Source organism: Erpetoichthys calabaricus, chromosome 16 (genome assembly GCF_900747795.2).
Source record: "Erpetoichthys calabaricus chromosome 16, fErpCal1.3, whole genome shotgun sequence".
In the NCBI taxonomy this organism is placed as follows: Eukaryota; Metazoa; Chordata; class Cladistia; order Polypteriformes; family Polypteridae; genus Erpetoichthys; species Erpetoichthys calabaricus.
Window position 1 is genome coordinate 94,305,415 of NC_041409.2, and position 72,089 is coordinate 94,377,503.

The 72,089-nt window shown below is 45.5% G+C and overlaps 1 protein-coding gene and 1 long non-coding RNA gene across 3 annotated transcripts in view; one reads left to right on the forward strand and one right to left on the reverse strand.

Moving 5' to 3' along the window:
- Positions 1 to 7,541: 7,541 nt before the first annotated feature.
- On the reverse strand, positions 7,542 to 56,006 carry ttyh1 (tweety family member 1). Of its 2 annotated transcripts, none has more exons than XM_028821949.2 (14): positions 55,440 to 56,006; positions 46,832 to 47,067; positions 39,977 to 40,088; positions 39,618 to 39,889; positions 39,310 to 39,405; positions 35,365 to 35,437; positions 30,330 to 30,405; positions 28,603 to 28,658; positions 23,712 to 23,804; positions 23,434 to 23,526; positions 19,130 to 19,269; positions 18,693 to 18,753; positions 12,284 to 12,362; positions 7,542 to 8,124 (listed from the first exon to the last, which is right to left on the reverse strand). In XM_028821949.2, exons 1-13 carry the CDS (start codon positions 55,563 to 55,565, stop codon positions 12,324 to 12,326), a joined length of 1,473 nt encoding a protein of 490 aa, XP_028677782.1. In that variant the 5' UTR covers positions 55,566 to 56,006; the 3' UTR covers positions 7,542 to 8,124; positions 12,284 to 12,323. The 2 variants fall into 2 exon arrangements, with proteins under 2 accessions (XP_028677782.1, XP_028677781.1); XM_028821948.2 differs by having other exon boundaries at positions 18,571 to 18,753; positions 55,440 to 55,996.
- Positions 56,007 to 70,344: 14,338 nt separating this feature from the next.
- LOC127526017 (uncharacterized) overlaps positions 70,345 to 72,089 on the forward strand; it is a 16,798-nt gene continuing 15,053 nt past the window's right edge. The window contains exons 1-2 of the long non-coding RNA XR_007933642.1: positions 70,345 to 70,621; positions 71,595 to 71,725. This is a non-coding gene — a long non-coding RNA (uncharacterized LOC127526017). The remainder of the gene's footprint in view (positions 70,622 to 71,594; positions 71,726 to 72,089) is intronic.

Consider the following 72,089-nt stretch of genomic DNA (forward strand, 5'->3'; position numbering starts at 1 on the left):
GTGCCCTGTGTTGGCTGGGATTGGCTCCAGCAGACCCCCGTGACCCTGTGTTCGGATTCAGCGGGTTGGAACATGGATGGATGAATGGAGGAAAACCTATAGCAACAGTAGTCCTCCGGGATCTGAAATGGGCACCCCTGTGGGAAACTCTCACATTTAGAGGGCTGAGGGCAGCCCCTGGTGGTAATGGGGAACCACCCACAAAATACATGGCACATAACAAAGGCTTAGAGACAAAATCAAAAATAATGGATAACACAAATAATGAACAAAGTAACATTACCATAAATTAACTCAGAAATTAACAAAAAGGACACGAAACAAGGATTTAAACGCCAGCCAGAGGAGGGACCTTGGCTGAAATTCAACACCAACTACAAGTCTTGTAATGTGACAAATGCCTTCAGGTCGAAAAACGAGGAAAATATAGCAACTCCAAGTCACTGTACAGCCTTACCATGCTTCATGTCTGCGCAGTTCTGCTTCTGGGTTCAGCCTGTTTCTGTATTTACTTTTTAAGGAACGTTGGTGGTTACCAAAATTGCAGATTGATATTAATAAACACCAGAATTCAAGATTGCATATTTTTATTTTGTCTTTGTTCCTGCATGCTTACTCTTCTGCATTAGTCTGAAATTTTCTAAAATTGTTCTAAACATGATGATACACCCAAAAAAAATATATAAGATCCAATCTTAGAAAGTTCATGTTTGATGTTAAACTCATATAGTGCTTGCTTAATTTCAATAACAGAATATCAGTTTATTATAGCCATATATGGTAGAGTCCTTAACCCCCTATATATTAATATGAGATAGAACTTTCTTAACTGAATCTGCGCAACAGATTATTAATTAAGCCAGTTAGCAAATAGTCTTATTAATAGATATGTTTTCTAATTGGTGATGGCATATAGATTTCTGACCCTGCTTAACGTGCCTCGGGTACGACTGTATGGTCAAACTTACAGAAATGAAACAAGATATATAAGCCTTAAACAGAAATTTTCTTAAACAAGAACTTTTCTTTTCTTTAATATCATTTTTTCTCTATTTTTGTGTGAACTGTTTTGCTTTGAAATTTTACTAAAACTTTTGAAACGAAGATATTTTGTCTGTGGAATTATTTGAACGCGCCTCGCAGTACTGGCGCTTGAATCATCCTATGAAGCAAACTAAAAGCGGCATAACTTTGGAAATTTTGGCAAATGGCAGCTACAAAACTTTATCAGAAATAAAAAAAATATTGTAGCGCTGTCAGACCGTACCTGAGAGAGATGCTGTTAGGGAGTAAGAAATGCATCATCCATACAGCATAAGACGCTCGCGGTTCCCGGCCACTCTCGCATACCGCAGGGAATGAAAGGAAGCAGTCGCCTCGGGCGTCACGTGAGCAGTGGGAGACTTCGAATGGGCGCGGGCGGGAATCTGTTGTATTGGTGACTTGACGCGTTCAGTTCCGGAGAAACGCCCCCTTCGAATGAGCGCGGGCGGGAATCTGTTGTATTAGTGACTTGACGCGTTCAGTGGCGGAGAAACGCCGTCTAGCACGGCTTGGGCGTGCTGGCTATTCGCTGTGATCGGCGCACGGATGTTTTCCCGAATAGTAGGTGTGCGAAAGCGGCAGCGCGTATCCAAAACGATGAATCTCGATCAGGGTATATGGCAGAGGCTGGTGACGGAAGTGACCGGACCAAGCTTGAGTTTTCCTGTTATATATGTGCACTGTGTTATTAATTTCAGGGTTCGATTATGCAGCCATGTGCGGTAGGTCTGCTTTTTGTGAGATGAGCTTGATTGCTTTGGTCTGAGAGATGTAAAAGAAAAGGAGACAATAAAAAAGGTTTTTAGGGTGTTGCATTTACCAGCTGTCAGCGTCTCTTAGACATAAAAGTTTAATCAAATATTTTCTCATGTCCTGCTTGTCTTTTGAAGTGCATCTCTTTATTACACAGGTCATTCATCACTCGTCCTGCCTTTGTCACTTTTGGTTAATGGGTCAGACAGTCCACCTTTTTACTTTTTGTTCGTAGTTAAAGCCAGTAATAACCAGCGCAACTCCTGTTTTCATCAGCAGAGTCCAATAGAGCGTAGCCATCTTCCGCTGAACAGTTATGGGCGATTCACGAATGTTTTTTTCTTTTCTGAACGACACTTTCAGTCAATAATTTGAATCATTTAATAGAGCGCAACGGGCATGCTAAGGCGCATGCGTGATGTCAGTTCCTTCCGTTTAAATGTTTAAAGCGCATGTGCAATTACTTTTACGATTCTTTCTCGTTAGAACTTTGTCGGCGAACGTCAGCTCTGTCATGGATCGTTCTCTCCTTCACCGTACTAATACAATTCAGTAACAACACATTTATATTACAATTTTTTTTGTACAAGTCGTTATTGGATTAGTTTTAAAGATAGTATTAAAATAATAATATGTTTATGTCGTTTTGTATATTCAAAAAATTAGTTACACAAAGTAAAAATTCTTAAAAAATGATTTGCTTCCAACTTTCACACTTTTTAGGGCTCATTGAATGTACTGAGCATGTATCACTCACTAATTTTCGTTCATTAGATTCACAAAGTCGATTACTGAATCGTTTTCTGAGAAAGAGTCGTGCAATTCTTGTTCACATATGATTCTAGAATTTAGTGTCTTTTATTTTTCTACAGTTTTTCATTATATTGTCATGTTAAATGCTTTCCGATATGTTAATATTGTACAATATAAATTACTAGCATGACTAATATATAATTTAATTTAAATATTTTGTAATTAAATAAATAACTACATGGATGAATTCCTTCTCATCACACTCTATCAAAGTGTGCTGGTAAATGTTCATGAACTGCTATTGTGAAGGACGCGTTTGTTAGACCACTGAGAATTGTACAAACATCAGACAATATGAAAAGGCTGAGGTAAGCGGTAGGCATTCAGCAAAATGTCAGTTGGTAGAGTTAAATTTCCAACTGGACTCAAATCTTCAGCAAGATGTATTCCATTACCTGTATAAAATTCAAATAGTGCTTACTTTTTTAGGAATACTTAAGCTTTTTTATATGTTTTTACTTGAATTGTTAAATGAATCCTTGGGTATATTAAAATTATTTGTGAACTCACGGGTTAATGGTGGGGCTCATTTGAAAAGTATTCTTTAAAAATGTTATTTAAAAGAAGGTCACTTTTTCCTTCCTTATCCAGTTCCATGTGTCAAACGACTAAGGTAAGTGACCTTTGATTTCCTCGAGCTGCACCCCATGAATGTCTTTCAGCTTTGCTGACTCTTACAGTAAGCATTTCCACTGGCAGTGATACACCTCAGGAGTCTGTTCCTTTGTTCCCTGTCTTCAATGTAAGCCCCTGGTCCTCCCTGCGTACACGCCGGTCTCCTCAAGGTGCTCCGGTATCCTCTCACAGTTCAAAGACACGCAGCTCAGTTAGATTGTCAATGCTAAACTAGCTGTTGTGTGTGTTCACCCTGTGGTGGACTGGTGCCCTCTTCTGGGGTTCTTCTCACCTCTACTTGCTGGGTTAGGTACCAGCTGCCCCACGACTCTGCTCAGGATCAGCCATTTTGGATGGATGGAGTATTGTTTTAACAAGATGTTTGCTTCCCAATTTTCTCTTTTAGTAATATACATGTGATAAATACGCTTGAAAGGAAACAGATATGTTTACTTATTTTTTATTTATGACTCTGCTGCCATTAGGATAGTAATCATCATCTTGGGTGCCGGTACAGTACTGAATGTCTTATTTGGGTCCTTAGATTAAAAAGCTTAAGGACCCCTTCACTAGACTGTTAAAAACATAGGGACCGGGGTGGTTCAGGTTCAGAGTGATGCCATGGGGGAACCGTTTTTGGTTCCCAAAAGACCCATCGTTGCAGAGGTTCCAGAAAGAACCTTTATTCATTTAGATCTGTAACATTCTCCACACAGTAAATAACCATGAGTAGATTGTAACAGATTTGTGAAAATGCCAATTAAAGACTCTTACTGCAGACATCTGTAACATGGACTAAGTCCAGGTTTTCATAATCTGTTAGTGTCCCGCTAGGTAGCCGACCATACGTTAGCAGATTTTTTCCAAAACCCAAAGAACCAACTTCATATACAGAGAGCCCTTCCCAGAATGACATGGTGCTTGGGCAAGAGAATTCAAAGGGGAACCATAGCTTGTAGCAAGGCAGTGGGGTGCAGTGTGGGACAATTCCCCTAAACCAGGGGTCGCCAGCTCCGGTCCTGGAGGACCACCGTGGCTGCAGGTTTTCATTCTCACCCTTTTCTTAATTAGTGACCTGTTTTTGCTGCTAATTAACTTCTTTTGAATTCATTGTAAGACTCAGACCCCTTTCCTTAATTCACAGCCAAACAATAGGTTTAAAAAGGAGCCAGCCACCTCCCAACGGGAGCCAGAGTTGAAAGTCGAAGGAGAAGGCCGGTGAGGCTCACCTGTGAAGAAGAAGAGACTGCAGGGCTCTCTATTTGAGAGAATTGGTGTCGGTCCTCCGGGACCACTCTAAGATCTGAGTGCCTTTTTCATAAAATAAAGGCTTTTTGGTGGACTGTGTAAGAGTTAAATTTGAACCCTGCTCTATGTGTGCACCCGGCATGTGTCTGAGTCTCATATCCTTCTGGGTTTATGCTTAGAAGCTGACGCTGTTATGTTATTATTCACTACTAGCCGACCCGCGGCGTAGCATATGCCACATAATTATTTATTGATGGGTGAACACTTCCTGAACGACACAGTTGTCCAAATGGGGTGGGTTTGAGGATACGACTGTGAGTGAATGAAAAGATGGAACTCTGGAGAGAGCAACATACAATTGTTCGTGACTGAAAACTGGGTTTGGCAGATACAGGCATATTTTTTTGAAAGTTTGTCCGTGCGCCTTATTAATTGTCATTGCAAAGGCCAATCTAACAGGAAATTGTCTGCGTGTAAAAGTAAAAGGCAAATTTGAATCTGATGGGGTCAGGGATATCCAGGGAATAAGGACAGTTTGTGAGGTAGAAGCTGCGATTGTTTCACACTCTAGTACATTGCGGTGAATGCTGGTAACAGTCCGTCTAGTGCCTTTACAGAGACTTCTTGCTGGCTTGAGGTTTCTGAGAAGCATGACGACTGAACCAATTTTAATTTTGAGTTTATGCGGAGGCATGCCAGTGGGAGTAAGACTGTTAAGAAATTCTTCCGGGAATGAAACTTGATCTGCGGGATCGTCTGTGACGAATGGAGTCGACGCTGGTGAAAGTTACTTCATCGGTAGGGATACGTTTCAGTACTTGTTCATTACGGTGTAGCGAGTCTTTGTTGGTGACGCTTAATATAGCTCGCGTACTGAGTTGTTCCGGAGTCACAAATGAGAAGTCAATGTCGCCATATAGTTGTTGAACGGGATCAGAAATAAAAGGAAAACAATGGACACAGGAGGAGGGTTAGAGTTGGCGGGCGGGGCTCTGTCGTGCATGAGTGCGTACCCCATGGTCAGGTGACTTGGTCTTTTATATATAGATGATAAAATGTATTTCTAGTTATTTATATAACCCCATAAGAGAAATGTTATATTTATGGTATAACCATTCTTCTATAGTAAGTTTCCTGTTTTTTGTACCAAGCTGGATCATAAAATTAATGAGGCCATTGTTCTTTACTTTTTTTTGTAAAATAAGATGTATGTGGCGAAGTTCACATCTCTCCTAAACTAAAACTAAGAATGAAAAATATACATTCAAAAAGTCACATACCCCCTAAAGTTTCCAGGGGTGTCGAACTCCAGGCCTGGAGGGCCACAGTGGCTACAGGTTTTCATTCTCACCCTTTTCCTAATCGGCGACCAGTTTTCACTGCTAATTAATTCCTTTTCCCTTCATTTCAATAGCCCTGTTTTTAAGGATTCAGTCCTCTTAGTTGATTTATTTCTTTATTAAATGGCAGCCAAACAGAAATGAGACGTGAAACGAGCCAACAGATGACCAGCTAAACTGGGATTTCAAACTCCAACCAATTTCACTCCAAACAGTCTCTTAATGAGAAGCTGATTCTTGCTCTTAATTAAGCCCGTTATTTAATTCAATGGCTTGTTCCTGCTCTCATTCTACCACAGCAGATATTTCCAAATTTGTTGATTTCTCTGTTTTTTCTAAGAACACCGTCAAAATGTTTTGGTGACCTGAGAGACCAACCTTAATGAGACCTTCACCTCTCTTTATTTTCAGATATTGTGTGATGGGCACAGGTGAGCTGGTGGCTTGTTTGTCTCGTTATTGTTTGGCTACTAATTAAGGAAAAAGAGACAACTAAGGGGTCTGAGTCAAGTTAATTAAAACTAAAGCAAAAGAAGTTAATTAGCAGTAAAAATGGCTCACTAATGAAGAAGATGGTTAGAATGAAAACATGCAGCCACTGCGGCCCTCGAGGACCGGAGTTCAACACCTGTGCCCTGAACAAACAGGACTATGAATAAAATTGTGGTCATCTAAGGTATCAACATCTGCCATGTACTGTTAGCAACTCGGTGTAACCAATCATGTTAAATGTTTTCTGAATATGTAATGAATAGTGACCTAATCAATCCATCCATCCATTATCCAACCCGCTGAATCCGAACACAGGGTCACGGGGGTCTGCTGGAGCCAATCCCAGCCAACACAGGGCACAAGGCAGGAACCAATCCCGGGCAGGGTGCCAACCCACCACATGGCCTAATCAATGAATTGTGTAAATAGAGGGCAGAAGACACTTTTTTTTTTGTAGCATGTGACTAACATGTAATACACTTGTTACCTCTTTGGAGAGAGTGGCGCAGTGGGTAGCGCTGCTGCCTTGCAGTAAGGAGACATGTGGTTCGCTTCCCGGGTCCTCCCCATGTCTGCGTGGGTTTCCTCCCACAGTCCAAAGACATGCAGGTTACGTGCATTTGTCCCAGGTGTGTGCTTGGTGTGTGGGTGTGTGTGCCCTGTGGTGAGCTGGCGACCTGCCCGGGCTTTGTTTCCTGCCTTGTGCCCTGTATTGTCTGGGATTGGCTCAAGCAGACTCCTGTGGCCCTGTAGTTAGGATATAGCAGGTTGGATAATGACAGACTGACCTCTTTTATTGCTGTCTGTATTCATAATTTTCTTCCACAACTGAGCTGCTGGCGTGGTCTGTTTGTGTTGGGTTAGGGCAGCTGTACGTGACCCGCTCTTCGCAGTGTGTTTTAACAAATTAGCTTTTATCCGACTCCCAGGTTTGTATTTGTATAATTTCTACTTGCATTTGTTCACAGTACTCTGCACCTCCATACAAAAAATGAATTGTATGATATGTTATGTGGGCTGTAGTGGGCTGGCACCCTGCCCGGCATTTGTTTCCTGCCTTTGGGCCCTGTGTTGGCTGGGATTGGCCCCAGCAGACCCCCGTGACCCTGTAGTTAGGGTATAGCAGGTTGGATAATGGATGGATGGATGTTATGTGGGCAGTGGTGTCAGCAGTGGGATACTTTCTGAATGCAAAAGATCACCTTTAACAACAACAACAAAAAAAGATTTAAACACAAAATCTACATATATATATATATTTATATTTATTTATATAAAAACACTACTTTGTTTCTTTTATGAAAATATTAACAAGGAAAGAGACGTGGCGAGAATGTTACGGAGCGTTTCAGGGCCTTCAAAGGAAACATGTTACACAGTTGGTGAGGCGATGCTAAACTGGCAGTTACAGACGCGGCGTCAGTGTTGTCCAGGCCTGGCAGTGGTGGCGGCGACGATGTCCATTTGTCACAGTGTTACTTCAAGAAACAGGTTCACGAGGGCCTTTGACGGTGGGCATCTGGGCCAGGCTGGCCACTCCGGTTATTCCAGTTTTTTATTTCTTTTGATGGCCTCCTCCTCTGCCGTGTTTTGCTGTTCCGCATTGAGTCCTTGGTCCAATGTGGCCTCCTGGGATGGGGTGGTGGGGGGGATGGGGACGGGACGACTTCAGCTGCAAAGCAGGCAGTTTTCAGGAGAGCGGCTCCACTTGGCTTTACTGAAGTCAGGGCAGAGCAGCGCCTCCCACTGGCAGCACATAATGCATTCCAACCAGGAAGGACCCCTCCAAAAGTGCAAATCAGGCAAAGTAGAGTGGGGCCTGGAAAACAGAACAGTTTACAGCACTTGTGGTTAGTCAGTCTAAATGACCTAATAGTGACATGACATGACATGACATTGTACATGACTCAGGCGCTGCCGAGAGTGGCAGCCTTTTCAGCAGCTCCGTGTACGACTTTATTTTTCTACTTTTATTTTTCTCTTTTTTATTCATCACTCCTATCACTTTATTTTATGTTGGATTCGTTCCCTGGACACACTTACTTTTACAACGTGGACATGGATTTTTACACGTTGAGACTCGTCTATTCAAGTACTCAACTTAGAGCACTGAGAACAAATGCCAGTGCCGGTGTGGTTCCCTATTTACCCAACGAGGTAAGAAGGCGGTATCGTGGCAGCAGAGCCGGCACTAAGCAAAAAATGAAGCGGCATACGAGAAAGTGGCGTTTTAAGCCCTCAGTGCCTTCTGTGATTCTGGGAAATGTGAACTCAATATTTTTTATATTAGATGTGAATTTCCCCTTGGGATTAATAAAGTATGTATCTATCTATCTATCTATCTATCTATCTATCTGTCTATCTATCTATCTATCTATCTATCTAAATGTCATATAGCGCCTTTCACAACACACACTGGACATGCATTGTCTTCTTATTGTGGCTTTGTATGAACTTCATCCCCCAAGGAAGACGGGAGCATTAAAGGGAGAAATGGAAGTTGTTTGGTTGTGCAGGGACAGGTGAGAACCCGTCGTGCTGCTGGGCCACTCTTGAGTTTCCAGCTCAACTATCAGATTGGCAGGCGGCTTCTGCTGGTCATGCCAAGCGCTAAACAATGGCTTCTCATAGGAGACGCATTATTTACTGTAAAACAGCTAATCCAGCGACACCTTCTGTCAACAAAGGCCAGCGAGTTCTCAGGAAGCCTTTGCTAACAAAAGCAAAAGTCACGTGGTTGGCATTCAGGGGTGGCAGATGGCTTTATGGTGCAACCCGGCACCAGCTCCTGTTGCCCTTGAAGTCACAAGAGTCCGTTTAATAGTCATGGCAGAGAGGAGTGTAGATGGTGCCCCCCACTGTGTGTGGTCCTATTGTGGCCCCCTCTCATGGGCATAAACAGAATCCGATAAATCACATAAGTGAGACACCAGTAGGAAACTCAACGGAGAGTCGATTCATGTGACACATCTGACCCTCTAGTGGCTGATTGGTATACAAAGCTGTCTGTTCAATCCCCTTCAGACATGCAGCATCGCCCTCTAGTGGCTGAACCGTTGAGCTGTGCAATACTAGGATGTCATTGTCATCACCACCAAGCAGGCAGAGTCACCTTCTAGTGGCTGGCGTGCTGGGGTATAGAAGACTGTGACTTCTATCACCACTCGGCAGACAGAATCACCCTCTAGTGCAGAGGTTCTCAAACTTATTTTGTCTACCGCCCACTTTGAGAATCAATTATTTTCTAGCGCCCCCCCAAAATGTTTAACTTTACCACATCTTAAAAATCACAAAAATTTCTCATCTTTAATAAACCTCATGTATGACAAAAATAGTGCTTCATTAGTTGGTAAAGTGGACTCATCCAACTGAATTGAGAATTGACTAGTCTTCAGATGATTGCACAATGAGTCTTCAATATTTTCAGCCATCTCATCAATTTGTCTTTGCACAGAACTATTGCTCAAAGGAATTTTTCAAATAATATCTGCCGCTGGTTTATGGAGCACAGTAGTTATTACTTCTTTTATTGCCGGTAAAATTAACTCTTCTCCAATAGTGTGTGGTTTGCCTGTTTGAGCAATTAACAAAGAGATATTGTACGAGGCTCGAAGTCCGTCATCGTCTTGCTTAGAAGCCGGTGAAAAAAGTTTTGATACAGTTGGCTGAGCTATGTACTTCTTTTCCAGGCCTTGAAAATAGGCCACATTTTTTTCTTTCTTATCTGGATGCATTTTATTCAAATGATCTTGTAGCCTAGAAGGCTTCATCGCTTCATTCGAAAATGTTTTTTGACAAAGAAGGCACATAGGCGAAGATGGATTTGTGGGATTTTCAACAAATCCGTATTTAATATATTCCGCACTGTATTGCCGTCTTTTTTTTTTTTTGCTTCCTACATGGTTTTGTCTTTACAAATACGTGAGTAAAGTATCGAGCTTAAAAAACTTTCTAACGATTGCGCGCGAAAACGCTAATGAAAATAAAAGAAGTATTACACGCTCTTATATAGGATTAAAATACAGAACGCACCGACGGAATTCGTACTGAGCAAGTTAGAACGGTAACCGTCATTTTTATCGAAAATAAAAAATATCGAATTAAAAAATGTCGAAATTTTTGTATAAATAAAAAATTGGTTTAGGGGTTAAGGCTAGGGCTAAGATTAATTTTTTATTTATACGAAAATTTCGACATTTTTTAATTCGATATTTTTTATTTTGTATATTTTTTATTTTCGATAAAAACGACCAGAATCAGTTAGAACAAGTATCGATGATCTGGCCGCTTGATACAGGATTGCACAAATCGCGTTGTTTAATAAAAGCTTGTTAAAACTTGATTGCTCATGGGCTACCTACGAAAGCCATGATAAATTATTTATATTTATACAATCAAACAGGACAGGAATAAGAACGAAATAATCGATGTAGTATAGTAGGTAGGTTTTGATTTTAGTTTAAATTTTAAAATATTAGAAAAAAACACAAATCAGCCATCGCCCCCCTAAACCGCTTCAACACCCCCCAATTTTCTCTGGGCCCTTTAACGCCCCCCTGGATGCCTCCAGCGCCCACAAGGGGGCGTTATCGCCCACTTTGAGAAAGACTGCCCTAGTGGCTGGTGCGAGGCTGCACAATACAAAGCTGTAAATTCAGTCACCCCTCCACACTTGACACTCTTACTTTAAAGGCTAATAAAGGCTCAGGGGTGCAGGACCACCACCATTAGAGGGAGCTCTAGTTTGGTGTCCCTGTAGTCAAAGTATAGCCACCCGTGCCCCCTATTAGTGTGACTGTAAATGCCACAGGGGTTGCATGGGCATCCCGACCAGAAAAGGGGATGCTCCGAGCAGGCAGATAGGCATCTCGACCAGGCAAGAGGTAGGAGCCAGACCTGGAAGTGATGGCCGGAGTGGATGGACGGACAGCCCACCAGAAGAAGATGTCTCTGGGGACTCTTTATTTCCCCAGGATGCCAGACGGCAGCAGCCCTGGATATCAGTGCCCAGTATGGGACCAGTAGGGCATGCTGGGAAGTGTAGTCCGGCGCATGGGTGGCGCAAGGGGGCACTGTAGTGAGATGTGCTCCGTAATAAGTGAGACTTCCGTATTACCAGAAAGTACTTCCTTCGGGCAGTGGCCCTGGCACCGGAAGTACTCCTGGGTCCTTAATAAAAGGGGTCCCTTATCCAGGCGAGTTGGAGCTGGGAGGACGTGGAGCGACACTTGACTGGAGGGAAGCAGTGCGGCGGTGAGGGGAACTGTTTGTGCTTGTGCTACTTTTTGGAAGTATTTTGTAATAAACCTTCCATGATTTGAACCCGGGACTGTGCTGGTGTGTTTGTGCTCACTGACGCCCCTTACTCCATTACAGACCATTTCAAATACATCAACTCTGTCTTCGAGCAGCACTGTGTCAAGGTCATAGGTGACAGGGAGATGGGGACCAAAAGAAAAGCTGTCCCACCAGACAGACAGAGTCTCCAGCCTGTTTAGGTGACCCAGAATGGAGGGCAGCTTTTACGTTTTATAATTTGAATTCTCCGTTTGCCCGCTTCATTCTTTAAAATACACATTTCTGAAAGCAGGGCATGGAGAGAAGCCATAAAGATGCCCTCTTGTGTGACTGCAGGCATACTCGTGATGTAAACTGTGGAGGTACGGCACCATGAAAGTAGACAATACGCGGTCCTTACACGTTCTGTGCAGTCCTTGCTCACAGTGTTTCGAATCAGAATCTCGAATTTGGGGTTTCCGATTTCTGAAAGTAAATTTCATGAACCCGTCCCCAAACATAAAGAGTTTAAAGCATGAAGGAGCCCCCTTGTGAGATAAGAGAATCGCTCACGGGCTTCTCATTCCGGTGTTGCTCATCATAGCATCTGTCAGCTGCTTCATTAAGCTCCATGTGACGGTGATCCCGATGAAAGGCGCTACATAACTGATGAGCACAGTCAGAATTAAAAGATGACATACCGAAGGGGGCGGCGACTGTCCGTCGAGGAAGGGGAGACTCTCATAGGGACGAGCGCCACTGAAGGAAGCGTTTGGAGTCCTAAAGGAAGACAAATGCCAGTTAGTGAGCAGCTTGACCAAAGGTGTGCAACAAAAGAACAGACTTATAGAGAATGTGACCCCACGGACCTCCGGTCCACCTGGACTGCCCTTCCTCATACGACTTCATAATCCCTGGGGGGCACAGACACTTCATAAAAGCGGGGCGCCCTTCAAAGCATGGCCACTAGGAGGCCTCATGGCTTGAACTCCGGTTCACTGCCAGCATGGCGTCATCGAGCTCGGGCATCACTGGTAGTGGCGTGGCAAGGGGGGGACATCTGTCCCCAGGCGCAGCATCCAGGGGGCGCCAAATTTCCCTTCCCCATTGCATTTTGGCAAAACAGGAGGGGGCGCTGAAAACCTTAGCTACGACTCTGATCACCGGGGTATCTTTGCTTTATCTTTCGGGTATGTAGCCAGGGGTTTCCCCAAACATTCTCATCCATCCATTCTCCGAACCCACTTTTTCCATTAGAAAGTTGTAAGTTGGCAGAGGCTATCCAAACGGGCAAGAACCAGCCTTGGAGGGGATGCGGGTGTGTGGCAGGGTACAGTCATTCTTACAGAGCTAATGGAGTTTGGGTTTTGGGAAGGAGCAGGGAATCGGGCCAAGACTTGAACCCGGGTCCCTGGATGTGAGAGGCGGCACCACTAAGCAGTTAAATTGTGTTACCTAACAGGCAATGGGCAGCTGTGTTCGTAGCTTTGGGGTATCTTTATAAATAGTGGGGGTCCGGGTAGTGGTCACTCTGGCCAAGTGATCTACATGCATTAATTAAAATACTGCAAAAGAGCCTAAATATGCTTAAAACCGATCTCCATTTTCTGTTGTCTTCCATCATGATCACAGGTAGTGACCAAAATGGTGGAAACGCCTCAATGAAGTCACATTATGGATACTGGCCAGCACACTGGTACCCATGGGCACAGTGCCATAGAATCCAGTGGTGTCTCCACTTCTCCTTGCTGACAGCTTGTACCTTGTCGGAGATGAAGGCTCAAGCTTTGGTGCATGGGTCACTTTGAGGGCACGTTCGTCAGACCATTGGGGGGCTGAGGGCGCCTGTCCTGTGTCATCCTGGCAGACCTGCCTTACTCTCAAAAGGGGCTTGACGGGACAAAGAAGGCAAACCTTAATTAGCACTGGCCTGCCCTTTTAAGATGACTAATAAGAGTGGGCCCCAACCATACTAGAGAAGTGCACGCCGACAGGCACAGAGACCCCAAAAACCTGAACGTCAAAACAGGTCACCCACCTGAAGCTAACCATGTCTGAGCCAGGCCACTGCGTGGAGGGGAGAACATCTAGTAAAAGCTTGGGTTGCTGCTGCAGGAGGTGTTGGCGAGGCCATCGGGGGGTGGGGTGGGGGCTTACTCTGTAGTCTGTCTGTGGGTCCTAATGTCCCAGTGCAGTGACAAGGACACTGTACAGTAAAAGTTGGCGCTGTCCTTTGGACAAGATGTTAAACTGGTGGCCTGACTCTCTGTGGTCATAAAAGATTCCTGGTCATCTTTTGGAAAGAGTAGGGTGTACCCCAATGTCCTGGCTGAATTGCCCACCACAGCCTGGTCATTCTGACCACCTAATAATCCCCTGGCTCTGATTGGCTAACTGTCTCTCTCACCACTTCACCGCCTAAAACCTAACTTGTGGTGAGCACACTGGCACAAGAATGGCTGCCGTCATATCATCCAGGTGGACGCTACACATTGGTGGTGGTTGAAGTTGTTCCCCTCTGTCTACATGGAGCATTTTTAATATCTAGAAAAGTGTTATATAAATTTAATTAATTCAATAATTATTATTTTCTGGTGTGGGGAACGGAGCTGACCACTGCTTATGCACTCTCTGTAAATGGACACTGCCCAGTTCAATGGGGTCCTGCTCTTCACAGTCCTCAACAGACTGTTTTACAAAGTTCCACCTTTACAGCTAAAATGTTTAAAGTAGCTCCATATGATGTGCAACAGGCTGGCACCTCCATCCTGAAGTGTACCAAGTGGGCATGCACATGGATGAACGAGTGAATATTTTAGCCTTTTTAATTCCGGATCTGTACCTTAAGCTCACACCAACTGATCATCAGGTGGCGGCGTCTCCTGACAAACACACCCCAGCAGTCTGAGGGCACCACGCAACACTTAGTGAAGCGCCATGGGAATGCGTTAAGATGGCATACGATATAAAGAAACATGAAGTGCTAGGTGATAAAAATCCATCCGTTCACTCAAAGTTACGAATGTCAGGCGGTGAGCAGGTCGGCACTCCGTCAGATCCCTGAGGTGATGGCACAGTTTGTAAGGCGACTTGCCATCTCTGAGTGAAATACAAAGTCAGCATTATACCAGAAGATTCAAAAAGGGATCATGGGCACCAACTTGGTTTTGTAATAGACGACAGCATAAATAATATTAATTCTCAAAGTGGTGTGGCATAGGAGACAAAAGACACTTCAAGAAATCGCATAGCGAGGTTTTTGTCTGCACCACTAATGGCTGACTGAATCCCCCCAGATGGGCTTACACTAAAACTTGCATTAAAACTTCACAAGTATCCTCTGTTGTTCACCACCGTCTATGACTTGACTGATTACACTCTTCACGTTTGCTCCTAGTAAGCTTAAAAAGTTTTCCACAGTCGCTGTTTTCAATGCATTCTGTTGTTGTGCATTGACGGGATGATGATATTGTGTTATTTGTGTATGTTAACGAGGGCGCGGCAAGCAGGAATCATGGATGGATGTTTAAACAACACAATCATTACTTGATTTTATTGAATTTTGCAGTTATATATTAGGCTAGTTGGTTTATTTCTGTGACTTAAATTTAGTTTATATGGTTGATAAGGGCTGCCATGGTAAAAAAAAAAAAATATATATATATATATAAAATCTAACGTCTGTCTCTGCATGGCGGTCCACTTTTCACAAGAGAACTACTTAATGGATTTAGATCGGGTTTTTTTCTATAATTTGCTTGAACATTCCAGTTGATTTTGCGACTTCTCTCATCGTGCTAAGTATCATAGTTCACTTGCGGTACCGATTTATTTGCACGAATCCGAGAGAGACGCAGCGGGCCGAGATCCCTCCATACTCGCGAGCCAGCCTTGTGGCATATCTTACCTCCGTGAAGCTAGCGAATGAGAGGACTACTTAACGGATTTAGTTTGGGTTTTTTACTAGAATTTGCTTGAACATTCCAATTGATTTTGCAACCTCTCTCATCGTGTTAAGTATCATAGTTCACTTGCGGTACCGATTTATCTGCGCGAATCTGAGAGAGACGCAGCAGGCCGAGATCCCTCCTCACTCACGCATCAGCCTCGGGGCGTATGTTACTTAACAGATTTAGATTTAGATTTTTTCTAGAATTTGCTTGAACATTCCGGTTGATATTGCAAACTCTCTCATCGCGCTAAGAATCATAGTTTGCTTGCAGGAGCGATATATTCTCGCTAATCCAAGACAGGGGCTGCGGGCCGAGGGGAGCGGAAAGCGTGACGTCAGGAGTGGGGAGTCGGTTACCTCTGCGTTTTGGAGTGCAACTTGCCTCCGCTTAGCTAGCGATACGTGTTTGTTAATTGATTTTTAAAGTTTGTTCTGTTTCACTACTATGTCGGCGGAGCCGTAGGGGACGGCTAGTATGTATATTGTGACGGATGGCCGGGGCCCATGCCTGGCTGGGACGCCCCTTCACCACATCTGCCAGGGGGACAAGGGTGGGAAGCCCAGTATCTCCCCCTGGATGCTAGATGGCAGCCTCCCTGGGTTGCCGTGGTGCCTCAGACTCTTCCAGGGCTTCATGGGGGTTGCAGTTCTGTGCAGCTCTGTGGGGTTCTGCAGGCGCCGCCAGGGGGTGCTGCAACAGGAGCTGCTGGCACCTTTTGGGCACTGGTTTCACCTTACCCGGAAGTGCAGCCGATGTCGCCAATCAACCAGCTGGAGCACTTCCCGGTACCCAATAAAAGGGAGCTAGCGACCACCACTCAGCGGCCAGAGTCGGGAGGTAGAGGACGAGGGTGCCAGGGAGGAGTGGTGGAGGAAGGTTAAGTGCTTGGTTTGGTGTACTGTACTGTGCTTGGGACTGTGTTGTGGTTGGAGGGTTTATAAGGAATACGTGCCCTCCAGCTGAAGAAAAATAGTTTATTTTACCCGTGCCTCCGTGTCAATGTGTGTCAAGTCAAGCACTATATAGCGCCTTTCTTACAATATATATATGATTACACTGTTTCACAGCAAAGACGTAATCCACATTGTTCCTCCTATATAGAGTCTTCCATCCAGCACCCCCTTGCTTATGCTGTACCTGGGTGGCTGAGGAGTGTGAGCCCTTTGTACATTCTCTACTCACCCTTCTTAAATGTGGGGACCACCATACCAGTCTTTACCCACCTTCCATGCAACACTGGATAGACCCGTTCATCAGGCTACCTGAATGTCCAGAGCTTTCAACATTTCCGCCTGGATTTCATTCAGTGCGTAGGAGTTTGATAGCCCAGTCAACGTGCGTTTTGTAGATTTGGAAAAAGCACATGACCGTGACCCCCAGCATGTGTCGTGGGTAGTGCTGCAGAAATAAGAGTTAAGAAGGCCATTCTTGTGTGCTGTTCAGTGCAAGCTGTGACCGAATACTTGCCGCAAAGTCAAATGCGGACTTCGTCAAGGCTGCGTCTCATCTCCACAGACAGGACATGTGCCGGCTCAGCATTGCAGTGTGGATGGATGAAAACACCGAGTTTTGAAAATGCATTCTGATTGGTTTGTGCTTATTACGTAGCCCTTCCCTGATTGGATCCTACTCATTGCAACATCTCATTCCATGACTGGTCTCCATCCATGGAAGAAAAGCATATTCTAACATAATGGGCGCAGGGGAATTGTTTACCACGTCACTTGTTGTGTTGCTTACCTCTAAACTTCCTTTTACATTGCGTTTTGTACAGTTTGAATGCTGCATACTCGTAAAATGCAAATCATTTACTGGTCGCTTCAGAATTCCAATAAATCCCCTGTTTGGCGGCATTATGATGTCTTCAAGGATTTTTCCACCGAAGTGTGCGTGTCCAGTGCAGGCTAACGGCTACATCGTACATGTTTCTGTTGTTTTAGTGTGGGTGGAGAGAACTTTTGTGAATAATGTGAATAGCGTGGACAGAAGTCGCGTTCATTTAAAGCTGTGGTTTTTAAATGAAAGTGCCGTATTGTCAACGTAGCCCAAATGTAGCCTCAGTAGCCTGTAGCAACATGTGGACTCAAACGCAGCCGACGTTTCAGCTCATATTTATCACCACCACTTTTCTCTAGCATTGCTCAGATATGGGGGGGGGGGGGGCAGTTGCCTCAAAGCCCACCTATTGAGGTTATCTGGCCATGATCATGGAGCAAGACAAAGACCCCCCAGACGTGCAAGCGGGTCTACAAGAGAGTGAATGAAGAAGAAACTCAATGTCTGGAATGGTGAAGGGGCTATATGAGACCCTTGAAATTTCACATTGCCAAAACTTCGCCATGATGTTGAGTAATGGCAGCAATCATCACATCAGTCAACTGCTGTTTATAATAAGCTCAGTAGACATGGACCTCAAAGAGTCCCAATGCTCAGCATTGCTGGGCCAAGTTCCTGGAGTCCTGGGTCTCAAATTCTAGCCTGTATCTCTCTTGGGTTTTCCACTCACATATCAATGATGCGCAGGTTATTATGATTAGAGACTCTCGATTGTCCTGTGGTGTGGGTGTCACGCAATGGAATGGCGGCCCATCCGGGGTTGGTTCCTGCCTTGTAGCAGATGCTGCTGCCTCCTCATGTCCTTAAAATTGAATAAGATGGAGAGATGCTGGTGCTACTTGTTGACTAGATGTAACAAAGCCGATACCCTGAATATATCAAAAGGGGGGCCCACACTTCTTCACAGGGCTGCATGCGCCCAGTTTTTCTCACATGTTGAGTCAGATGAGGTCGCACACCGGTTTAATCTTATTTTACATTCTGCCCAGCACTTTGTGAAGTCAATATCACTGGCATCCGGTCACTACATGCTGGTGACTCCGCCCCCCCCCCCCCCCCCCCCAAGTGCCCTGAAGAGCCACACAGAGGACTCCTCCTTGCCCAGATGCCTCCCCTGGCACCTTCTAACTGGTGCACTCACCACCAGGTGTTCTAACTGGCAGGGTGGGATGTATGTTGGTGTGTTGCATCGTACTCACGTGTAGTGAGACAGGGGTGGGGCGGTGGAAAGAGGCGGGGCCGAGCAACCCCTCGGGTAATTATAGAAACCTGGCAGGACCTCCCCTGGCCCTGCCCTGCTCACGGCTGTCTGTCTACGTGCCTGATGGGAGCCGAAGGGGTCCTCGCTGCTGTCTTCTGACTCTTCATAGTCTCTTGAGTTTCTGGTGGGGGGAACAGACAGACAGACAGTGAGGCAAAATATACTCGTGGAGAAGAAGATCTCACTCACAGCCGCAAGGTGAACGTCACGTGGTCAACCACAGTGGCACCACCTAGTGGCTATGGAGAAGAGCTGAAGGAAGGCAGAAAGGAAAGAAGGAAGTCACTTCACCTGCCAAGGCTCCAGTTACACAAGCCATTCACACAACATGTCTAAAGCGCCTGGGGATGTTTACCACTATGTCAAGAGTAAAGGTTTGCTGAGGTAAAGAGCAAGTCTCCCTTGGGGTTACTGTCACCCTGGCCAGTTTGTACAGGTACCTGCCATACCAAGTGTGGCCCCCGTCGACCTGAAGGTGCTGCCCAGTTACTACGTACTTGTGGATGTGCCTCCAGGCGGGCGGCAGGGTGCAAAGCATGGCTGTAAAGGACAGAGCAGAGAGTACGGAGAAGAGACAGAGATACAGAACACCTTCCATGCCGTCATAGCAGAGACCTTTCAAAGCGTCCGTGTAGTCCTGCAAAACAAAACAAGACGGGAGCCGGTGAGAAAGAGAAGGCAAGGAGGGCTGCGAAAAGGGAATGCCGTCCAACGGCCAAGAACGTGCAGTCATCTTGAATTGTTTCCTTTATAAAGTGCCTTGTGATGGCAGCTGCTGTGAAAGGCGCTTTATAAAATACAGACATTCCTGAACACAGTCATCTCCTCCCTCAAGAACGCATTACCCCTAATCCTCAAGTGAAGGCACATGTGCTCAGCATCTGCCCAGAGCAATCCACTCGTCAGCTCTTATCAGTTAGACTGAAACTCACCAAACAAAAGAGTCTTCAGACCCTCCTTAAACACATTGAGGGACTCCGAATTAGAGATGGAGGTGGGCAGCTTGTTCTACCAGCCAGGAGCTACACATATAATGAGCCTGGTTTGAGATTTGATGCCAAGCTGAGGTGGCATCACTAAACAATGAGAACAACATTTATTTCTATAGCACATTTTCATACAAACAATGGAGCTCAAAGTGCTTTACATGATGAAGAAACAGAAAAAAGACAAAATAAATAAATTTAAATTAGGGAGCACTATTAAAACAGAATAAAAGTGAGGTCCAATGGCCAGGGAGGACAGAAAAAAACAAAAAAAACTCCAGACGGCTGGAGAAAAAAATAAAATCTGCAGGAGCTCTGAGGCCACGAGACCACCCAGCCCCCTCTAGGCATTCTACCTAACATAAATGAGCTCAATCAGTCCTCATGGTAATCAGGGTTCACATGGAATAACTTGATGATGATGGTCATGGGGACTTCTGGCCTTTAATCCATCAATAAGGGGACATCACGGTGCTTTGATCAGGTGGTGGGGGCGCAGATCGAGAAAAGAACAGAAGTGAGAGTAGGGGTTAGTACGGATTTTGGAGCCACCATGAATGATAATGATAATTAATTGAATATACAGAGCATCAGGATTTAACTAAGATGAAGCTCTGAGAAAGCCATGTTAAAGTGATGTGTTTTCAGCAGTGTTTTAAACTGCCCCACTGGTGAATTTCTATCGGTAAACTCGTATTCCTGATTTGAGGTGCCTAACAGCAGAAGGCCGCCTCACCACTTCTTTTAAGTTTAGCTCTTGGAATTCTAAGCAGACCCTCATTTGAAGATCTAAGGTTACAATTTGGAGTGTAAAGTGAAAGACATTCCGAAATATAAGATGGAGCAGATTATTGAAGGCTTTGTAAACCATCAGCAGTATTTTAAAGTCAATTCTAAATGACACAGGTAACCAGTGTAGTGACGCTAAGACTGGGGTGATATGCTCAGATTTTCGTTTCCTAGTTAAGATTCTAGCAGCTGCATTCTGCACTCATTGTAATCGATTGATGTCTTTTTTGGGTGGTCCTGAGAGGAGTGCGTTACAGTAATCTAGTCAACTGAAAACAAAAGCGTGAACTCATTTCTCAGCATCTCGCAAAGTTATAAGAGGTCTAACTTTTGCTATATTTCTTAAGTGAAAAAATGCTGTCCTGGTAATCTGATTAATATGTGAATTAAAATTCAGGTCAGAGTCAATAGTTACCCCTAAATTCTTTACCTCCGTTTTGACTTTTAATTCCTTCCGGCAACACGAATTTGATGATCTACAAGTCTCCCACCTAAACTTTAAATCCAAACAATATCTACAGACTTCTGTCATATCACTTATGTCCATATATTCGATCTCTTTTCACTGTTCCGTTATTTCACTAATAATTTCCGTTTGTTTGCGCTAATGCGATCTTTACTATCAGTTTTTTGAGTCTCGTCTCGCAGGATGTGAAAGTGTCTCTCTGAGAAAGTCACGTCTTGTCCCAAGGTTTTTTTTATTATAATAGATAGATATATATATATATATGTCCTATATATATAAGTGTGTGTGTTTTCAGAAGTTGACATAAGTTTTTTTGTGTGAAAAACTAAAATGAATGAGTTTTCTTGGTAAATCAACACATCATATTAAAAGTGTCTACCAAATCCAATTAATAAATGACTTCATTGTGCAGTTATACAAAAGGTGAAAATAAGCATCGTCGTGTTTCTCACATGACTACAAAGAGGTTCTGGACCTCATAGCGCCTGAAGTACTCGGACCTGTCGGAGGCCTAAAACTGTCCTGACTGCAGCTGGACACTCCTCACGTCAGCCGACCTGACTGGGTGGACAGAAGCAGAGGACCTCACAAGGGCCTCCATATCTCAGTGCTGACCCATTGACTACTCTGTAGGCAAGCATCAAGGAGTTCAACTGGGAGACAATGTAATAATCTGAAAAGAGGAGTGAGGCGCCATCTGATGGAAAGCATTTATTAATACTGTATACTCTATGTAGTAATAAAATGCATTGTGTTTTTCATTCCAACAGTTGGTGCTTTGCAAACATTAGCACTGCTGTTGAGAATCCAGTAGCAAATGGTGTAGAAATAAGGTAGCAGGAACTTACCAAAAAGAAAAAAAAAATATAAGAAATAAGAAAAATGACAGAGGGTTCTAATCATTACATTTTGTGTGATGTGCCTCTTTAATGAGAAATTAAACTCATTAAATTTAAATTAAATTCGGTAGATAGATAGATAGATAGATAGATACTTTATTAATCCCAATGGTCACTGGGAAGCTAAAAACTCCAAAAATTGTGTAAATAAAAAATAACAAAGTCAGTTAAAAGAGGCCACACTGAACTCCCAGGACCCGAGTTTGAGACCCCCGTGTGACAGTCAATGGGCTCTAATAGGATTAGCGCTTCCTCTGTCCGCCCTTGTTTTTATTTCCCCTTTTTTTAGTTTGTAAATGTCCTTCATTCTGTTAAACTGTTGGTTACATACGCCATGTGTTGGAATGAAAAATGCAATGCATTTTATTAATGTATGTGGCAGACGCCTTGGGCTGGCGCCCTTGTGTGAGTGCCTGGTGAGTGACGTCGTCAGCATTGTGAGCTGCTGCGACTCTCCGTTCACTTCATTTCAGATGACACGTCTGCACTTTGGGTTAAGTTGGCGGGCCATCGTGGACTGGGCCAGCTAGTATCATATTATACCCTGGAATACGGCAGAGCTTTGTAGATGCATACTGTGCAGGTCAAAAAAAAACTGGCAGTGTGCACGGGTTCAAAACACTTTTTAGTATTCCAAGGTTTATTTGCCAAGAGGAAGCCACATTATCTCATTTTGTGACGCTGTTTCTCCTGGTGAGGGTCGTGGTGACAGCAGGCCAAGAAGATTGGCCCAAACTTCCCTGTCCCCAGCTACACATTCCAGCTCTTCTTTAAGAATTCCCAGGCATTCCAGAGTCAACTGAGAGACTGAATCCCTCCAGTGTGCCCTTGGTCTGCCATAGGGTCTCCACCCAGTGGGACACGTCTGGAGCAATTCTAGGGGTCGCCACCTGTGGGGAGGGGGTGGGCATCCTTATGACATGCCCAGACCGTCTCAATTGGTTCCTCTCGACTCTTCTCTGAGGCTCTCCGGAAATCGCTGAGCTTCTCCCCCCATCTTGGAGTGTCAGCCCGGCCACCCTGTGAACAAACCTGAATTCTGCTACTTGTAGTCGCGAGCTAATTCAGTCGGTCTTCACCCACTGCTGATGACCGTAGGTGAGGACAGGGATGTGGATCAACTTGATCGTCTTTAGACTCGGCTCCTGTTTCACCACCATGGACCGGTACAGTGCCTGCCGAACAGCTGCCGCCACTCCAGTCCACTTGTCAGTCTCACACTCCCTTTACCCGTCACTCGTGAACAAGATCCTGAGATACTTGAACTCCTACGCTAAGAGCTGCTGTTGTCCCCTGATGTGGAGAGAGCAATCCCAGCCTGACCTCAGATTTGGAGGTGCTGGTCCTCATCCCAGCCACTTCACAAGCGCGCAGTCAGATGTGACAAAGAGGACCACACCATCTGCCCAAAAGTGACAATGCTACCCCTAATCTCCCAACTGGATGCCCTCACATCCTTGGCTGTGCCTTGATATCCTGTCCATGACCACCACAAACAGGAGCAGTGACGAGACACACAGCCATGCACGATTGACACTGGACAACTCCAAGCTGTGCCACCAGGCTGCCCACAATATATCAAAGTAAAACTGAACGTTCGGGGCACTACAAACCACGTGAAACACCGGCAAGACAGTGCAGCAGCGCCGGCAGACACCCACCTTGTTGAGCCCCCTGCAGTTCAGCAGAGCCACCAGCTGGTGGAAGTTGCCCTCAGTTGTGTTCAGAATCCGTTGCACGTCATAGAGGCTTTTCTAAAAATCAGAGTCAAAAATAAAAGAAGACCCCAGTCAGTGCCACTCTGAGCCGACACAAAGCCGCACAAAAAAAGGAGGGGTTGGCACTGGAACCACCAGGCTCCACCGTATCAAAGGCGGCATTGTCCATCTGGTGAGTAGAAAAGACAAATAAATAAATAAATAAAAGCTGACTGACTAACCTCGGCCAGGGGGAACTCGGCCAGAGCCGCTCTCTCCAGTCCGTCCAGCTGGGAGTGGATGTTGGACAGCAGCCGCTGGCAGTGAGTCAGGCTCTGCAAGACAACAGAGGACAGCTAGAACCCGCATCCCAGTGACCTGCTCCACGGTGCCCACCCTTACGATGATGTCACACGAGTAGACGCGGGCAGCTACAGCTCGGAGACGGCAGGAATGGACGGGTGAATGACTTGGCAGACCTCTTAAATTTTTGTCTCTTTCCATTGTGAGGTCTTCATTCAAATCCCAATAATATTCAAAAGGCTCCTTCAACCAGTTAAGGGTTGCAGGTGGGCTTATGGTGGCACCAACCCTGGACAGGGGGGGCAGTTCACAGTAAAGCCCACTCACCCCAGCTTCAATGAGTATGGTTCATGATAACCAGGAATGAAAAAATGACCACCTAACAGCCCAGGGTGGCTTGATGATTATGTGAGGCAGCAGCACCAGACTGGCTTGGGGTGCTGGCTCTGTGGACTGTGCCACAAAGTCACTCATGTTAGTGTTATTAGTGGCTGTCAGATGGCTTGGAAAACAACTGCAAGAATAAGTAAGTGAAGCCTTTGGAATTCCGTGGATCTCTTTCCTGTTCGGGACGCCAAATGGATGGAAGGACTTCAGGGGGAGAGCACCCACAAGGCACTACCTTCCATGGGACACTACAGTGCAGCCCTCCTGGACGGCTGTGGCACCACGAATTCCCACAGGGCACACATGGGAGTTGGGAGTTTGGCACAGCTGTGTTGGGTTCTGTGGGGGCCGCTAGGGGGAGCTGTAGAACCCTACTTTGGGTTTCCATCACACCTGGGAGCAGTTCCAGTTGATCCTGATGAGCCACCTGCAACGCTCCCAGATGTGACATAAAAGGAGCCGCCTCACTCCAATCGAGGAGCCAGAGTCGGGAGGAAGAGGGACGAGGTTTACTGGAGGAGGAGGAGGAGGAGGAGGAGGAGTGGTGGCGAAGAAGAGAAAGATTATGCTGTAGACGGTGCTTCTGGGTGCTGGTAGGGAGAAAAGCTCCCCATTTGTAAATAAATGTGTGTGTTGCTGAACCTGTGGGCTCTGTGGCCATTGTGTCCGGGGTTTGGGGAGCTGTAGGCCCCCTGATCTCCACACTCTGCATTGATTCCAAATAAGATGTGCTCTGATCTTCATCTACACCTCCAAGTCTGGAGAAGCCCAGTCTGACTCAACTCCTAACACACACACAGTTGGACTTGTCATATCTCCATTGAGCACACTGAGCCATCATTCAAAGTGCAGGCTGAACAAAGTAAGTGGGCCTTGAGGACATCTGCAAGGTGTTTCAGTGAAGGAGATGGGACTGGAAGGGTGGATTGCTCAGGTGCCTTTCCATTCAAGTAGAGACGGGCAAAGCCTGGTGACCAACAGATCTGATCTCCTCAAGAACATGTGAACCATGACTCCCTCCACACACCTGTCACTGGACCTTACAAGTCACATCTCAGAGATGAATGAAGCTGTAAAGACCTGAGTGTTCATCGATCAACAGTAAGACAAATTGTCTACACATGGAGAAACTTCCAGACTGTAGCTACTAGGAGTGAGGAAGAGGAGTCGGAGGAGGTTGGGAGCATGAGCTGATTACAGCGTTTTGCTGCACCCACCACACGGTGAACCACCCAGATTGAGATCCAAGGGCAGCCATGGAATGGGTGACACCTCAGCACCACACTGGAACAGTGTGAGGTTTGTTACAGTGACTGGAGTGCCAATCCTGCCACCAACCCCCACGTTTTACCTGTAAGTTGGGGGACGTGTTTGCAGGGCTGGGTGCTGGTTAACGTCACACCAATTGAAGGTTAAAGGCTTTGCTCAAGGACCCAACAGAGCGGAGGCACTTCTGGCGTTTACAGGATTCCAGACTGCTGGCACAGATCCCTAGTCTCAGAGCCACCACTCCACCCTCCATGGACTGGGAGTGGATGTCCTGTAAAGGTCACTGCAAAAGCACGAAGGACAATCCCAAAAGAGGTAAAGAACCCATGGGTGACAATAAAAGACCTCCGGGAAAATCTACAAATCTGTAAAAGTCTCGGTATCAGAAACACACTGAACAAGATTGGTGTTCATGGAAGGACACCACCGAGGAAACCAAAACAACTGGAACGCATCTGAAGTTGGCCCAAGACCACCTGGATGTTCCACACTGTTCTGTGCACAAATGTCACAAATGTTGAACCTTTTGCCACAAATTCACAATGCTATGATTGGAGGGTAATGGGCAGTGCACACCAACCCCAAAAACTTCATCCCACCTGTGAAGAACGGTGGAAGGAGCATCAAGGTTTGGGCCTGGAAGCCTTGCAAGCATCAAGAAGTTTAAGGAATTCAAAGGTACACCAAGACATTCAAGGGCAGCAGTCCATGACCTCAAGCTTAAGGCAAGTTGGTTGATTCAACCAGACAACAAGCCAACAGACACAAGTCAACTAAAGAAAAAGAAGAATGTCCTGACCCTAACCCAACTGAGATGCTGTAGCATGACCTGAACAGTCCAGACAGCCCAGAAATATCGATACAGTCATATGAAAAAGTTTGGAACCCCCTCTCAGCCTTCATAATAATTGACTCTCCTTTCAACAATAAAGATAACAGTGGTCTGTCTTTCATTTCCTAGGAACATCTGAGTACTGCGGTGTTTTCTGAACAAAGATTTTTAGTGAAGCAGTATTTAGTTGTATGAAATTAAATCAAATGTGAAAAACTGGCTGTGCAAAAATGTGGGTCCCCTTATCATTGTGCTGATTTGAATGCCTGTCACTGCTCAATGCTGATTACTTACAACACCAAATTGGTTGGATGAACCTGTTAAGCCTTGAACTTCATAGACATGTGTGTCCAATCATGAGATATAAAGGTATTTAAGGTGCTCAATTACAAGTTGTGCTTCCCTTTGACTCTCCTCTGAAGAGTGACAGCATGGGATCCTCAAAGCAACTCTCCAAAGTTCTGAAAACAAAGATTGTTGAGTCTCCAGGTTTAGGGGAAGGCTACAAAAAGCCATCTCAGAGGTTTAAACTGTCAGTTTCTGTAACTGTAAGGAATGGAATCAGGAAATGGAAGGCCACAGGCACAGTTGCTGTTAAACCCAAGTCTGGCAGGCCAAGACAAATCCAGGAGCGGCATATGAACAGGATTATGAGAATGGTTACAGACAACCCACAGATCACCTCCAAAGACCTGCAAGAACATCTGGCTGCAGATGGTGTATCTGTACATCGTTCTACAATTTAGCGCAATTTGCACAAAGAACATCTGTATGGCAGGGTGATGAGAAAGAAGCCCTTTCTGCACTCACGCCACAACAGAGTCACTTGTTGTATGCAAATGCTCATTTAGACAAGCCAGATTCATTTGGGAACAAAGTGCTTTGGACTGATGAGACAAAAATGGAGTTATTTGGTCAAAACAAAAAGCGCTTTGCATGGCGGAAGAAGAACACCGCATTCCAAGAAAAACACCTGCTACCTCAAATGTGGTGGAGGTTCTATCATGCTGTGGGGCTGTGGGGCTGTGTGGCTAGTTCAGGGACTGGGGCCCTTGTTAAAGTCGAGGGTCGGATGAATTCAACCCAATATCAACAAATTCTTCAGGATAATGTTCAAGCATCAGTCACAAAGTTGAAGTTACACAGGAGTTGGATATTCCAACAAGACAACGACCCAAAACACAGTTGGAAATCTACAAAGGCATTCATGCAGAGGAAGAAGTACAATGTTCTGGAATGGCCGTCACAGTCCCCTGACTTGAATATCATTGAAAATCTATGGGATGATTTGAAGCAGGCTGTCCATCAAATTGAACTGAGCTGGAGAGATTTTGTATGAAGAATGGTGAACAATATCTCCATCCAGAATCCAGACACTCATCAGATGCTATAGGAGGACAGCGTCTAGAGGCTGTTAGATTTACAAAAGGAGGCTCAACTAAGTATTGATGTCATATCTCTGTTGGGGTGCCCACATTTATGCACCTGTCTAATTTTGTTATGATGCATATTTTCTGTTAATCCAATACACTTCATGTCACTGCTGAAATCCTACTGTGTCCATAAGGCATGTCAGATATTAAAAGGAAGTTGCTACTTTGAAAGCTCAGCCAATGAGGAACAAAAATCCAAAGAATTAAGAGGGGTTCCCAAACTTTTTCATATGACTGTAAATTGAAACTGATTTGTAGGGAGCAGTGGTCCAAAATACATGCATGAAACTGACGAAAGACCACCAGAGCTGCCCCCTGCCTACCACCCTTCTGTTTGGCACACAGTTGTTTACTCACACTGGATTTTACCATGACTGCAAAACCCAATTTTGGCCACAGGATCCTTTAGTGCCACACGGACTCTGAAAGTGATGCAAAAACATTAGCGGGGGGGGGGTTGCAGGAATTCTAAGCAAGGCCAGCAAACTGGGGGAAAATTAAACAAAAGACTGCAATCAACAAAAGCTCCAATTGGCTCAGGTGTTTCCTAGCAATGGTAAACAAGAGGCGGGGCAGTGGGCGTGGCCCACAGCAAGACAGAGGCACCATAAATAATGATACTTTACTTTATTTGCCATTTACCATTTCTTGTGTACAGAATTTATTTTTCGCATACCCCCAACTTAACCAGAGTTTTAGGGTGGGAGCGAAGGGTCCGCTATTCCTACAGCACCCCTGGAGCCACTGCTGGTTACAGGCCTTGCTCAAGGGGCCAACAGAATAGCGTTCCTTCCATCACAGCCGGGATTTGAACCAGCAACCTTCAAGTTACCAGATCCTTAAACCACAGAGCCACCATTCCACCAAAGACATAAAGAGCGAGGGGTTAGGGGGAGAGGACCATCATACCTGCTGGAAGGGGCCACTGGGGTCCTGGTTACAGGTCAAGTAATATTCCAACGCACCTGAAATGCAGCAGCAAGTTAATAAGAGACTGAGGGTGGCCATATACAACCCACCAAACTTGAGCCCACCCCACCACCAAACAGAAACGTTTTAAGGGAATTGGAAATTGAAATCATCAAAATACGTGAATTTTGGAATGAGGTATTAGGGTAGTCACAAATCATTTGAAATAGACAGAGCAGAATGAAACCAATCAGGACTGTTTTTCTATCATACATTTACAATTTTAGACTTGAATTTAAACACATGCCGACATTATCAAGACCACTTAATCCAATTCAAGGGGCAAGACCAGCCCTGGGAGGGTAACCAGCCTAACGTAGAGCACACCGAAGCACGTGGAGATGATCAACCAACTGGCACATCTATGGGATGTAGGAGGAAAACCCACATGGACAACAAGTGGACCCCACTCAGACAGCAGAATTTGACTTCGGCATGCTGGATCTGCATCACCATTATGCCAGCCTGTTCTGAGAACAGGCCATTCAGCACAACAAAGTGTGCCAGTCCCATCCACTAAATTCTTTCAAGATAACATCAAATTGAGTTTTGAGGGACCCTAAAGTCCTGCTGTCCACCACACTATGTGGTCACTTCCTAACAAGTCTCTACCTGTACCCCCATGTTCGTGTTGACCTGAGATTCAGTTTCATTCAAAGTCCCCGCCAGCTGTCCATTTGTGACATGCGCCACACTGAAGAGACACCCTGGGAGATGAAGCAGTTTGGACCGAGTGCTGACGTGTGTGTGCACTCCGATGGACCATTCATGTTGGCTACCTCTTTGTGCCAATGCTGCTGGGATTGAAGGATAAAAAGCAGACTGAAAAATCAATGGATGGATGGATGGACGTTGAAGAAGACCCACCGATGCACTTTCTGGGTTGGGGTCATTTCCAGGTGCGTGACAGGAGTCAGCCCTGTAGATGGCACCAGCGTGTCACTCACTCACTCACATGCTGATCGCGTGTAGAAGGAGTGGGAGACTCTAAAGCAGGGGTGGGCAAAGTCGGTCTTGGAGGGTCCGCAGGTTTCTGTTCCAAGCCAAGTTCTTCATGAGAGGTCACTTATTGCTGTCAAAGCACTTACTGCTCGAGCAGCGTTTTTATGCTTCATTTAAGCTGCCTGTCTTGCTAAGACCCCCCACCCCACTTTAATTGCTAGTCCTGTTTCTGCTTTTATGGCTTCTCATTAGCAATAAAAAGCAAATGACTAAGGAAGCAGCAGTCCTTCCTTGGGTCCATTTCCATCTTGAACATCTGGTTTAGTCAAATATTTATAAGGAGTGTGAAGAGAGAAAAGTGAAGGACTGAGAATTGCAAATCCACTTCAGGCTACAAAGCATTCAGGTGATATTTTGGAATGAAAAAAATAATCTACAACATAAGAGTAACCTGACATGGCAGGACAAAAACACAAACAAACCAATGAAATGAAATCCCACCTGTTACTGGGATGGACAGATGAGTGTCTAAGGAAGTAATCGGGTTGAAGGAAAAGCCCCTCCAAGACTGACTTTGCCCACTCCTGCTCTAAACCATGGAGAAAATGCAACATCTACACCTAATTCCACCTACTCTGGAATCTAAAGTGGGTTCACTACCTGCTGACCCACCATGCCACCCTGCAGGTGTGTCACAAAACCAACACCCATGGAGGCGCTCTTACCTGGACTGGAGCCCAGACTGATCTGTGTTGCGTTCAGAATAAAACTGTCCGGGTCCACGCAGAAGTCGCTGAGGGCCTGGAAGAGAAGAGATGAGAAACATAAGAAGAGGGCGCTGGGGCTGGTGGTGAAAGGCCATGTCACATGAAGTGACTTTTCCCGTGGTTTTCTGTCCCCTACTTTGTTTATGTAACCTTAGCGAGTCGGAGGCAGTTGGCGGTGCGCTCCCATGAAGGCCACTCGTCTGATGTGACAAACCCGACGCCTCACTCCAACTGGTCTGTGACTCGCGGCAATAAAATCAAACTCTTTAGTCATAAGGGTGGCCTCTGGGTGTGCATGAGAGCTGAAGACCAATGAGCACTCACCTGAGGGATGTCACACACATGCGCACGGGAGACAGTTTAGGGGCTCAAATAACTGGGTTTCTCCGCCAGACCAGGGGTTGGCGCTGTTCTCTAACACTTTCTCCTCTGCAGACCATCAGAAGAGCCCACATTCTAGAACATTAGAACACTCGAGACGAGAACAGGCCACTCAGCCCACCAAAGCTCGCCAGTCCTGTCCACTTATTTCTTCCAAAAAAACATCAAGTCGAGTTTTGACAGTCCCTAAACTTTTACTCTATACCACACTACTTGGTCGCTTATTCCAAGTGTCTATCGTTCTTTGTGTAAAGAAAAACTTCCACAAGTTTGTGTGAAATTTACCCTTAACAAGTTTCCAACTGTGTCCCCGTGTTCTTGGTGAACTCATTTTAAAGTCACAGTCTCATTCCATTGGACTGGTTTCCTTCAAAATTCTAAACACTTCAGTCAGGTCACTTCTTAATTTTCTTTTGCTTAAACTGCAAAGGCTCAGCTCTTTAATTTTTCCTCATAATTCATCCCCTGTACCCTCTGAATCAGCCTCGTCGCTCTTTTCTGGACCTTCTCTTGTGCTGCTATGTCCTTTTTGTAGCCTGGAGACCAAAACTGCACCCAGGACTCCAGATGAGGCCTCACCAGTGTGTTATAAAGACTTGAGAAGAACCTCCTGTGACTTGTACTCCACACATCAAGGCGCTATATAAACTGACATTCTGTTAGCCTTCTTAATTGCTTCTGAACACTGTCGGGAAGTCGATAGCTTAGAGTCCACTATGACTCCTAAATCCTTCTCCTAAGGTGGACTCTCGATTTTCCGACCGCCCATTGTGTATTCAAACCTCACATTTTTACTTCCTATGTGTAATTCTTAACATTTACTGACATTAAATTTCATTAGCCACAAATCTACCAAAACCTGTCTGCTAACCAAGTCCTTCAGTAATGATATAACGGATTCCAAATTATCTGCTAATCCTCCTATCTTGGTATCGTCTGCAAACTTAACCAGCTAGTTATTTATATTCCTATCTAAATCATTTATAAATATGAAAAATAGCAGTAGCCGCAGCACTGCCCCCTGCTGGTCACCACTCTTAACATCAGCCAGTTCTGAAGAGGGTCCTCACACCATCACCCTCTGCTTCCTGTGTCTGAGCCAGTTCTGCACCCATCTAAAAACATCACCCTGAACTGCCACTTCTTTTAGTTTGATGGCCACCCTCTCATGTGGAACCGCGTCAAATGCTTTCTCAAGAGGTGTCCCTTCCACTTCCTTTCCCTTAAAACCCTTCTCTTCCTGCCTGCCAACTATATAACAGCCATGTTTATTGTTGGACCCCAGTTCTGTTTTGGACTCAAGTCTGTAAAGACGTGCCAAGTATGTGGGTTGGAAACTCCAACTCTTTCTGCTTGTTGTCTCTCTATCTGACAAGATACAACATACAATAACGCAGCGATGAGTAAGAATCATGGGTGCTTTGGACTCCTCAAACAGAAGAGAAGCTTGTCTGTCCAATGTCTGAATGGATTAGTAGCAGTTTTCTCAAACTAAATAAGGAGAAAACAGAAATTTTAGTGATTGGCAAAAATGGATATAATGAGGATATTAGAAATAAACTTGATACATTAGGCTTGAAAGTCAAGACAGAGGTAAAGAATGTAGGGGTAACTATTGACTCTGATCTGAATTTTAAATCAAATATTAATCAGATTACTAGATAGATAGATAGATAGATAGATAGATAGATAGATAGATAGAGTGCATCCATAAAGTATTCACAGCGCATCACTTTTTCCACCTTTTTTTATGTTACAGCCTTATTCCAAAATGGATTAAATTCGTTTTTTTCCTCACAATTCTACACACAACACCCCATAATGACAACGTGCAAAAAATGTTTATTTGAGGTTTTTGCAAATTTATTAAAAATAAAAACATTGAGAAATCCCATGTCCATAAGTATTCACAGCCTTTGCCATGAAGCTCAAAATTGAGCTCAGGTGCCTCCTGTTTCCCCTGATCATCCTTGAGATGTTTCTGCAGCTTCATTGGAGTCCACCTGTGGTAAATTCAGTTGACTGGACATGATTTGGAAAGGCACACACCTGTCTATATAATGTCCCACAGTTGACAGTTCATGTCAGAGCACAAACCAAGCATGAAGTCAAAGGAATTGTCTGTAGACCTCCGAGACAGGATTGTCTCGAGGTACAAATCTGGGGAAGGTTACAGAAAAATGTCTGCTGCTTTGAAGGTCCCAATGAGCACAGTGGCCTCCATCATCCGTAAGTGGAAAAAGTTTGAAACCACCAGGACTCTTCCTAGAGCTGGCCGGCCATCCAAACTGAGCGATCGGGGGAGAAGGGCCTTAGTCAGGGAGGTGACCAAGAACCCGATGGTCACTCTGTCAGAGCTCCAGAGGTCCTCTGTGGAGAGAGGAGAACCTTCCAGAAGGACAACCATCTCTGCAGCAATCCACCAGTCAAGCCTGTATGGTAGAGTGGCCAGACAGAAGCCACTCATTAGTAAAAGGCACATGGCAGCCCGCCTGGAGTTTGCCAAAAGGCACCTGAAGGACTCTCAGACCGTGAGAAAGAAAATTCTCTGGTCTGATGAGACAAAGATTGAACTCTTTGGTGTGAATGCCAGGTGTCACGTTTGGAGGAAACCAGGCGCCGCTCATCACCAGGCCAATACCATCCCTACAGTGAAGCATGGTGGTGGCAGCATCATGCTGTGGGGATCTTTTTCAGCGGCAGGGACTGGGAGACTAGTCAGGATAAAGGGAAAGATGACTGCAGCAATGTACAGAGACATCCTGGATGAAAACCTGCTCCAGAGCGCTCTTGACCTCAGACTGGGGCGACGGTTCATCTTTCAGCAGGACAACGACCCTAAGCACACAGCCAAGATATCAAAGTAGTGGCTTCAGGACAACTCTGTGAATGTCCTTGAGTGGCTCAGCCAGAGCCCAGACTTGAATCTGATTGAACATCTCTGGAGAGATCTTAAAATGGCTGTGCACCGACGCTTCCCATCCAACCTGATGGAGCTTGAGAGGTGCTGCAAAGAGGAATGGGTGAAACTGGCCAAGGATAGGTGTGCCAAGCTTGTGGCATCATATTCAACAAGACTTGAGGCTGTAATTGCTGCCAAAGGTGCATCGACAAATTATTGAGCAAAGGCTGTGAATACTTATGGACATGGGATTTCTCAGTTTTTTTATTTTTAATAAATTTGCAAAAACCTCAAGTAAACTTTTTTCACGTTTTCATTATGGGGTGTTGTGTGTAGAATTCTGAGGAAAAAAATGAATTTAATCCATTTTGGAAGAAGGTGAGGCCTATAACAGAAGGTGAGGGGACGCTGGCGCACGCATGTTGTTGCCGCTCCTCCCTGTAAACAACACTTTTCTAAGTGCCTTGAGCATGGGAAAGGCGCTATATAAATAAAATGTATTAAGGCTGTAACATAACAAAATGTGGAAAAAGTGATGCGCTATGAATACTTTCCAGATGCACTGTAGATAGATAACCAGCCCGTGGCTCCCCGTTCATTCTGGTGCTCTGCCCTGTACATCTTAACACCTCAAATATGAAAGGCGCTCTAAAACTGATGGATCGATATGAGGATAGAGAGGGTGCTGGAGAGCAAGAAGGCTAAATAACAGGAGCTGGTTCAGGGCTGCTGCTGTAGGACGAGGCACAGGACAAGGCGCTTGCCACCAGAGGTGAGCTGTAGGACGTTTGTTGGTTGATCCGAGCAGAAGATGCCCCCAGGCTGCTATGCTTGAACCATTTTTCCCCCCTCTGGCTTATGTTGGCTTTCTATTTTATTATTATTTTTGAATTACTTCTCATGTTTTTGTGTCCTTTCTGTTGTATTTGTTTATCACTTATTGTACGTCTTCTTTATCTTTAAACGTGCGCACATTCCTTGTGTTTTGTGGGTGGAGCCACAGGAGGTGGGGCCACTCTGGTGTTGCTGCTGCTGGCTCCTCCCACCACCTTTATATTGAGGTCAGACAGAAGCGTCCCACTGTGATGTACTGATTGTTGTAGGAGTTGTGTGTGTGATGGGTGTCTTGACCAACGTCATCCGCGGCCCACCTGCAACACCAGCACCGCCCACCTGCAATGCCACCAATGCCCACACGCTGAGAAATGCTGGTCTAGGGTCTTCCCATGATCAGATGAGGGAGTTGTGTAAATTACAGCAGAGTTTGGACCCTCGGTGTGTATTTGTATTCTGTACACACACACACACACACACGCACACACACAGATTATGAGCTTTATTAATTGGATTTGTTTCGTTTTATTCACTATCATTGATTATTGTTTGAATACAACATGAAGTAATATTTTTCTAGTTTGTAGGAGGTTGTGTTGTAATCTGGCTTTCTGCACAGACCACAAGGCTGTGATTTGCTCTCCTTGGCTCCGTGTGAACTGAAGTTTGACCGACTGATTGACTTCGAGCTCCAGCACAATAAAGACAACGCCGTGCGGTGAGGCTGAGTCCCCGACAGATGAAACAAAACAAATTCATCAGTTCCGTGATACAAAGACAATGCTGTCGTAGAACAATGCAGTAGTGTTTTCTTTGGGCACCGGCGCACACAAAGCCCCCAATGTCTGTCCCTCCGTCTGCCCATCTCTTACTTACCACTGCCGCCGCACTTTCCAGTCCCAATGATCCCCAGCTCAAGATGAGAGATACCCAGGCGAAGATGGTCATCCTGAAAGAAATTCAAAAAGGGGGTGTAAAGACGGGGAAGGTTCAGTAGAAGACAATCCCTGTTAGCCCCCTCAGGACATGTTGGGCCACCACAGGGGGAGGAAACAGTGAGACCACTGAGTGGCTGAAGTTGGCAGGTTTGACTCTGTGTCTTCTTTCTAAAAATGATCTGGCTGTTGAACAATTGAAAATGTCAGCTGAACAGCTGCATTGTGACCCAGGAGCAACAAACTGGGGGATGTAACTGGTTAAAGGATGAGGTGGTCTGTAAAAACCAGTCCTGTGTGGAAGGCAATGGTCTCTCTGATCCACAAGGCTGGACAAAGCTGGCAGCACTGGGAGGATTCTGTGTTTTGATTTCTCCTGCGCCTTCAGTGTCTTCCAGCCCTCCCTGTTAAGGGGTCGCCTCGAGATCTGCAGGTGGATGAGCCTGGGGGTCCTGATGGTGGACGATCTGCAGTGTGTGAGACTCAAGGACTGTGTGAGGAACACTGGAGCAGCACAAGACACAGGCCGGTCTGCTCTTCTCTACACTCTGAACACCTCAGACTTGAAATATAACAGCAGGTCAGGTCACCCGCAGAAATTCTCAGATGATTCTGCACTTATGGGGTCTACACAAGACAGAGGAGAGGAGTCCGGGGGAGAACTTTGAGAACTGTCTGCAACTTAACATCAGCTAAACCAGAGAACTGCTGATTGACTTTCACCACAACAAAGAGCCTCAGTGTCCGGTCAGTATTCAGGGTCTGGATGTGGAGGTGGTCCACTCCTACAAGTACTTGGTGGTCCACATTAATGACAGGTTGGACTGGTCAGAACACAGAGGAACTCTATAAGATAAGGCAGAGTCGGCTCTTTTTTCTTAGAATGCTGTGTTCCTCTAATGTGGGAAGTGACATCCTTCACATCTTCTACAACTCTGGGGTGGCTGGTGGGATTTTCTACACTGTAACATCACTTCAAGAGCAGCCCACCAAATTGACAGGCTAATTAAAAGGGCTGCCACAATTATGGGACACACTCTGGACCCCCTGGAGGTCATAGCGAATGACAGAATTAAAACAAAACTGAGTGCCATTATGACTAAAGCTGCACATCCTCTCTGTGACACTCCAACACTGACGGATTTCAGACAGCGAATCGTTCAGCAGGAGTGGGTTAAGAAACGATATGGGGGGCTGCTTCATACAAACAGTAATACACCTGCATAATGCATCACTGGGACTGGTACTGCCAAGCACCAGGCTCTGGGGATGCTTCTCTGCAGCAGGCTCCTGGACAGAAGATTTAAATTTCACAGCAAGACAGAAAGCCAAAGCTTTACAGGAATGGCATGAAAAATAGCAAATGTGAATGTCCTGGAGTGGCCGAGTCAGAGTCCGGACCTCAATCCACTGGAGAATTCACAAAGGCTGTTCACTCACCATCACCATGACACCTGGCAGAGCTCGAGCAGATATGTGAAGGAGAAGAAGAAGAAGAAGAAGAGGAAGACAAAGAAGTAGAATGGTGGGGGGAGGGGGGGGGTTAAGAATGTCACAGTCCAGATGTGCAAAGCTGACAGGGAGATGAGACCTGAGCACACAGACTCATGGCAGCCATGGCTGCCGTCTTCTTAACACTGACATGAAGGAGGTGAACACTTATATGATCAGGTACATTGTGTTTTGTGTTTGTAATTAATTTAGACCACCTTACGTGTTGATATTAAAGGGTCTTTGTCTGCTGATCAGCATCAAAAAAGCTAATAGATAGATAGATAGATAGATAGATAGATAGATAGATAGATAGATAGATAGATAGATAGATAGATAGATAGATAGGAAAGGCACTATATGATAGATAGATAGATAGATAGATAGATAGATAGATAGATAGATAGATAGATACTATATACAGTAGATAGATAGATAGATAGATAGATAGAGATAGATAGATAGATTATATATAATAAATATTCATTTTAGATAGATAGATAGATAGATAGATAGATAGATAGATAGATAGATACTATATACAGTTGATAGATAGATAGATAGATAGATAGATAGATAGATAGATAGATACTATATACAGTAGATAGATAGATAGATAGATAGATAGATAGAGATAGATAGAGATAGATAGATAGATTATATATAATAAATATTCATTTTAGATAGATAGATAGATAGATAGATAGATACTATATACAGTTGATAGATAGATAGATAGATAGATAGATAGATAGATAGATAGATAGATAGATAGATAGATAGATAGATAGACAGTGTAGCATGCAGCTGGGGCCCTTGCCTGGCTGGGATACCTCCACAATGGAAGGACCGAGGGGGAGCAAGCGTGACCGGAGTGTTACCTCCCATGGGACGCTAGTTGGCAACCCCCCTGGGTTGTAGCAGTGCCTCAGACTCCTAAAGGGCTTCATGGGAGTTGGAGTTTGGTGCGGTCCTGTTGGGATCCGCAGGCGCCGCTAGGGGGTGCAGGATCTGCTGAGCCCTTTTGGGCAGTTCTTCTAGGCCTAGAGCACTTCTGGGTGCAGTAAAAAAGAAGCCAGCAACCACTACTTGAGGAGTGGAGGAGAAAGAAAGAAAGAAAGAAAGAAAGAAAGAAAGAAAGAAAGAAAGAAAGAAAGAAAGAAAGAGAAAGAAAGAAAGAAAATTGTGTTGGTGCTTTGTGCTTTGGACTGTGCTGGGCTTGTGGGAAACAGGGAAGGCGTTTCCCACGAGGTAAAGGAAAAAATAAAACTTGTGTCCCATGCTTGTTTGTGTACATTAAACGCAGCATATTAAAGACAGATATGAAATACACTACATTACAATTAAACAGACAATTAGATAGATATAAAATGAAAGGTAGTATATAATAGAGGTAGATAAGAAAGATACATGCTAGGTATATAGCTAATGAAGAGATATGAAAGACAATACATAACAATTAAATAGAAAGACAGACAATTACACATAAACTGAAAGGCACTATATAATAGAGGTAGATAAGAAAGACTGTATAATAGATAAATAGATAGATAGACAGTAAAAGTGTGAAAGGCGCTATATGTTAGATGGTACGATGCACAGGTTTGAAAGGTATTGTAACATCCAGAGAGAGAGATGAATGAAACGTGGAGTCTCATCGGTGGATGCGAAGAGCTTGGCTGAGTATGAATGGCCCCACATAAAGGTCGAACAGGACACGCACTACATAATACATAGACATGAAAGGCACTATCTGCAGTGGGCTGGCACCCTGCCCGGGGTTTGTTTCCTGCCTTGCGCCCTGTGTTGGCTGGGATTGGCTCCAGAAGACCCCTGTGACCCTGTAGTTAGGATATAGCTGGTTGGATAATGGATGGATGGATGGATGGATGAAAGGCACTATATAGAAGGTAGATGCAACAGAAGGTATGGCATACAGATGGACTCAAAAGTAAGAACTGACTGAGAGGTGTGAAACTCACTATATAATGTAGAAGATATGAAAGGCACTATATAGTATATTTATATGAAAGGACGTACATAATAGACACATAGGTATGACGGTCACTGCATAACAGGTACTTTACAAAGGCTTGTATTATAGTTATAAATGAAAGGCACTATATAATAAACAGAAATGAACAGGCATAAAGGCACTATATAATGGATGGCTAGATAAGACATGCGCTAAATAACAGATAGCTAGACATGAAAGGCACTATATAACTGACAGCTGTAACAGACACAGTGTCCAATACAGATGGACTAGAAAGGCATTGTGTTGAAATGGGAAGGGCGCTATATAAATAAAACATTATTTTATTATTATTATAAGAACTCCCCAATGATTAAATGTTGCAGAACAATAAAAAATGAGAGAATGTTCTGGACTTACACGATCAGCAGCCAGCGGGCCTGCTTCGCTAGACCCAGAAGGATGAATAAGCAGACAAGGAGATCGAGGAGGAGGAGCAGGATGAAGGTCAACCACCTAGAAGGGGGAGAACGAGAATTGTGATGAGGGGTCTGCTGTGCTAACTCCCTGCCCCTAGAACGTCACTGCTATTCCGTTTGTGAGGGGCCATCGGTCCTGAGTCTGAGTTGGTCCTGATAAAGTGGGGTTGGGGAATAAGGAGGACACAAAACCAAAGACACAATGCATTAGTGAAGTCCCCCCGCCCCAGCCCACCACCCTCAACTTGCCTGTAGTCTTCTATGAAGACCAACTTCTCGGCCACTCTGCCCACAGCACCAGTTTCACTCAAGCCATCTAGGGTGTTGTTCAGACGAGCGGCCAACTGGGACCCCAGCGAGACATCGAGGGGCAGCTCAGACAGCAGGCTGATCACTGTCTCTGACTGGCGGCGAGTGCTGCGGACCACTGCAATGAAGTTATTGGCCGGGGTGAAGGCTTCCTCCAGCCGAGTCAGTGGGTCTGACACGGCACGTTTGAGCAAGACCACCGTGTCGGAGATCTAAAACAGAGACGAGGCACCAACAGCAGCCGGTGAGACAGGCAAGGAGTGCGACACGTCAGACATGAACGGCCACGGCGGACTTACCAAGAGGTCAATGGAGCTCAGGGTCTGATTGGCTGTAGCAAAGGAGTAGGTCACCTGGTACAGTCCATCGTTAGCCTCGCTGTTGCCGTAGAAACCTATTCCAATGGCAGCACTGCAAGGGGGACAGAATTGACGTCAAAGGACTAGAAATGGATGACAACAAACATGAAGCTTCCAGAGCAGGACAGTGGGATACGAGAAATGAGGGACACTGCTGGGCAGAAACTCAACAGATCAGAGCTTGAAAATGGAGCTAATAACATAAGCTGGCAATGTGTGCCCACCTGCACCCTGAGGGTCTTAAAGGGGCCGGGGAGATCAGGAAACAAAAAAGGGAAATTGATTTGTCTTACTAAACAAACCTGAAGTCAAAACTAACAAAGGACTCAAGCAGAAAAGACAAAGAAGATCGGCAAATTAAACCAGACAACAAAAAAATAAAATAAAACTCAACAACATGCAGCAGACGGCTCTGTGTTTCATGCATGGCTAGGGTACTGGGAGCTGTGGGCCACCATCTTATATAGGCTCAAAACACGACCAACATGGCCAGCAGCAGGCGCCATAACTGTACACTGTTAAGCCCGTCGTCCTCGCTCACACTTGTGCTTTGTTAATTTAGAGGGTGGCCCTGCCTCCTTGGGCTCAGCAGACAGGCAGGACAGACAAGACACAAAGTGAACATCGTGAAACTTAACAGAAAACAAACATCGAAAACAATCACTAAACACAGAATAACTGAAAATCATCAGAGTACACAAGAAATACAACAAAACAAAATGAAAACAGAACTGATAACGTAAAGAACTAACCAGCAGCGGGAGATAACCGGAGTCAGGAAACTCAACACAGGAAGATCAAGAAAGGCCATCGTGAGAACCAAAACGCAAACAGAAGGAACGGCGGTCAACAGAGAGCCGCAGGGCTCAACGATAACGGAAGAACGTAAATCGCATGAATCACAAAGTTTTAATCCAAACTCAGATAGCGAATCGAGCGCCAAGGCGATGACCCTTTAAACCGTCGCGCAACATGACATCAACAATCCCGCACTCCTCAAAGAATACAAATACGACAGTTTCCATGTTTATCAAGAAATAAAAAACCCAGGAAAAAAATAAAGAAGACTGCAAATCATAAGACATTCGGCAATATCAAAAAAGAAAGAAGATCAAAAGAATACCGGTGACCAACACGGGACGGCAGCAAACGATTTCAAACACATCCCTGAAAAAAATTCCCACGTGTCACACAATCCACACGTCAAGCCCTCCAATCGTACGCTCACAACGTGCAGAATGCAGGTGAAATGTTATTAAATACATAACTTTGTAAAATGAAGGCAGTCCACAAACAGGAAGCTCCCTCACATGGAGTTGCGCTCTTGAATTGAGGACCCGCCTCCTCTTCCCCATTGGTCAACAGTCCTGTCTTTAACTCAAACGTGTGACCTTGTGTGAAGGGTCTTTCCGTTTCTGGGCTACTTTCCTTTTCTAGAGTTTATTTTTCACAATATTTTAGCAAAATAAAATGCACACGTTTTGCATGTCGTGAGCATCCGATTGGAGGATTTGACATGTGGATTGTGCGACACGAGAGAACGTCAGATATTTTATTTATTTCATTTGGTTTTTTTTTAAATTGTTTGCTGTTGTCGACCGTTGGTCACCTTTGGGTCCTGTTCTATCAGAAACTTCATTTCCTTGTCTCCTTTCTTCACGAAAACTTGAGTTAAAATATTTTTCTCAGCCACCATTACAAACGATGTGGGGTACGTAACAAATAAAAAATCTCACTTCTGACTGGAGTGTTCCTTTGATGTTTTGGTTGTTTGTTTTAAATATAATTCTATATATTACATGATATGATTTGATTTGAAGTGGGGTTTGATTTAAAGATAAAAATTGAAGCTACCTCATTTTGTAGTTTTTTATAAACTATATGTGATAATTAAAATACTGTATATTTAAAAAATCTCATTTCCGGGTGGAATATTCCTTTGATCTTTTAGTTGTTTTTTTTTTTTTTAATATAATTCTATATGTCATGTGTTATGATTTGCAATCTTCTTTATTTTTCCTGGGTTTTTATTTATAGTTAAAAAGCAAAGCTGTCTCATTTTGTAGTTTTTATAAACTATATATGATAATTCACATATATTTAAAAAATCTAATTTCCGGGTGCAGTATTCCTTTGATCTTTTGGTTGTTTTTCTTTTATATATATAATTCTTATATTATGTTTTATGATTTGCAATCTTCTTTATTTTTCTTGGGTTTTTATTTATAGTTAAAAACCAAAGCTATCTCATTTTGTAGTTTTGCATAAACTACAGGGGAAAATTAACATCTGTTTAAAAAATCTTGTTTCCGGGTGGTGTATTCCTGTGATCTTTCGGTTGTTTGCTTTTTTAAATATAATTTTATTTATGTGTTATGATTTGCAGTCTTTTTATTTTTTACTGCAGTCTGATTTAAACTTAAAAATTGAAACAATCGCATTTTGTAGTTTTTTATAAACTTCATTGGATAATTAACATACTGCATATTTAAAAAAATCTCATTTCCAGGTGGTGTATTCCTTTGATCTTTTGGTTGTTTCTTTTTTTTTAGATATAACTCCATATATTATGTGTTACGATTTGCAGTCTACTTTATTTTTTACTGGAGTTTCGTTGAAAGTTAAAAATTGAAACTATCTTATTCTGGAGTTTTTTTTATAAACTACATGGGATAAGTAACACATATTTAAAAATGTTTCTTGTTTTTTTAAATCTTACTCTGTACATTCGGAGTTCTATTTGTGATTTTATGTATATATTTTTATGGTTTCGGTTGTGTTTAGTACTTGCTATCTTTCACTGTTATCTGCTCTGTCTCCTCTTTGTTGAACCACAGGGGGTGGGACCACCTGATGACGCTCTGAGCCCCCCAACAGTGCAGATGGAGAGGCTGCTGGCATTGCTGTGTTTAGATTTTGCATTTCGTTCCTTTTGCCCCCCTGCTTTGATTAAGGTACAGTTTTTGTTTTATGTTATTTTCTTTGACTTTTTTTGCTTGCCTTGCTGTGCTCCTGTTTTGAATCTTCTTCAATAAACATTTACATACTAAATCATTTCACATTCCCTTATTATTCACTTTACTACACTTTGCTCTCCTGACATTTTGTGACATTTTGACTTTACAAGCCTGAGCCCCCATTTTTGGGCCTGGTCAGACTAGAAGCCTGCCTTTTGAGTTTGGGGCTGAGCCGCCTGGGGTGAGGCCCATTCTGTGCACTCATTCCGGCTCCGGCCTTTTGTGGTTTTTTAGACGCGGCCTGGAGCCGCAGTCACGACACACACAATATGGTGGTACTTAAGATAACAGCAATGTGGCATCAAAAACCTAACATGAAATATAAAGAAATGCTACGAAAACATATTTATATTATCAAAAATAGTGAGTGTGTGTGTGTGTGTGTGTGTAAGGAATAGAAAATAATACATAAAAAATCAGATTCTGCCCTTTGTCGAAATAACAAGGTATTCTCTTGAATTAGTGGGAGAATCAGAGGCCTTAATAAAAACGTAGTACTGCTGTCCAGCAGGGGTCTACAAAGTCAGTCCTGGGGATCCGGAATGGCGTGAGGTTTTTGTTCCCACAGAACGTCTTAGTGAGAGGTCAGTTATTGGTGCTGAAACACAACTACGGCTCATGCAGCACTTTAATGCTCCACGTTAGTCGCCTCGCTTGTTAAGACTCCACACCCCTAACAGCTCATTTTAGTCTTAAACGCCGCCTGCCTGGCTTTTTAATGGCTTACTGTTAGTCAAACGATGCAAACGACATGAAAACATCAGCAGCCCTCCATAAAACGGGGTTTCCACTTGCGCTTCTGTGTGTTTTCATCGTGAAACAAACCAATAAAAGCGAATCAGACCTGCTATGGCCAAAGACTGGTGTCGACTTGAATACTTGGATTGGAACAAAAAGGTCTTTGGGATCAACTTTATAGACCCCTGAAACTACAAGTCTCTGTAACAGTGAAACATAGAGCGGACCCCCGCTAGACATAGTGCCTTGCGTGATCAGAATTAACAACACGACAACAGACGCATTTCTGTTAACGTCCACATCCTCCTCCTGGGATAAATCTGAGCTTTGTGTTCACTGAATATCCTGAGCCCACCCAGTCCACACTAATGTGGATAACACAGATGGACAAGTGAAGAAACAACACAGCAGATCCTGTCATCTCAGAAGACGGTGTTTCTTAAATGTGGGCAGCGACCTCCTTCACATGTCCTACAACTCTGTGATGGCCAGCGTGCTGTGCTGGGCTGGTCACATCACTTCAAGAGGGGACCACCAAATCAACAACCTCATTAAAAGGGCTGGTTCAGATATGGGGTGCACTCTGGACCCCCTGGAGGTTTTAAGCGAAGGAGAGAATGAAAACAAAACTGAGTGCCATTATGAACAACGCTGCACAAACCATCTCTGTGACACAACAACACTGAGGACTTACAGACAACAAATCACTCAGCAGAAGAAAAGCTATGGGGTGGAGGGGGGGCTCCTTTATATCAACAGCAATACGCCTGTATAGTGCCTTACTGGGACTGCACTGTTATCTATCTATCATATAGTGCCTTTCATATCTATAATAATAATTAATAATTATTTGCATTTATATAGCATTTTTCTCACTACTCAAAGCGCTTAGCAATTGCAGGTTAAGGGCCTTGCTCAAGGGCCCAACAGAACAGAGTCCCTTTTGGCATTTATGGGATTCAAACCGGCAACCTTCCAATTGCCAGTGCAGATCCCTAGCCTCAGAGCCACCACTATCTATCTATCTATCTATCTATCTATCTATCTATCTATCTATCTATCTATTATATAGTGCCTTTCCTATCTATCTATCTATTATATAGTGCCTTTCCTATCTATCTATCTATTATATAGTGCCTTTCCTATCTATCTATCTATCTATCATATAGTGCCTTTCCTATGTATCTATCTATCATATAGTGCCTTTCCTATCTATCATATAGTGCCTTTCCTATCTATCTATCATATAGTGCCTTTCCTATCTATCTATCATATAGTGCCTTTCCTATCTATCTATCTATCTATCTATCTATCTTCCGTATGTTTGTTTGTGCTCCCCACCTGTTTTATTAATTTGATTTTTGGAAATTGGGTAATGAATTTTAACCTTAGCAGCAGCAGCACCACAGTGACCTGTCAACTCACCTTTGATTTTCAAGTCCGTCCCCTGCTTCTATTACAACTATATTTGCCTGTATGAGATTTTTCTTGTGGTTTTGGAGTTTCTTTTTTTGGACATCCTTGCAGATTTGTACCTACTGTACATCCATTCTACATTTCTTTCTGAACTGTGCTCTTAAAGGCTTGAGATCTGTTAGAAAAGAAAAAAACTTTCTTTCTTTCTCTTTTTTGATGCTTTTTGTATTGGTTAAAGTCTAATAAAAGGTATATTTAAAACCCAAACTCTTTCTTTCGTTATCTTGCTATATTGTGCCTTTTTTGTTGACATTACAAAACCTGTCGGATCTAATCAATAACATTTTAGAATAAACATTTATATTAGGGAGTAGGACTCCTTTGTCTCTTCACTCCTCTCAAACCTTCTACTCGGGCTGTTGGCCTTTCTCTCTTTCTCACGGGTGAAGGTTGAATTGAGTTTAGTTTTGTTAAGATTGACTTGATTTATGGAATGTTACTTGCTTTCAATAAATTCAATAAAAGATAAAAAAAAGTGCATATCTGTCTCCATTTTTCTTTCCTTTACTAGACGGTTTTTTTCTTCTCTCTAGTTTTCTATTACAGAAAACAAAATGTTTTCGTTTTTGCCAATGTTTTCTTTCTTTCTTGTTATATAGCGTCTTTCGTTGTAAACATAACTACAAAGCCCTTATTAACTCTTTCCTCCCCTGTCTCGCCTACTGTACGATAACCAAACCAAGCGACGGGTTTCAGTTTTCGCTAAAATCCGCTTTTTTAAAAATGTAGCGACGTGCATCAGAATGCCGGGCACGTGCGCCCCTCTGCCCGCTACCCCTGGTATTCTTTTGCCCCCTCACGTCTGCAGTCTGTCGGATTTGCTTGTCGCGCTCCGTGTCTTTGGCCCCCCAGCCCCCGAGGTGTCCTCTCCTGTTTTTGAATATTATGTCGGTCGAGTAGAGCGGATCAATGCCCCGCTGTCCTTTGTGTGCATTTTACTTTGCCTCCGCTCTTTCCCTTCATCTCCCCCGTCACTTCTGGACAGACGAGCCCCGGCGGCTCTCTCTTCGTAAAGAGGTCACGATGGCAGAGCGCTTTGTTTTCCGCACACCGCCCCGCAATGGTTCAGCCCGACTCGTTTAATCCCCCCGCCGTGCGGTGCAGTTGGTTCGCTCCAGGCTTAGTGACCCAGTTCCTGCAGAACGCGCACGTCTAATTCCCGGGAGGGGAGGGGCGGCAGCGGGGAGATGAGGGGCGATGTGAAGGCAGTTGTATGGGTGTGTGTTTGGGGAGGGGGGGTAATGAAGACCCTGTCAGAGGGCTACAGCTGCTCTTATGTCGCTTTGTACTTAACCCGTGCGCGCTTTCTGAAAGGGGCTATATATACGGTAAAGGCTTTTATTTTAGATTGAACCCCTCATCGCAGGACTGACTGAGATCAATCACTGCACCTCTCCACCCTTCATTGCCTGTTCCTCCGTTATATTTTGGTGTGTTATTGTCATGGGGGCTGATGGGGAAGCCATTAACAATTGAGTTAGGACACACTGACTGGGGATTCTGTGCTACCACAATTTCCAAAGGATGCCCCGGTGGGCTTCCCTGCATGCGTTCCCAGGCTCACCAGCAGATGATGACAGCCCCTACAGTACCCCAAGTGACGCAGCAGAGTTGGCGGGCCCTCTTGTGCCCCCGTCCACCAGGCATGTCGTCGTCGTCCTCATCGTCCGAGTCGTCGGAGTCGCCGTCGGGGTCACCTTTTCGTCGGCGGCAGCAGCAGTGCCGGATCAGGTAGGACACGATGATGAGAAAAGAAAGCAGCAAGCCGAATCCCGAGAGGCTGGAGAGCAGGAGCAGCGTCTGTGGAGAGAGCCAGGCCACCCAGTGAGAGCAGGCACTTCATCGATTGTCACTCATTTTACCCTCTTAGCCGGGAGAGACGGGGTTAAGTAGCTTGTCATCCCTCTGAAGAGATGCTCAGTCTGTATATAGCCCTGGGGGGGGGATCGGGGTCGGGGAGCGGGGGGGTTGGTTTACAAAGCAGTACATGTGACTCGCTGACGACTGCATATCATGGATGAGAAACGAGAGTAGGTCACACGTGCGGAAGAAGACGGCCGAGAGCCTGAATATTTAATGCCACACATGTGCTGCCATTAAAATTGCATGAGACCACCGCTAATATTGGGGCTGCCCACTCTCGGCTCATTACACCCACCCGGTGTCATTTTGGAGACCATCACAGAGCCACCAGTTTTGCCAGCCTTGCCAACCTTCATAACACGCCAGTATGGCAACCAGTGAGGGACTGGGGTGGTCACTGAGACGACAAGGTGGGCTGAAGGTGGAGTGGTGAAGGTGAATGGAGAGGCGGACGAGAGGAAACGGAGCAGGGGCGCTGGAGGAGAGGAGAAGGGAAAAGGAGGTACGGTCATGTGAAAAAGTAAGTGCACCCCATCTTCATGCAAGCAGAGCCCACAGGTAAACGTGACAGACACGTCAAGTGGACGCGGCGCATTCGCCGGAATAACAAAAACGAGGAGACGTCAACTGGGAAAAAGTAAGTCGGCCCCTACATTTGTCACCACTTCAAATCCATCAGATTCGATTTGGGTGCTCCAGATGAGGTGCCAACAATTAGAACCTCCATAAGCAGCATGAAGGTGCACCCAAAACCTCAGACATCGAGGGTCCGCTGTTTTCTTTCCCATCAACGTGTGTGGGGTCACCATGCTGAGATCAAAAGAGGCCACCAGATGGAAGGTTGTGGGCGTCTATGAGGATCTACCAAAATCACCAAATTATTGGAGGTCAATCATTCCACTGTAAGGAGAATCAACTACAAGTAGCATAGGTTTCAGATGACTGCCGACTGGTCCAGCCCAAGAGTTGACCACTAAGAGTGGTCTCCACAAACCCCCCTCAGATTTCATTCATTCATTCAAAGCAACAGTTGATGTCAAAGTGCAAAAGCTGGGTGAGGATACCGAGACAGGAGCGGTTAAACGGGGTCAGCCCCCCATGTACTGGAAGTGACGTCTGCTTGGAGAACAGGAGGACGACAGGTCACGGATGAGGAGGGTTTTGGGAAGATGGGGGAGGACAGGGTTAGACAAGGGTCTAGGAAGTGTCTGAGATCTACACGATGTTCATTTACATAATCTTCAGGAGTTGGGGGCTCCCATGACCACCAGTCGTGTAATCCACTCGGCGTCCAACCGCTCTGCGACTCACCCTGAGTAAATCGTACATCACCGTGGTGGGCTCTGCACGTGCGAGAGCGGGCAACCGATGAGTAGCTCAATAAATGAACGCAGGGTCGACACAAGAAATGAGGAACGTGGGAGTTTTGGGACCTTGTCTGTCTGAAATGCCACGACAGAGTGGCAAAAAGAAAGACAAAAAAAGGGGGGGGCTGAGGCGGCAGCTGTAAACCCACGGCCACTGGCATCACCAGGCAGAATGCGACACTTTGGAAATGTGAAATTGTGCCGGAGAGTCGTCACGAGACGTGATGTTTGTCATCTCTTGCGGTTCATTGTTGTGTCAAGTGTGATTTTCAGGGGATGAGTTTGGCATCCATTTTCAGCGAGAAGTTGTCTAACGTGTCACTGGCTTTGGTGGGTTGAGGTTGTGACATGATGGGATGGACGCCACATGGGCAACCTGATGGTAGGGATGACATGGTTTATACACTTGGATATGAAACTATGGAGATCGGGATTAATGGCACAAGAACAGTGGCCAAGGTGACAATCTGAGGGATGGTAAACTGTAAAGGTGTTTGTGTATGAATACTGAAAGGTGGTGACAAACAGCCAGGCATTGGGTAAGTGGAACGTGGGTGACTGAGCTGTCACTGAGCCTGGACATGATGAGGAGATAACAAGGAGGTAGGGTGGGGTCTTCAGGTAGGGTGTGTTAAGATGGCTGGAGAATAAGATGACAGCCAGTTCAGGACGGGCGGGTGGCCAATTTCAGATATTCATGCCACAGTGAAGCAGAGCGGAAGATAAAAAGTAAAAAAATGATTTTCTTTTCAGGTCATCAGATCACTAATTAATTATCGAGTAGCAGACGTTGGGCAGCCTCATCACGAAGTCCAAGCACAGTCAGCAGGACAAAGTGGGAAAGAAGAACAAGGCGACAAAATCAGAGACAGAAGGAGGGATGAAGTCACCCTGACATTGCTGACCCTCGACAAACAGAGTGGTCCATCACTGATGGGACGTTTGGGTGGTAGATCCTAAACCTAACACGACGTAAAATTCTCAGACATGCTTAAAAAACAATTTAGAACCATTCCAGGGGGGAGAGGGTATACGGCAGGATGGCAGTCAATTATAGGGCCCATTCATTGGGGTGGGGTTATGGGTAATGGACACCACCAGTTAACCAAACTTGTATGTCACCAGTGATGGGGAAGAAAAACCTCACGAGAAGAAGATGGACCCTGAATCCATGAGCCATCCCACAGCTAAAACCACTGCATCAACGTGCCAGGCAGCTCTCAAACAGGAACAAAACCAGGAGACCAAAGTGCCCAATGCCAGCACAGTCCGAAAGTCTAACAAATGAGTGCCACGTATCAGCTACTTTTATGTAACATGGTGCCCAAGGCATCTTTGGGTTCGGGTTAGGCAGGGCGTCTTATGGCTGAGCAGATACACAGGGTGATTATAATGCACAGCCTAGCAACACCAAAGCATACAAAATTCAGCGCTGGCATGAGCAAATGACCCCCCAAATATGACAGAAACGCTCCAGATTGTGACACTGTGAGAGTGGGATAAGGTGGGTGTGATGACATTATGAGATGTCACGGCGGCTGGTGTGATTAGGTGACAAGTGCTGAGTCATAGGTCATTGGAGTCACAGGCGTCGTGTGTGTGTCAGGGTGGGAGGTGCAGATTAGAGAAGCGGGCTGGTGGCGCATTTGGGACGGTTGGCATGGTGGCACACAGGTTAACTCTGCTGCCTCATACATGTAGTAGGAGGTGCAGCTTAGAGAAGCGGGCTGGTGGCGCATTTGGGACGGTTGGCATGGTGGCACACAGGTTAACTCTGCTGCCTCATACATGTAGTAGGAGGTGCAGCTTAGAGAAGCGGGCTGGTGGTGCATGTGGAATGGTTGGCATGGTGGCACACAGGTTAACTCTGCTGCCTCATACATGTAGTAGGAGGTGCAGATTAGAGAAGCGGGCTGGTGGTGCATGTGGGATGGTTGGCATGGTGGCACACAGGTTAACTCTGCTGCCTCATACATGTAGTAGGAGGTGCAGATTAGAGAAGCGGGCTGGTGGCGCATGTGGGATGGTTGGCATGGTGGCACACAGGTTAGCTCTGCTGCCTCATACATGTAGTAGGAGGTGCAGATTAGAGAAGCGGGCTGGTGGCGCATGTGGGATGGTTGGCATGGTGGCACACAGGTTAGCTCTGCTGCCTCATACATGTAGTAGGAGGTGAGATTAGAGAAGCAGGCAGGTGATTTGTGGGGCTGGCACATGTAGGATGGTTGGCATGGTGGCACACAGGTTAGCTCTGCTGCCCCATGGATGTGATGTCCCGAGTTCAGATTCTACACTGACGTCCAACTTGATGACAACTGACATGTTTTGTGAATGTCCCCCCAATTCACCCCCCCATATCTGCCTGGGCTTTCCTCCAGGTACTCATCCAGGTTTTCATCCCACATCCCCGACAACGTGGACACCCAGTCATTTAATGCAGTGCTGTATTTCACACTCTTGGTGATTCAATCATTCTATGAATGAGGGGATTGGCTTGTGCACCCCTTGGTCATTTCGGTACATGGTGACTAAAGCATTTTATTAAGTGGGAAGGAGGAGGGATGGAATTGGTGAAAAGGTCCCTTACTGTCACGGGCCCCGAGGAATGCTCCCAGAATTCCTTTAAGGTAGACTCATCCCTTGTGGGCTGTGCTCCCCCACTTCCATACATATATAAGGTTTTAGGCTTGGATACGGAGGGAGTGTTGGGGGACCCCCCTCATACATAATAACGCTAGGTGATAGAGAGATTAGAATACCTGAGGGGATGGGGGTCTCCCTTCCTACAATTCCCAAGAGACAGCAGCCAATTAACACACACGGCATTACGGTACTAAGAGGTTGTGCCAGTTCTGCATACTGGTGTGTGCCAGGTGACTTCAACATGCTACCAGTACGCATGAAAGTACTCCAACCAATCCAGGTATGGAGTTTCAGTGAGAAGCAGACCACTTCAGCCACTCAATGGGGGGATTATTAGTTGGAAATATGAGGTGGGGTCATGAGATATGGATCGATGTAATCAGGTTGTGAAGTGGTGGGAGTGAGATAATGAGGTGACCGTCAAAGGAAATGACTTGGTGAGATCAGGTCATGGGGTACAAAGAAGTGAGGCAGAGACTGGTAACAAGAAGGAGATTGATGGGTGAGGAGGTTAGGGGCATGTGCCAGAGAGATCGACATTCCAGTGTATAATTAGAAGACGGGATTGTAAGACCAGGTCAGGAGGTGTTGGGGGATACACAAGTGTGAAGAAAAGCTGTGAGGTAAAGAGAAGTGGGCAAGAGTTGGCCAAGGGCTACAAGGGGGTACAGTCCTAAGGTTAGGGGAATGAGATGATGCTTGTAGGATACAAAGTGAAACAACCAAGTTGGCGAAGTGGGGAGTGAGACAGGGGCAATTGTGGGAAATGGTCAGCAATGTGAACCTGTAAGTGTGGGGTGGTGAAACTCTGTGAAGTGAAGACTCCGGCTGAGGTAGTGAGATTGCTGTTGGAGAATTAGGGCAACTGTTGTGTGACGAGGCCATACGTGAGAAGAAAAGTGAGATGGAATATAAGAGGGGAGGCATGGAGTAGTAACACAACACGTTGAGAATTCAGCTGATTGATGTGACCTTTGGAGATCCTGGGACGGAAGATGGTCGGGAGGTAGTAGTTAGTCAAAGTTATAAGGTAAAGGGAACGTGAAATTTGGTTTTGGGATCAGGCACGGAAGAGTAAGACGGCAGTTGGAAGATCTGGGTGAAGTATAGTAAGGTTGTGAAGTATGGAGGAGGTAAGGAAGAGGAATGTTGAGGGATACTAGTTGGTCTTTCGAAGTTGTAAGGTTAAAGAAAAGTGAGATTTGTGTCATGGGATACAGAACGTGGGACTGGGGTGTCAGACATGGAAGAACATGATGGCAGGTGGGGATTTGAGTGATGTATGGTAAGGCTTTGAGGCATGTGGGGTGGTGAAGCAGGGACTGGTCAGGGGATACCAGTTAGAGGCCTGCAATTGTAACAGGGAAAAGAAGATGAGATCCATGCCATGGGATATGGACTTTGTGATCGGGATGTTAGGCATCAAGATTTGATCTCCATTTTAAACAGTGTCAGTAGACAAAGCAGATAAAGGTGATGTAATTAAAAAATAAGCCCCCAAAGTACTGGTGTTGCCCCCTCAAACTGTCTCTTCATCTCTGACATCGACTGGTTTCTCCCATCCCTCCATGCAGAATCCTCTCAGGTGTGTGATGGTTGGTGAGGGAAGACCACTTGGTGAGGTGAGGTTGAAAAGCCAAGAGAAAGTGAAATGTCGAACGTGGGATGTGGACTGTGGGACCAGGTTGTGAGACAGGGGTAAATAAGATGTGATTTGGGACATCTGAGTGAATCAAAGGAACTAGCGAGGGACGGTGGAAGTAAGATAAGGGTTGGTTGGGTCATGCTAGTTTGTGAGGTGGGGTGTAAGGCAAAGAGATGGTGGGATATGGATTGCAGAGAGATATAAGGGAGGGAGATGTCCTTCAGGAGATCTGGGTGAGAAACTGGGGAGACATCAGGGGGGGGTGTTGTGTTGGTGGGATTAAGTAGTGCGATGGAGTTTGGGGGATACAACTGGAATAGGCCATGAAGTCTTAGTCTGATTGGATCAGATTGCAGAACATGGAGGACGGACTGTGGTGGCACTTGAGGGAATCTGGTCCGGTATAGTGATGTTGTGAAGTGAAGAAGGTTGAGTTAAGGGGATTCAGGGGAGTTTGTAAAAACTGGAAATGTGTGTGATGAGGTAAGATGAGATGAGTGGATTGCAAGGTCAGGTTGTGCGATACGGAGTAGCAAGATGGCAGTTGGGGATTTGGGTGGGTGTTGTGTGGTATCAGTGAGAGGGTATGAGTTAATGACATGAGGGTTTTGGTCAAGAGGTAAAGAATATAGGATCAGGATTAGCAGGACAGCTGAGGCTGTGAAATATGAGTTGGTCAAATGAGGGGACATGGTAAGGTAGAGGAAATGAGATGGAGGACCTACGATGAAGACTGTGTGACTGAGGTAGTGAGATCGCTGTTGGAGAATTAGGGCAACTGTGAGATGGAATATAAGAAGGGAGGCATGGAGTAGTAACATGACACGTTGAGAATTTAGCTGATTGATGTGACCTTTGGAGATGCTGGGATGGAAGTTGGTTAGGAGGTAGTAGTTAGTCAAAGTTATAAGGTAAAGTGAACGTGAAATTTGGTTTTGGGATCAGGCACGGAAGAGTAAGACGGCAGTTGGAAGATCTGGGTGAAGTATAGTAAGGTTGTGAAGTATGGAGGAGGTAAGAAAGAGGAATGTTGGGGGATACTAGTTAGTCTTTCGAAGTTGTAAGGTTAAAGAAAAGTGAGATTCATGTCATGGGATACAGAACGTGGGACTGGGCTGTCAGACATGGAAGAACATGATGGCAGGTGGGGATTTGAGTGATGTATGGTAAGGCTTTGAGGCATGTGGGGTGGTGAAGCAGGGACTGGTCAGGGGATACCAGTTAGAGGCCTGCAATTGTAACAGGGAAAAGAAGATGAGATCCATGCCATGGGATATGGACTTTGTGATCGGGATGTTAGGCATCAAGATTTGATCTGCGTTTTAAACAGTGTCAGTAGACAAAGCAGATAAAGGTGATGTAATTAAAAAATAAGCCCCCAAAGTACTGGTGTTGTCCCCTCAAACTGTCTCTTCATCTCTGACATCGACTGGTTTCTCCCATCCCTCCATGCAGAATCCTCTCAGGTGTGTGATGGTTGGTCAGAGAAGACCACTTGGTGAGGTGAGGTTGAAAAGCCAAGAGAAAGTGAAATGTCGAACGTGGGATGTGGACTGTGAGACCAGGTTGTGAGACAGGGGTAAATAAGATGTGATTTGGGACATCTGAGTGAATCAAAGGAACTAGTGAGGGACAGTGGAAGTAAGATTAGGGTTGGTTGGGTCATGCTAGTTTGTGAGGTGGGGTTGAAGGCAAAGAGATGGTGGAATACGGATTTTGGGTCAAGATATAAGGCATGGATGAGGTAGGATGGCATATTGTGAGGTTGTCCAGTGTGCGGGGTGTGAGATGTGGATACGAGTTAAGTGAGACGAGGGTGAAGGGTAATAAGAAGATGGGACAGCAGGAATGGGATGAGGCTGTGACATATTGGAGCTTGTGTGGAGATGCTGATCAGTAGTTACATGTGGGTGATGCTGAAAGGTATGTGGATGGCACTTGGGGGATTACAGAATGAGGTCTAGAGCAGTGGCGTTGGGGGCAGTTGAGTGATGGCCAGTGGTTGCATTAGGTGAAGTTCTGAAGCAGAGGAGGTGTGTGCTGGTTATCCTGTAAGAGTTGATGTAGGAGTAAGCAGTGTGTTTGGGACATTCATGCAAAGTTGTAAGGTTATGGAATAGTCATGGGCTAGCGGTGCAAGGTTGTAAAACACAGCATAGCGTAGTAGGAAGGATACACATTACCAGATCTGGATAGTGATTCATGCAGAAGGAGGGGGATGGTTGGGGGTACAGATTGTTCTCGTTTTCGCCTACTAAGCTCTCCTCAGTCACTCACTGCACATCCTTCAACTTCCTGGTTACGTTTTTTTTTTTTCACACCACTCACACCTTGATTTTTCTTCATCCATATCCCCAGGCGCCCCAGCTACTCACTACACCTCTTGCCACGACTCAAGTTGAAGGAAAAGTCCTCCAGCATTGAGGCGTTAAACGAGCCATCGCGCTGTTTTTTCCCCCAACTTTGTTCAGAACTTTCTGTTCAAGAGGATCACATCGAGTCTCCAGCCTCCATCCGGACGCCGCTCTGACTTTTCCCAGTTTCCTTCAGTCAATGAATCCACTTTTGGGAACCGTCAGGCACCACACTCTATAATGGACCCCCCCCCCCGTCTCCCCCCCAATTTCAAACTCCCAACAAATAGAAACGCTTACCTGCTGGTATTCCCAGTCGGCTGGCCGGAATGTACTTGCACGGACCTCCAGCCCAAAGTCCACTCGTGGAATCTGGTGACAGAGGCTGACCCAACGTGATGGAGTGTAGCCCAGAAAAGCAGACATCGCTGAAGGAGGCTGATGAAGTTAAAACGACACCAAAGTCCAACCAGGGTGCAGCTCTTTGGATTCCCTGCGCTGGTAAACCCACCCCAAAAAAAAAAAAATCAAAAAAGCTGAAATCCTGTCCCGGCAATGAAGATGAAAAAAAGCTGATGGAGTTCAGTAGGAGAGGGCAGAAGAAGAAGAAGAAGAAGAAGTGCCAGCTGGAGTGAGACGGGCAAAATAAAAGAGCTCAGTAATTAGGATTCAGAGAGACGAGGATGGGAAGACGTCCAGAGTGAGAGGCAGCGAGTGACTTGAGAGGGAAAGTGAGAGAGCGTGAGAGCGAGAGAGTGAGAGAGCGAGAGGGATGGCTGGATGAGTCAATGAGAAGGACAGAATGAGAGAGAGAGAGAGAGAGAGAGAGAGAGGTGCAGTCAGCTGGCTCCGCTGGATCAAGTGCCGTAAACAGCATGGTGGAGAACGAGGATGGAGATGGGGGTTGGGGTGTGACTATTGTGTGTGTGTGCGTGTGCGCGTGAGGCGGAGGATTGGGGGGGGGGGAGCGGGGGGGGGGGGGGAATCCGGCAGCTTAGACAGTTAACAACATCTCAGAGTTGAGGGCAGAGACTGGCATACAGCAAAGGAAGGGAGTGGGGTGGGGGAGGGTGGAGGGGGGTTTCAGCGGCCAGCTAATCGAGAGAATCCGAGTGAGAAAGCGAGAAGTGGGGGATGGACGGACGAGACCGTGGGAGTCGGGGTTGGGGGGGGGGGGCAATGCCCAATCCGTCCTCTCCACACAATGCATAACCTCCTTTGAAGGAGTGCGTCTCGGTCAGCAGACCTTTGTGTGTCCACTGGCCCTGGTCCTGTCTGATGATATCAGGACCACCCATGCGTTTAGGTTTGGGCACTGCTGCCTCAGAAATCCCAGGGTGTATGTGGAAATCCTGGGCCAGCCACTGCTTGTGTGGAGTCAGCGCGTTCCCCCCATGTCTGTGAGGTCTTTGGTTAGATGAATCAGAGAGTTCAAAGTGGTCCTGTGCGTGTGGGTGGGTGGGTGTGTGTGTGGGCAGTGGGGTTTGATGCTGTGTGCCCGATTCTACCCAGATAAGCTCCATCCTCGCACAACTCTGAAACTGATGAAGTGGCTCTGAGAGTGTTTGGTTATATCATCATATATTTAAGTTAAATGGCCATAAGATAAGGACACGTGATGGACTGGCATCCTGCCCAGAGGTGGTTCCTGCCTCGTGTCCAATGCTGTTGGGACAGGCTCAGGGGTCTCACCAAGCGGGTCATGATGTGTAATCTTATATATATATATATGGTTGAAATAGTTTTACTGTCAAATAATGCACAGAGTACGCGACACGTGTTTCACCCTAATTCTGGGCTCATCAGGCGTACACACTCACTGCACCCCCCTCTCGGGGAATCGAACCTCGGACGTCAGCGCTAGAGGCGAAGCCTATAATGTTGCGCCACAGCGTGTGGTTCGTTCATTTGACAACATGTAGATTGGGGTAATTACATTCATGGCATTCGTAGTCTGAATCACAATCTGATTGTATGGGTGGTCACCTACCAGGTAACGCTTGTGGTTGGTCAGCAAGTCGGCTAACATCTGCCACGGTGCCCTCTTTCAGTTGTGAGGGTGAAACACGTGTCGTGTACTCTTTGCATTATTTGACAGTAGAAACTATTTCAACCATTCTATGATCTGCTTCTCGCAACTGAAGGAGGGCACCATGGCGGATGTTAGCCGACTTGCTGACCAACCACAAGCGTTACCTGGTAGGTGACCACCCATACAATCAGATTGTGATTCAGACTACGAATGCCATGAATATATATATGTATACAGTATATAGGATCTTATTTATCTGTGATGGACTGGTGTCCTGTCCAGGTCTTGTGCCCAGTGTGGCCTGGATGGGCTCCGACCCCCTGAGAGTGTTCTGTTTATGGCATCTGCTGAGTTTTAACTGGCCAGTACATTGGAATGAAAGGAACTATACACAGTGTGTATTAAATGTGTGATCTTGATTGAAACTGTACTTAGGGTCATCTGTGGTAGAACACCAAAAAAACTGCAGGAATCCCCCAGACAGATTTTATAGATCAGCTGGAGCAGATAAAAACTAAGAGCCAGGGCTTTAATGACCTCTTGGGCTCGGCCATCAGCAGTGTGTCTGTCTGCGGAGACTGTGGATCTCATCGACAGGTTTACTGACCTCGGCAGTGACATTCACGTCTCTGGTGCCTCTTCCTATGAAGTCAGTAGATGGATTGTGAGAGCATGGGGGTGTCATGACGTCACTGGAAAGGAGTGTGTGGTGCTCCCGATATCCCTGCAAAAGGACGAAGCTCCAAGTCTTTACAGTCCTGTTGCTTCCTGCTTGTGAGACATGGACGCCATCCAGTGACCTGAGATGAAGACTGGACTCCTTGTGTCTCTTCAGAGAGACCTTGGCTGGTCGGATTTTGTGTTGCTCACGGAGTCCTGAATGAGGCACATGACCTGCATTGTCAGTTACGGCACTACAGCCATGTGGTGCGATTACCCCTGAGGGTGATCCTCAGTGCTGAGGACCCGAGTGGCTGGACCAGGCCAAGCGGACACCAATGTAACACCTGGCTGTGGCAGATAGAGGGTCATTTCCAGAGGTGGGACTGGACCGCGTGTCTGCCTGGGGGGTTGTCAACCGGGATCCCGAGCTGTTTCATCATGTGGTGGGTGCGGCGACGCGCTATATCAGTACCTGACCTGACCCGACCTGACCTGTGTAGATGAGGGTGGACTGAATGCTCTCCATCCATTGATAAAAGGCCCTTTGACTCCTGAGGCTTTGATTCTTCACAGTTCCTGCTTCCAGATTTGATTTCTGGTCCCCGTTTCCATAAGCTCTGCATGATCTCATCGTTTTTATGAGGGTCCTTGTGGTCTCTCCGATCTCAAAGAGAAGGCTGTTTGACGATTAGCATCTCTAAACTCACTCAGGACTGACGTCTTATCCAGATCTGGTTTCTCATGCTGCTCTGTTCGTCCCTTAGTCAATCCATGATCGTACCCCCCTAAACAATGACAGTTTTGGGCACAGAGAAGGATGAAGCGCTGGGTGGGTTGCCAGTCCACACTCAATCAGAGCCCACTCAGTGTCTGCAAAAGCCTAAAATGTGGGTCTCCAAGATGGCAGAGGAATGCCAGAGCAACCCGATGGGTAGCAACGCAGAACGATGGAGTAATTAGGGGGCAGGATAAACCGCTGCACCACCAAGCGCCGACTCCGAAGAAAGTGGGCTTGGAAAATGGAGAGCTGGTAAGTTCGATATACAGTAACTGGGGTGTGCCTGCCCTCTAGTGGCACAATACGTCTGGCCCAACACTAAGTGTCAATGTCATTTATTAGGAACAATGAGCTGGATGTACCAGTTACCTCAGGGCATCAGTGGTCCAGTCACGTAATTAAGAGGTCAGCCCAGTCTGACTGTGCCCACGTGGGTACTTTCTGGGTACCCAGCCAAGGCTTCAGACCTCAAAAACGGTTTACGCTTGAAATGGACCGATATGACTATCTATCTGCGTGACTGCACCCTGTGACAAACACGCATCCCACCCACGGTCGGCTACAGGCTCCAGATCCCATGTAACAGAAAATACAGTCATGTGAAAAAGTAAATACACCCCATGAATCGTTTTAAACAGCGTTAGTATATAAAGTAGAGAAAGGTGATGTAATTAAAAAGTAAGCCCCCAGAGTACTGGTGTTGCCCCCTCAAGTCTATGTCTCCTCAAACTGTTTCTCCATCTCTGACATCGACTGGTGAAAGTTTCTCCTACCCCTCCACACAGAATCCTCTCAGCTGTGTGATGTTTGAGGGGTGTCCTGCACATCCAGTCCTTTTCAAAAACCCCAGATCTGGGCCTTGAGGGTGGCCGTTCCAGAACTCCCCATTTCTGTCTTTTCAGCCATTTGTTGGTGGATTTACGGCTATCTTTAGGGTCATTGTCATTTTTGAGGGTCCGTTTCCAGTTGAGCTTCAGCCTTCATGACAGATGGTCTTCTCAAACCCCCTCTGCTACAACAAATGAATTCCTAGGTGATTCTGCATTGGGGGGGGCTGCCCAGGCCCCTGACGCACCAAAGCAGCCCCAGACCTGAACATCTCCACTGCCATGCTTCAGAGTTGGTGTCGGGTCTTCTGGTCAAATGCCCTCTCTGGTTTTCGCTAAACTTGTCCTCTGCTATGGTGGGCTAAACCCTTCAGCTTTGCCCTATCTGTTCCGGAGCGTATTGTTCCAGAAGTGCCCATCTTTGTCTTGGCATTCCTGGCCAAGCTTTAACGTTGCCCTGATGTTCTTTCTGGTTTCCTCCTAGCACACTTCATCGTGTAGATGTAATTTGTGCAGCCTCTTTCTAATGGTGGGCTTTTTCAACCTGGTGGTCCCGTGATGAAATTCTGGGCTTCTTACAGATGTCTGTCAGCAGTGAGTCTTCTCCACTAGCTGATGGTATTCCAGACAGTTGTTTGGAGATCTTCTTAAATCCTTTGTCAGACTCACTGGCATCGAGACCCTTCCTTCCTCCTGAAGCTCCTCTTAATTCAGCCTGCTGATCAGACACTTTAAGGAGCCAAGCAACTAAACATCTGAGCTTTCAGTGAGAGGACAGCGGCGGACGAGATCCTCTCTAATGAGCTTCTAACCATCAACACCTGATGCTGTACCCCCGATTCTTATTTGAGCTATTTGGGGTGCTGATGAATTAAACAACGGACATCAACATGTAAACGTGGCCCGATGTTTGCCATATTGCATCACCTTTATCTACAGACAACGTTTAAATGAAGATCACTTCTTGATATGTCCACACGTGGCAAACAAAGCAAAGAAAAAAAAACAAAAAAAACACATCCTGGGGTGCACTTACTTTTTCACATGCCTGTAGATGTGAGGCTGCAAAGTGTCTGCCCCTCTTTGAGCTGTGACTGAGGTAGCGTCACTATTTTTAGAGTCTGTCACCGTCAGCTGCTCATTAAAACAGTTTAACACGGCCGGCCCTCGGTTTGTGAATGACGCAGGCTGTTTGAGCCGTAAGTGCAGAAGTCAGACGAAAATCAAGGAGAATACAAAATACACAAAACACGACAGCGCGGCGAACACACCGTCACTGAGCCCACCTACTCACCTGCGACTGAGAGGCCAGCCAGCCTGGGAGTCGGGCATCGTGGACCACCTGACGGCAGACCTGACAAATAAACAGAAAGAAAAATAAAAATCATTTAAAATAGAAGTGAAGCCCTGGTGTGGTAAAAAAATACTTCATAAGGGGTGTGCTAGTGAGAGACCAGAGAGAAGGATGTGAAAGGCACTATATAATAGATAGATAGATAGATAGATAGATAGATAGATAGATAGATAGATAGATAGATAGATAGATAGATAGATAGATAGATAGATAGAAAGGCACTATGTAACAGACAGATAGATAGATGTGAAAGGCACTATATAACAGATAGATAGATGTTAATGCATGATATAATTTAGACAGACAGGGAGATGTGAAAGGTGCAGTATACTGTATGATAAATTCTGTATATACTGTAGATATATATGAAAGGCACAATCTAATAGATGGATATGAAATGCAATGAACTAGACTTATACTGTATATAAATGGCATTATATAACAGAAAGATACTCTAAATAGATAGAAGTGACATCATATAATAGATAGGAAAGGCACTATATGACTGCCATTATATGCCATTATATACTGTAATAAGTGATCAAAATTATACTATATATAGGTAAAAATCCACCATATAGCCGATAGATAGGAAAGGCACTATATGACTACAACATATATACAGGTAATGGCATTATATAACATAGAAAGGGCACCGTATAACAGATAGATAGGAAAGGCACTATACAACTGAAAATAGATAGATAGATAGATAGATAGATAGATAGATAGATAGATAGATAGATAGATAGATAGATAGATAGATAGATAGGAAAGGCACTATATGATAGATAGATAGATAGATAGATAGATAGATAGATAGATAGATAGATAGGAAAGGCACTATATGATAGATAGATAGATAGATAGATAGATAGATAGATAGATAGATAGATAGATAGATAGATAGATAGGAAAGGCACTATATGATAGATAGATAGATAGATAGATAGATAGATAGATAGATAGATTTAAAAGGCACTATATAACAGATAGATAGATAGATAGATAGATAGATAGATAGATAGATAGATAGATAGATAGATGTGAAAGGCACTATATAAATGATAAACAGATGCAGTGGCAGATTTAGGTATGGGTGACATGGGCAGCTGCATAAGGTGGACTCTTACTGGGGGTGGCATGGGGTGCCTAAACCCCAAAACAATTATGAATGTTTAAAGGGCACATGCGCCCTTAAGTGCATGGAATGCACATTGAGGGGTGCCATTTCTGTAACTGAAGGGGCACATGTTCAGGATACCAAGTCATCTAAGTCTAATAACCTAATGGACACCAATTAGGGTGCCATTTCCCCAGATGCCTTCAACTCCATCACCTGCCCATGGCTCCAAATGGCACTGGATGGATAGATAGATAGATAGATAGATAGATAGATAGATAGATAGATAGATAGATAGATAGATACTATATAACTGAAAGTAAATGTGAAACACTTTTAACTGGAGAAACAGATCTAAACGGTATTATATAACAGAAAGACAGAGACGCAAAAGTCGCTATATAAGACAGACAGACACCGGGTAGACGTGAAAGGCGCTGGGTATGATATACAGAAACATATGAAAGACGCTATATTAGAGATAAGTGTGAAATGCACAAAGATGGACAGACAGATGGCTTACCTGCATGTTTAAACTAATTTGCCCCATGATGTGCTTTATGAAGTTTCACCCACAGTCTTGTTACAGAGCTCTGAGCCCACACTCAGTAAAGTGTCCTGTACAAATCTAAATTGTATTACATTTAATATAAGTGGTACTCCAATATAGATAAATAATAATAATAATACATTTTATTTAAATAGACTGATATACAGACATGAAAGGCACTATGGGTAGGCAGACTGACATGAAATGCGTGACACTCAGTTAATAGGAATACTCCCTTCAACAGCACTATATAAGATGGATACGTGCAGTTTAATCAGAAATTCACTCCACTGTAGTCTTTTTAACCCCACGATGTTAGACTTATTGATCATCTGAGTAAGGGGGCAGAGCCATAAATGAGAGCTCAGTCAGTCATTTTTTGATATTTTATTTAGCACCTTTCACTGTGGCCGCCGTCAGTAAGTAAGTTAGACTAACACACAGCTGCCACAGGCCATTGTGTCCGACTATAGGATGATCCAAGGGTATGAAAATCACCTCTGATGTATGGCGTCACGGCCCCCATGAGTGTGACAGCTGAGACAAGCCCACCAAATGCTGCTAAGCTCCTGAGCCGCTGTTTGAAATGGTCACTGCTCAGGATGACCGGCTGGCCCGGTGGCCTACATTTAGTGAGCCCACCCACCCACACACACACACACACACACGCTGGCTTTTACAATCAGAAGACAAAAACAAAGCTTTGGCTAATCAATGAGTACCAGCACCCTGACCAACCAATAGAAAGCATCGGCGGGGCCACAAGAAAGCAAGCACACTGATTCGCTGTTCACCTGTCAGTCTTACATAAAACCCTAAGATGACCCTAACCTACAATGGAGGGCATGGAATACAAAGTGGCAGACATTAGAACACAAGTGGTAGACCCTCAGGTTCCGGTCCCTCGTGAGTTTTCCCTTCTGGACGCTCCACAAACACGCTGGTCAGGCCAGAAGCTGTAAGGCAGCAGTGTGGACCACCGGGTCGCCCCAGTTGGGGGTTCTTCTTTTTCTCGGTGTTGATTACTACACAATCTTTCATTCCCAAGCCCTTTATTCAGTGGCAGGGTGGTTAGTGCTGCAGGCCTATGGCTCTCAGGACTGGGGTTCAAGCCCACCCTGGTTCTCGGTGGTCTGTAACTGTTCCTTTTGGTGTTTCCCCTGCTCTCCTGTTTTCCTGTCATATCTCAAAAAGCACAAACGTTAGGTGGGCTGTCAACTGATGATGGTGGACGGTGGCCATCCTGTCTTGCACCTGATGCTGTTAGGCTGCTGCTCTCTGTGACCCCATGTGTGAAAAAGTAAGTGCACCCCACCACATGTTCTGTCTCTTTTAACACATGTGGACGTGTCGAGATTTTCTGTTCATTTACCCAGAACAAGGTGGACGCAGGAAAAAATGGAAAATGTCATCAACGAGGAATGAAGCAACCAGCCATTTCCATCTGTGGCAATCGTGTTCATTTCTTTTAACGTGTGACGTATGTTGTGCGTGTTTTTTATCTTTCTAATTCACTGCAATAGAAATCTTCACGTCAAGGTTTCTTTTTTAAATATTATCTTTTTTTTGAGACCACCTGCTCTTATGCTTTACTATTAATTCATATTTCAGGTTTCCTGGTGTCATCATGTGACACACATGCACAGCCACCATGGCCTGCCCCTTTCAGGCACTTCAGGGTCACACTTTGTGGTGGCACTTACTGTGAAAGGCGCTATATTCATATTCCTCGAGTGTCCTGTGGAATCCCACATATTGTCACTAAGGCCCTCGGCCGGACCGCCATGCCGATTCACACATGAGGGGCTCGCGGCCAATGAGCTCCCATTTGTAGGGTCCAGGACGGTGTTGGTGAACACAAGTTACGCGGCCTGTCGGCCCATTCAGATGCGTCTGTGCTCCTCAATGGAGGTGAGTCACGGGCTTCACCTCGTCCCACGAATGCTAAGGGGGCGCCCAGCCCTGGTGACAGAGCAGGCAGGCCACTGTCATCGAGTGCCGTCAGCCTCATGTCCTTGGAAGTATTCCCAGATGGTGACACGTCATCCCTGCTGGCGGGCAAACCGCTCAAAGTCCTGCAGAGAAGAGCCCTGATTGGGGGTAACTTATAGTGCCTCGCATGGCAGGGTGGGCTGTGGGGTTACTGACTGGGGGGTTTACAGCTTTGGCTCTTAAGGTCTCTCCGTCATTGTAACCTCCTTAGCCACACAGTTTTATATAGCGCCTTTCTCTGATGTCATTATGGGAATTAAAGAAGACTGCTGTGGTAGGCACAGTTCAAACTCAGGTGACTGGACCCCACCTGAGACCCCACACTGCAGCTGAGCTCAAAGGGAAGAAAGGAGCTGAGCTTGGACAGCACCTTGGGGTGCCACTAAGAGGGAAAGGGGGCTCTGCACTATAGGGGAGGGTTAGGGAGGGTGCGGTATAAAATAAAGATTGTTATTTTGTAATACAAAAGACATGATATAGATGTTTTGTGTATTAAGCATCTCGGGAAGACCCCCAGGATAGAACTGCTGCAATGGCAAACACTGGCCATTTTGTGACAGAAAAGGCGCTATATAGAAATAAAGGTCTTACCTTCTAAAGTGCTTCTAAAGGTGGGCTGTGTTGCCAAACAGGGTTTGCATCCCATGTCCTCCCTGCATGGAGTTTGCATGTTCTCCCCGCGTCTGAGTGGGTTTCCTCTGGGTGGTCCGATTTCCTCTGACTGTCCAAAGACATGCAGGTCGGGTGAACTGGTGTCACTAAGTTGGCCCGTGTGTGTTTGGTGTGTGTGTTCGCCTAGCGATGGACTGGTGTCCAGTTCAGGATTTGTTCCTGCCTTGTGCCCTGTGCTTACTGGGATTGACACAGTGACCCTGGTCATGTATTGTCATAGAAGACGCACCTTAACACCGCCATCCAGGACGCTGACCACAATGCGCATTTCCAGTCATCGTCTGTCTGTTGTCTGCACTCTTTTGGCCATTTTAACTTTTCTGATTTGTTTGTCAGTTTCGCACGTTTTGACTCCTAGGCTAACATCATGGAGTTGTCGTCTTTCTCTCTGGAAGATGATGCTGGGATTTGGTGTGTAATGAAGGAACAAGCAAACCGAAGACCTGTGACTACACACTCAAATTTCCTTACCTTCTCATGCAGTTGCCCATCTGGACCTTCTTCTTCTTCTTCTATCCTGGCCAGTTCCAGTTTGCCCTCTTCACTCAAGAGGTACGTTACTAGTAAAAGCAGTATTAATGATTGTGATGCGTCATCTGTTGGAATGACAAATGCAATGCTTATGTTTATATGCCATCAGGTATATTACTAGTAAAACTTGTGTTAATGTTTGTGATGCGCCATCTGTAGGAATGATAAATGGAACGCATAGGTTTATATACCATTTGATTTGTTACTAGTAAAAGCAGTATTAATGTTTGTGATACATCATCTGTTGGAATGCCAAATGCAATGCTTATGTTTATATGTCACTGGGTATGTTACTAGTAAAAGCACTGTTAAAGTTGGTAATGCACCATCTGTTAGAATGCCAAATGCCATGCTTATGTTTATATGCCATTGGGTATGTTACTAGTAAAAGCACGGTTAATGTTGGTAATGCGCCATCTGTTAGAATGCCAAATGCCATGCTTATGTTTATACGCCATTGGGTATGTTACTAGTAAAAGCACTGTTAATGTTTGTAATGCGCCATCTGTTAGAATGCCAAATGCCATGCTTATGTTTATACGCCATTGGGTATGTTACTAGTAAAAGCACTGTTAATGTTGGTAATGCGCCATCTGTTAGAATGCCAAATGCCATGCTTATGTTTATACGCCATTGGGTATGTTACTAGTAAAAGCACTGTTAATGTTTGTAATGCGCCATCTGTTAGAATGCCAAATGCCATGCTTATGTTTATACGCCACTGGGTATATTACTAGTAAAAGCACGGTTAATGTTGGTAATGCGCCATCTGTTAGAATGCCAAATGCCATGCTTATGTTTATATGCCATTGGGTATGTTACTAGTAAAAGCACGGTTAATGTTGGTAATGCGCCATCTGTTAGAATGCCAAATGCCATGCTTATGTTTATACGCCATTGGGTATGTTACTAGTAAAAGCACTGTTAATGTTTGTAACGTGCCATCTGTTAGAATGCCAAATGCCATGCTTATGTTTATACGCCATTGGGTATGTTACTAGTAAAAGCACTGTTAATGTTTGTAACATGCCATCTGTTAGAATGCCAAATGCCATGCTTATATGCCATTGGGTATGTTACTAGTAAAAGCACTGGTAATGTTGGTAATGCGCCATCTGTTAGAATGAAGGACTTGCAGATACAGAGACACTCGTCCTTTAGTTAAGGTGAATTAATCTCACCTCAGCTCCTCCTCCTCAGCTGGCACTGGGCAATTACTGAGTGTCATTTCCACATACACCCTTGTGTGCAACATGCCAACTGCACCAACACTGGTTAAGCCACTGGGAAAGGGCTTATAGTTTTGAAACAATTAACTGACACTACTATCGACATGTACTGTCCCAGTAACTGGATGGATGAATTGAATATTAGCCCCATATGGGAGAACCCCCCTTCACCCCCCCCGCTGTGGCCTTGACCGGTAATAAGCTGGCACTGAAGTCAACCGGACGTAAAAGACATGCAAGCAGAGCCGTCCACATTAAGAAGGATCTTCAGACTCAAGCGGCGTTCCTGGCACACACGCTGAATTCTCACTCAGTCAGCGCCGACTCCACAGGCAGGGGGGCTGTGATGGTTTGCCACGTCAGGTGGCCAAGCGCTGCGGTGGGCGGATGGCACAGTGGGAGCGGTGTAGGAGGTGCCTGCCATCTCATCCCTCCAAGAGGACAGCGGCTGGTGCTGCTGCACATGTCACTGAATCCCACAGAAGCCCCCCCAGTGCACTTGGGGACGTCTGTCGCAGTGGAATATGCAGAGGTGAGCCATAAATTGGAACAACATGAGCGGGGGTCTAAAACTCACCGATGCCTGCCACTCAGGCCCACCCAATGCGAGACCACCGATGCTGAGAGCCAGCTTAGTGGCCTAACTGCTGTGTGTGCTCAAGTTTGGAGGAGGAGGAAGAGGAGGAAGGCCTGCAGAGCTGAGGGGGGAGATGGGAGGTGGAACGGGGCTGCCACTGGCCTCGTGGACTCCATGCTTTGGAGTATTTTAAGAAAATGAACCCCTCTGTTGATGTCGGGGTCCGGGGTGTGTGGAGTGGGCTGCAATCGACACATGTGCACCGAGACTTGTTAGTTTTTGATTACAAACACTGGGCAACTGTTTTAATACTTTAACAATTTGGCAGGTGAAGCGAATGACTCGGGGTCAACAGGGAGCCGGGTGGTACCCTTGTGCCGTATATAGTGCCTTTCACGAGGAAGAGTGTTAGAGTGCTATGCTTTCTGATTTTGACAACTAAAGTCCTGGAAGGCAAAAACCCAAAGTGAGGATTGCATGGCCTTTTAATGGCGACAAAGGCTTTAGCAAATTCGTCTTTTACTGTATATAGCGCCTTTCATGGGGAACACGACTAATGTTAAAAACTGGCACTGACACTCTCAACCACTCGGCTTTCTGACTCTCACCCTACGAGACCCTCCTTGGGATTTTTGTCTCACGTCCCGGGCTGCGCTCTTTCCGGCTCTGACCTTGGCAAGTTATCGGTTTTACCGTCCATCTTCTGATTCCAGCTCCATTCAAAAGGACTGCTGGCCTGTACAGTGGGCACACACTGGGGGGCCGAAGCCCATCGTAGCAGAACTGGACGAAAAAGCCGGAAGCGACCATAGAGAAGATGTCAGACCGTCACAGCAACCCCCTCACACATACGCCACCGGCCAAAAGTCTGGAATCGCTCACGTGGTTGGGACGGACACTGAAGCCTCCTCTTTTTAACTTAAGATTTCATTAAACTGATCTAAAAATCAACTACGGGCGAGACATCACTAGTGCCGTCTCAAACAACAACACACATCTAAAACTGGCAAATAACAAAAGTAAAAGTTAAAAAGAACACAGAAGACCACACAAGCGTATAACGGCCAGCACCCCGGAGTCGCCTTTTGGTTGAAGATCCGCCTCTCACCCTCATTCATTGGTCAAGAGTCCTGTTGTCAGTTCAGAAGCACAGCCTTATGGGAATGGGCCTTTTTTGATGACATTGTACGCTGATTTTTCCTGGAAGTATGAATAATATTTCACCAAAACATGAATGTGTTTTGGACATTTTTAGCTTACAGCTGGATAACTTAATGCTGAAAATGTGCAAAACATCAACACGTGGGCAAAGGGGCCATCAGTTATAACTACAAGATGGCAGACACTGTCATACAGGAAGTAACCTCTGGGTACAAGTTTCTTGGCGTGTGAATATCTGATGACCTCTCCTGGACAACCAACACCGACTCTAACGTCCAGAAGGCACAAGAAAACACTCGGCTGGAACCATACCCCCTTCTTACCACCATTTACAGAGGAACCGTGGAGAACGTCCTGACAAGCTGCATCACCGTGTGGTTTGGGAACAGCAAAGACCAGCTGTGTGGAGATGGTGGCACTGACTAGAAAGCAGGAGACAGAGCTGGAGGTGTTAAGATTGGCATTGGGTGTGACGAGGATGGACAGGATTAGGGTGGAGTGGGTGGAGAAGAGTGTCAGGAGTGATTTGTGACAGATGGGTATCAGCAAGAGTGAAAGGGAAGGTCTACAGGATGGTAGTGAGACAAGCTATGTTATATGGGATGGAGATGGTGGCACAGGAGACACAGCTGGAGGTGGCAGAGTTAAAGATGCTAAGATTTGCATTGTGTGTGATGAAGATGGACATGATTAGAAATGAGGACATTAGAGGGTCAGCTCAGGTTGGACGTTTAGGAGACAAAGTCAGAGAGGCAAAATTGCGTTAGTTTGGACATGTGCAGAGGAGAGATGGTGAGTATAATGGGAGAAGGGTGCTAAGGATAGAGCTCACAGGGAAGAGGAGAACAGGAAGGCCTAAGAGAAGATGTATGGATGTAGCGAGAGAGGACATGCAGGTGATGGGTGTGACAGAACAAGATGGAAAGGACAGGAAGAAATGGAAGAAGATGATCCGCTGTGGTGACCCCTAATGGGAGCAGCCGAAAGAAGAAGATGAAAGCCCATGAGCTCAAGACTCCTCAGCATGATCCTAGGGGTCTCCCTCTAATCGATCGAGGACATCATTGCCATTGTGGAAGACGCCTCTCACCCGTCACACACACCGTCTGACCTCCTGCCATCAGGTAGAACCACGGTTTTCAAACTGTGGTACGCGTACCACTGGTGGTACTTCAAGTCATGCCAAGTGGTACTCGTGTGGTCCTTTATTTTCCACGAATCGATGTTGCTAGAATGGCAATATGTTGCATATAATCGCATATAGTATAAGTATACTACTGTAAATGCGTGGAAGACTCCAAGTCGGCTTTTATTAGCGCGGGCACCCATTTCCTTAATCAGTTTAATATCACTTTAACGTCATAATTATAGTCATTATAGTGACTTTTTCTTCAAAACAACACAGGCGTAAATTAACGATTCATTGACAGTGGTACTTCAGTTTACTGGTCCTCGCAGAGTGGTACTTGTTCAAAAAAGTTTGAAAACCGTGGAGGTAGAAGACACCGCAGCATTAGGAGCAGCACAGCCAGGTCCTATAAACTATAAGACTTGTGAACTCCTACATGTCACCCATCACCATACGCCTGTAACTTTCCCCCAATTACTGTACCTACTGTCACTTGACACCACTCTGCACCTCCAGCATTGTTCGACTGTACAGCCCTGCGTCTTTTGTTTTGTCACATTGTTTTGGTAATGTTACCGTTGATGTTAAATGTAAGTTGCTTGGTCTGTGCAATGGGGACTGCAAGGAATGAAATTTTGTTCAATCATTCAGTCTACTACATTGTGGATGAAGGACAATAAAAGTAGAGTTGGGTTGAGTAAGCAATGTGCAGAAGCAATTAAAAAGGCAAATAAAAGGTTAAGTTACATCATAAAAACTGTTGAATTTACGTCAAGGGATGTTATGCTCCATCTATATCATCTACTAATGAGGTCACTTCTGGGTGCAGTTCTGGTCACCACGTTACATGAAAGGTGGAGTGAGGTGGAGTGGTGGCTCTGAGGTTAGGGATCTGCACTGGCAATTAGAAGGTTTCCGGTTCGAATCCCGTAAATGCCAAAAGGGACTCTGCTCTGTTGGGCCCTTAACCTGCAATTGCTGAGTGCTTTGAGTAGTGAGAAAAGTGCTATATAAATGGAAAGAATTATCTATATATATAATTCACTAAGTCCATGGCAAGCAAGACGCACGCAAGACAGAGCCACGCCTGCCAACTCACAGAGCCCCGCCCACCAACTCTAAGACCATGGGATACACACGACAGAGCCACGCCCACCAACTCAGAGCCACGCCCACCTACTCTAAGACCATGGGATACGCAAGACAGAGCCACGCCCGCCAACTCACAGAGCCCCGCCCCACCAACTCTAAGACCATGGGATACGCACAACAGAGCCACGCCCGCCAACTCACAGAGCCCCGCCCCACCAACTCTAAGACCATGGAATACACACGGTTGAGCCACGCCCACCAACTCAGAGCCACGCCCACCAACTCTAAGACCATGGGATACGCAAGACAGAGCCACGCCCGTCAACTCACAGAGCCACGCCCCACCAACTCTAACACCATGGGATACGCACAACAGAGCCACACCTGTCAACTCACACAGCCCCGCCCACCAACTCTAACCCTCCTCCCCGAGGCATGCGCACTGCCTGCTCATGTGCCCACCCCCAACTCCTCACCTGAGTCGCTTTCATCTGTGTAGGTGCACAAGAGAGAGACACACACACACACACACACACAGGTGCGCGAGAGAGAGACACACACACACACGAGAGACACACACACACACACAGGTGCGTGAGAGAGAGAGACACACGCACACACACACACACATTGCCTGTATCGGCCAAACCCAGTTTTCAGTCACGAACAATTGTATGTTGCTCTCTCCAGAGTTCCATCTTTTCATTCACTCACAGTCGTATCGTCAAACCCAAAGACAAAGCAGCACTTGAAGCTGTGCAGAGGAGAGCAACCAAGTGGATCATGGGACTTAGATTGATGGATTTAAGGCCAGAGGTCCACCCGACCACGTGAAGCCTGAAAACCATCAGGATGGATTGAGGTCCTTGATGTTAGGTAGAATGCCCACTGGGGGCTGGGTGGTCTCGGGACCCCTGCAGATTTTGTTTTTTTCTCCAGCTGTCTGGAGTTTTATTTTTTATTTTTCTGTCCTCCCTGGCCGTCAGACCTTACTTTTATTCTATGTTAATTAGTATTGCCTAATTTTATGTTTATATTTCATTTAATTTTGTTTCTTCCTTCATCCTGTAAAGCACTTTGAGCGACATCTTTTGTATGACAATGTGCTCTAGAAATAAACATTGTTGATGTTATTAAGGACGTGTCCGACGGTGACAGACTCAGACAATTAAACCTGTGCAGTCTCAAGCAGAGGAGACTGTGTGGGGACCTCGTCCAGATGTTTATACCACTCAAAGGA

Coding starts and splice junctions, on each gene's coding strand:
- ttyh1 (XM_028821948.2), bottom strand. CDS start 55,565: ATGTCTGCTTTTCTGGGCTACACTCCATCACGTTGGGTCAGCCTCTGT. Junction 19,270..23,433: donor ACTGCAGGGGGCTCAACAAG/GTGGGTGTCTGC, acceptor TTTGTTTTGCAG/GACTACACGGACGCTTTGAA. Junction 12,363..18,570: donor CCACCCCTGTCTCACTACAC/GTGAGTACGATG, acceptor GTCTTCCTTTAG/GACTCCAAACGCTTCCTTCA.